This window comes from Aethalodelphis obliquidens, unplaced genomic scaffold (genome assembly GCF_003676395.1).
Source record: "Aethalodelphis obliquidens isolate GAN/ISIS:26980383/991018 unplaced genomic scaffold, ASM367639v1 scaffold25, whole genome shotgun sequence".
Classification (NCBI taxonomy): Eukaryota; Metazoa; Chordata; class Mammalia; order Artiodactyla; family Delphinidae; genus Aethalodelphis; species Aethalodelphis obliquidens.
Genome location: NW_020837969.1, coordinates 23,154,504 through 23,226,592, shown reverse-complemented (window position 1 = coordinate 23,226,592; position 72,089 = coordinate 23,154,504). Strand labels below are relative to the sequence as shown.

At 42.2% G+C, this 72,089-nt stretch overlaps 1 non-coding gene across 1 annotated transcript; it reads left to right on the top strand.

Moving 5' to 3' along the window:
- The first annotated feature begins 47,045 nt into the window (after window positions 1–47,045).
- LOC113628999 (U6 spliceosomal RNA) lies at window positions 47,046–47,153 on the top strand. Its single transcript, XR_003436323.1, has one exon. It is a non-coding gene; the product is annotated as a U6 spliceosomal RNA (small nuclear RNA).
- Window positions 47,154–72,089: the final 24,936 nt, after the last annotated feature.

The window sequence follows — 72,089 nt, the reverse complement described above, 5'->3', positions numbered from 1 at the left end:
TTTTAACATGCATTTTAAATGGCATTATTATATATTAATGCTCTATATCTGCTTTTTAAATTAATCTTGTCATAAATATTTATCCATATCAAGACATCTTGGTTTTTCCTGTCTCATCTTTTTTAAAGCTTTGAAGAATGCCACTGTGTGTGCACAACTTCTATATGGATGGGCATTTAAGTTGTTTACAGTTTGTGGGTTTTATTTTTGCGGTACGCGGGCCTCTCACTGTTGTGGCCTCTCCCATTGCGGAGCACGGGCTCTGGACGCGCAGGCTCAGCGGCCATGGCTCATGGGCCCAGCCGCTCCGCGGCATGTGGGATCCGCCCGGACCAGGGCACGAACCCATGTCCCCTGCATCGGCAGGCAGACCCTCAACCACTGCGCCACCAGGGAAGCCCTGTTTACAGTTTTTTAATTATCCATAGACAAATGTCTTTGTACATTGCCAGATTATTTCCTTAGAATACATTCTAAAGAAATTGCTTGGTCAGAGGGTAGACACATTTTAAATGTTGATATTTATGGCTAGAAAGTTTATACAATTTATACTCACTCCTACAGTGTGCACGAGATTGTCCATTTCATTACAACATTCCCAGTATTGAAAAGTTCTTTTTCATTTTGCCAATCTGTTGGTGAAAAGTATTAATCTTTTCATTTGCATTTCTTGATTGTCACAGGGGCTGACCAGCTTTTCATCTGTTTATAACCATTCGGAAATCGTCTCTCATGTCTTTGTACATTTTTCTAGTGAGGTGTTTGCCTTTTCCTAGTTGATCTTTGAAATTATTTTGTTTCCAATATCCTACAACTCCTTCGTGTGTTCCATAGATATGACTGCTAGGTACCATCTAGGTTCTTAGGATACAGTGATGAACAAGAGAGACACAAGCCTGACTTGCACAGGCTAACTGTCTGAAACAGTTACAATAGAGTAGAAAATGTGCTCTAACTATGGAAGTTCACGTTTCTATGGACATCATAAATGTGGCAAATACATACTCTGGGTGGTCAGTAGTGGCTTCTAGGAGGATGTGACATTTCACCAAGTCCTAAAGAATGAGCAGTAGTGGCCAGGTCACGCAGAAGTGGTAGGAGTGGAGAGGGTTCCAGTTAGAAACTAGGGAAGGAGAAGACTTTGGACTAGAGAACTGAAAAAACTGAAGAATGCAAAAAGTGATCAGAGATTAGCTTAGAGAGGTAAATGAGGGCTAGATAATTAAGAGTTTAAGAACTTTATAAGTTATAGAAAGTAATTTCGACTTTATCCTAAGGCAGTAATAAAAATGTATTCATTAGAATGTTTTCAGCTGCAAGTAGCAACAACAAAAAATTTGATGGGGGACTTCCATGGTGGTCCAGTGGTTAAGACTCCACACTTCCACTGCAGCGGCATGGGTTCGATCCCTGGTCAGGGAACTAGGATCCCGCATGCCACATAGCGTGGCAAAAAAAAAAAAAAAGGATGGAAAGTGACTTAAACAACAAAAACTTTTAAAATTTCACGTAATGAGAAGTGTAGTCCCTGAGTTTGTTCATCTTTTTACTCTGCCATTGTCAATGCATGTGGTATGTCTTCTTATGACCCCATGATGTCTTCCTTTGTAGTCCCCACACAGCTGCAGCAATTCCAAGCATCACATCCTTACACAATTATGTTCAATGGCGTGGAAAAGGTAGGCAGAGTCTGTGTTAATAAGGAAGAAGGTCTTCCCCACCTCTCATTGGCCAGAACCAGATTACATGGGAACCTCTAGCTGCACTGAATGCTGGGAAAGTATCTGGCTTGTTCACCCTTTGTGATGGGAAGTGGCTTCTGTCTGCAAGGAAGAAAGGGAAGGGTAAGAGCTATTGGGTAGGAAACCAACAGTGTTATTCTCAGCTTCTCAGGTTTACATTTAGTTCTCTATTCCTCTGGGTCTTCTTGCTTCTTTCACTGTACTATCCATTACCTCCATCCTCTACTCTCAGCTGCCACTTTTCCAACTAGTTCCCCTACTTTTTTTCCCAAGCATATTAATCCCATTCTTTACAACATCTCTAAACATTCAACATGACACTGTTTGATTTAATCCTGATATAATTCCCTAAGACAATTATATCTTTGACATGAATACTTTAGAAAGTGCCTTAGTTGATCCAAAACAATATTCTAAAAGAACAAGTATGCTCAGGGATGCCTGGTATTGCCAGTGCTATGTGAACTAAAACTTACTTCATTTTCATTATTAACATGAGAAAACGGTACATTCACTTAGACTGTGTGCCTGGAACATAGTTGATAAATATTTGTAGAATGAATAGCTTTTATTTATTTTTTTAAAGATTTTTTTGATGTGGACCATTTTTAAAGTCTTTATTGAATTTGTTACAATATTGCTTCTGTTTTATGTTTTGGTTTTTTAGCCGTGAGGCATGTGGGATCTTAGCTCCCCGACCAGGGATTGAACCTGCACCCCCTGCATTGGAAGACGAAGTCTCAACCACTGGACTGCCAGGGAAGTCCCTGAATAGCTTTTAAATAAATAGTAGTCCCTTATCCAGGTCTTTACTTCACCACCTTTTAAAAAATGAGAGCAAGCATATGAATTATGCTGGAATGTTCATTGACTTTTAAAGATGAAATAGTGACATAATCTCATCTGACACTTCCATTATATCTACTTATGCCATATTTAAAACATGTGAAAAACATTACAGGCAGACTTGGGTAAATGGTTCTTTTTCTTTTCTTTTTTCACCATGATGCAAATCCACTGAATTGTCTTTCAAGTCTGATGCCACATCAGTTAAGCATTCTAGAAAATGTTTCTTGAAAAGCATTGTTTGTTCTGAAACTGTCTGGAACTTATTTTACACGTGCTGATCTTGATTTCTTGCTGACCATAGATAATCAGACTTGCTGGTACAGATTCTGGGCTGTAACCTATAACCTGGTCTGATTCAACGTATTTTGTGCGTATCTTGACTATCAATGTGAACAGAACATCATCTAATCAAGAAATCTGGAGGAGCGTACGTGAGGAGATTATGGGAAAGGCTTTATTGTTCAGCTTCTGTCATATAATCACTAACAAACATTTTAAGTACTTGTTGATACTTCCACTAAATATTAGATGTTTAGAAATGAGTTACAAATGAGTACTTCATACTAGCTATTATTGAGTGAATGAGCTTCCTGAGCTACAGATCATAACATATGAACAATGGTTTGAGATCGCAGAGTTACTGCTTACTGCTGATCTGTGATGTTTCTGAGTGAGTCTGGTATCGTGGAAATTGCAGCAAATTTAGCGATGGTGCCTCTATGTTGAGCCCAAACTCTGCCACCTATCAGAATCAACTTTGGGAAAGGCGCTTCATCTTGTTTAGATGTGGTTTCCTGACTTGGAAAATTGGATTAGTGATAATGGCTCACGTCCTCCTCAAAGCTGCATAGGAAAGAGCATATATTTTATTTTAACAGAAGTACAGACATAGTTAGGACACGCACTGCCAGTCCATAAGCTCCCTGATGGATACGCTTATACACGACCACATGAAATAAACTTGCCATGAGCAACGTCTCCGCAGTATGCTGTGCAACGCTGCAAGAGAGCCTGCTTTCTGGAGATTAACTCAGCTGAGGACTTGGTGTGCTTCTTCCACCTTTATGAGGAAATACAGACTTCCTCTTAAAAGGTTTATCCTTTTTGAAAAGGTTGACTAGGATGGTTCTTTAAAACAAAAAAATCCAGATGATTAAATTTAGGTCTGAAGGCCATTCTGAGAATATCCTCTGGCTCTGGGCCCGCAGTACTATATATATCTTTCTTTTCCAGTACTGTATTTTTTATTGGATTTTGAACTTCATGATATTTCTTTACTTTAAACTCTTGCTTTTCACTGTGTAGTTGTTTGTGAGATAGCGGCAATAATCACATTGACCTATGCAGGCCTGCCTCCTTTTTTTTTTTAATATTTATTTATTTGGCCGCGCCGGGTCTTAGTTGCGGCATGTGGGATCTTTTAGTTGCGGCATGCGGGCTCTTTTAGTTGTGGCATGTGGGCTCTGGTCCCCTGACCAGGGATTGAACCTGGGCCCCCTGCTTTGGGGAGGGTAGAGTCTTAACCAGTGGACCCCCAAGGAAGTCCCTGCCTCCTTTTTGGATTGATCTATTTTCTGTTATATGTTTTGCTAATTAATACAAATGTCACTTGCTGAGGTACTTTCACTAAAGGCCTGTGCAAGAAATATTGATATTTTACAACCACATGAGCATTTTTGTTTCTCCTTTCATTTAAAGGCTTTTCTTTCATCCATTTACCACAAAGAAGCGTCTGAGTATTTGAGTGTTCCGCCCTCTTCCCACATCTGACTATAAATCTGTCACTCTTCTGGCTTTCCCCTGTTTATGATTTTTTTTTCTTTTTACTTTTTAGTTTGAAATAATTTCAAACTTACAGAAAAATGACAAGAACTGTACAAGGAGTTCCCATATACTGTTCGCCCAGAGACACCATCAGATTTCATTAACTGTCTCAATAACGTCCTTTAAAGCAAAAGTATCCAATCCAGGGTCACACGTTGTCATGTGTATATATGTCTTGTTATGTCTCTTCAGTTTTCTCTGACCTGGAATAAGTCCTCAGTTATTTTGCAGAATATCCCTCAGCTGGGTTTGTCTGGTGTTTCTTTTCTCAGGATTAGATTAAGTTACCCATGTTTGGCAGGGACATCAGAGAAGTGATGCTGTGCTTTTCTTACTGTACATCAGGTAGCTCATGATGTCAGCTGGTCTGAAAATAATAATAGTGTCTGATGGTAAGGTTACTCTTTTTCCTCTCATAATTAATCACTATTTTGTAGGAAGGAACTTTGAGGCTGTGTAAATATCCTGTTCTCATCCAACTTTCACCTTCCAGTTTTAGCATCAACTGATGTTTCCTGCCTGAATAATAACTGGCATAATGATTGACAAGGGGAAATTTTCTAATTCCATCAATCCTTTTAAACGTATTAGTTGGCCTTCTCCCCATGTATTTACTCATTTCTCTATTTATATCAGTGTGGATTGGTGGATTCCTTTTCTATCCAGTGGAATGTAATGTTACTGTCATTATTTATTTTGATGCTCAAATTGTCCCAGGTTTGTCCCAGATGTGGGCCCCATTCAAGGTGACTCCTGTGTCCTTTTGATATAGCACATCAGTCTATAAGCACTTCCTTACTTTCTGGTACAAAACATTGTGGACTCAGTTTACACTTTCCATGCCCCAGACCTGGGATCAGCCATTTCTACAAGGAGACCTTTTAGTGGAGACAAGGAACTTAGATACCAAGATCTAGGCTTTAGGTGTGCTCATTGCTACAGGTCCTCTTAGTGGACAGAGCAAGGGGATATATAAATGTGTACACACTCACACTTGTATTTTCTGCACACACACACACACATATATATACAAACATATATATCTGTTTCTACATCTCTATATTCCATACCATTAGTTCACCTCAGTCCCTGTAACCCCAATGCAATACACGATGCTCATTCTAGTTTTTTCCTTTTCTTTATTTGTAATTCCCTTCTCCTGCCTCTCATCATCCTCAGTATATTTACTTATCGCTCAGTTCCACTGTATGTGCTCTTCTAATGCCTGCCAGGCTGTCACCCTGCTTGGCTGCCTTCCTTATGTGAACTCCAACCACCTTCCATGCTAGGACCTGCATAATGTTTGGTTTTGTTTTGTTTTAATTAATTAATTAATTTATTTATTTATGGCTGCATTAGGTCTTCGTTGCTGTGCGTGGGCTTTCTCTAGTTGCAGCAAGCGGGGGCTACTCTTCATTGCAGTGTGCGGGCTTCTCGTTGCAGTGGCTTCTCTTGTTGTGGAGCACGGGCTCTAGAGCACAGGCTCAGTAGTTGTGGCGCACGGGCTTCGTTGCTCCGTGGCATGTGGGATCTTCCCGGACCAGGGCTCGAACCCGTGTCCCCTGTATTGGCAGGTGGATTCTTAACCACTGCACAGGGAGGTCCTGCATAATGTTTTAAAAATTAAATTATTGAGGAAGAAACGAAAGAAGTTTTCTCATGATTGTTAAAATGTTTAAACTAATTAACTATATTTAATATCACTAATATTTAAGGTATTTTCCAATAACCCAATAAAAAAGTGGTCAAAGGACAAAGAGAGACAGTTCACTTAACAAATGTAATATGTAGGTGTTACACACAACCTTGATATTCAGAGGTAGGGCATTGCATAAATAAATTATATTAACACAGTATGTACTGGGCAACCATTAAACAGGATTAACATAGATCCTTATTTTTTGATTTGAAAAGATTTCCCTGATATATATTACATTCACATTGTTACAAAATATTATCTATTTTATATGCTATTTTGTGTGTGCGCGTATATGTGCATAGAAAAAAGAATCAGGTTAAAAAGGAAAATATCAGCACTGTTCCTCTCTTTTTTTTTTTTTTTTTTTTTTTTTTGCGTTACGCGGGCCTCTCACTGTCGTGGCCTCTCCCATTGCAGAGCACAGGCTCCGGACGCGCAGGCTCAGCGGCCATGGCTCACGGGCCCAGCTGCACCACGGCGTGTGGGATCTTCCCGGACCGGGGCACGAACCCGTGTCCCCTGCATCGACAGGCGGACTTTCAACTACTGCGCCACCAGGGAAGCCCTGTTCCTCTATCTTATATTAATAGATATTACGAGAGATTCTTAGGACATCCTCTGAAACTACCATTTAATGACTTTTCCCCTCCTTTTGCGAAGCACATAGGTTTAATAAACGTTGACTATTTAACTAGGTCTGTGTGTCTTTTTCAAGAAAACAAAACTTCTTTTTCAAAGAAAGAGAATATATCATATTTGTAGAATTCTGTGAGAAGTCCTTTGTGAAGAAAGAGTGCTTGACTGGTGTTAAATAGTTTTATTAGAGAACAGAGACAGACTCTTCCCTCAGCACCTGGATGAGGTAACAGAGTTGTGCTTGGATTTCACTGTTTCACCACCTTACATGAGGTAAGAGAGTTGTTTGCCATGGTTTCCACCCGAGAGAAGGTATTAAAAATGTATATAGTGGAGAACCAACAAGTACCTACTGTATAGCACAGGGAACTCTACTCAATATTTCGTAGTAATCTATAAGGGAAAAAATCTGAAAAAGAATATATATATGGAATCACTGTGCTGTACACTGGAAACTAACACAACGTTGTAAATCAACGGTATTTCAATTTAAAAAAAAGTATATACAGACCATATCTCCATCCTGGAGCAGGGCTGTGGTCGTGCATGCCAGTGGAGCTTGGCAACAGGTGCATGTCCAGATCCCACACTGTTTTTTAGCTTTATTGAGGTATATTTGACAAATAAAATTGAAAGATATTTAAAGTGTACATAGTGGTGATTTGATATATCTGCACATTTTGAAAGGATTTCCCTCACCTAGTTGATTAACACATCCCATCACCTCACGTATTTATTTGTGTGTGTGTGTGTGTGAGAACATTTAAGTTCTACTCTCTTAGCAAACTTCAATTCTGCAGTACAGTGTTATCAACTATAGTCACCACGTTTTCCATTTGAACCTCAGACCTTATTCATCTCATAGCTGAAAGTTTGTAGCCTTTTACCCACCTCTCCCTATGAGTTTGATTTTTTTTTTGCTTGTTTGTTTTAGATTCCACATAAAAGTGATACCATGCAGTATTTGTCTTTCTCTGTCTAGCTTACTTCACTTACCATAACGCCCTCAAGATCCATCCGTGTTGTCACAAATGGCAGGATGTCCTTTTCCTTATGGCTGAATAATATTCCATTGTGTGTGTGTGTGTATGTATACATATATATACATATACATACACACACACACACACACACACACATACATACCACATCTTCTTTATCCGTTCATTTATTGATGAACAGGTTGTTTCCGTATGTTGACTGTTGTGAATAATGCTACAGTGAACACGGGATTTCAACTATCTCTTCGATGTCCTCTTTTTATTTCCTTTGGATGTATACCAAGCCGTGGGATTGCTGGATCATATGGTAGTTCTATTTTTTTTTTTTTGCTTTGGCCATGTCACGCAGCACGCAGGATCTTAGTTCCCCGACCAGGGATCGAATCTGTGTCCCCTGCAGTGGGAGCGCAGAGGCTTAACCACTGGATTACCAGGGAAGTCCCGGTAGTTCTACTTTTAATTTTTAACATCGGAATGTTGCTAAGCATCATCAATAAAATGATTTACCTTTGATGGGTCTCTGTCCTTTGGTGTCCTGAAACTTTCCTCTCATTGTGACTAAAAGAATCAGAGTAAGGGTCTCTAATTTTGTTTTCACTTTCTTTAAACTTTTATGTGCTGCCTGATTTTTAAAAATGAGTGTAACTGCAGTTCTAATCAGAAATCAATAAAGCTCTCATTTTGAAATTCAAGAATGTCTTAAGAATGTTCAAAACACAATAAGAGAGCAATGAGCTAAAGATCTGAACCGCTGCTTCAGCAAAAAAGATACATGAGTGGTGATTAAGCTCATGAAAAAATGCTCAAAGTAATTAGTCATTAGGGAAATGCAAATTAAAACCACAATGAGATAACACTACACATCTATCAGAACGGCTAAAATTTTTTAAACTGAAAATACTAAGTACAGATGAGGAACTCCCATGCATTGGTGTTTGGAAAACAATTGAATAGCTTTTTACGAATGTACCTTAAACACTCCTAGGTGTTTACCCATATGAAATAAAAACTTATATTCATTTGAAAGCCTGTATGTGAATGTTTGTAATGTTTTTATGTATAACCTCCAAAGATTGGAAACAACCCAAATGTTCTCCAACTGGTGAAGGGATAAACACACTGTGATATATTCATATCATGAAATATTACTCAGCAATAAAAAGGAACAAACTGCGATTTGCTCAACAACGTGAATGAATCTCAAATGCATTTTGCTAAGTGAAAGGAGCCAGACTCAAAAAGACGACATAGTGTATGATTCCATTTGCATCTATGACATACTGGAATAAGGACAGAAAACTGAGCAGCAGTTACGAGGGGCTGGCGGGTGGAGGGAGAGTTTGACTACAAATGGTTGCCAGGGAATTTCAGGGAGGGGGAGAGTGATAGAAATGTGGTGGTATTTACACAATTGTGTCTTTCTTTTTTTAAGAATTTTTTATTTTATTTATTTATTTATTTAATTGAAATATAATTGACATATAATATTGTGTAAATTTAAGGTATACATGATCAACTGTGACTTTCAAAACTCCTAGAACTGTACTCTAAAAAAGTAACTTTTACTGCATGTAAATTATACCTCAATAATAATTTTAAAATATTTTAGTTTGGGTTTCCCTGAAATAGTTGCTGAGAGATAAGGATTTGGGACCAAGTTGTTTATTAACAAGGAAGTATGGTGAGGGACCGGGGAAATGTAGGGACGAGACGAAGGAGTGTGCTTATGAGCGGTGCTCATCGCCACTGGGGTCCCTTTGAGACTGCAGAGTGCACCTAGGGGCTGTCCTGCCAAGGGGTGAGAACACTGGGGTATTTATCCACCAACTCTCATCCCTCGTTGAGTAAAATTGCTCTTGGGTTTTTTTCCCCCCTGATACTTCCAGCTTGTCTGGCACATGGGCTAAGCACACGTCTGCACACAGAGAAAGCACTCATGAAGAGACTCAGGTGCTGCCGGTGACCTTAGGGGGTACATCGAGGGGATACTGGTGGATGCCAATAGCACCCTCTACAATATTTCAATTAATTAAAACATTTTTTTCATTTTTTTTTTTAAGTGAAAGAAGGTTTATTGAGGGAGATACACACTCCATAGACGGAGTGTGGTCCATCTCGGATGATGAGAGAGGCCTTTTTTTATGGTTTTTTTTTTTGTTTGTGTGTGTTTTTGTTTGTTTGGCCACGCTGCACGGCATGTGGGATCTTGTTTCCCTGACCAGGGATCGAACCTGCGCCCCCTGCATTGGAAGTGCAGAGTCTTAACCACTGGACTGCCAGGGAAGTCCCTCCAATTAATTAAAACATTTTCAAGAAAACTCTCTCCCTCCTGCCAAAGCAAGATTTGAGAACTGTACAGTATAACCCTTGCTGTTCTACTGATTAGCTCAGAAGATAGTCTTGTTAAGCCTATTAACACCACATAATTCTGTTGCCTCCTGCACGGCTAGGTTTGTGCCCTTGGGGTCCCTACTCCTTTCATTATTCACCCCATTCTCTGTGGTTCTGTGGAGCCAAAATCCATGTATCTCTTTTTGACATTAAAGTAGAGGTGTGTGGCAAGAATATTCCTGGTGTGGATCAGGGCATCTGGTGCCCTTAAGGAACATTATTACCACTTGGGACAACCTCAAAGGTAAACATTTCTCCATATTCCTGTTATGCTGGTTTGATGATATTTCCACAGGGAAAAGAGTAGACAGATGGCAGGTGGACTCGCTAGGTTGCAGGTGACAGACAGTCTAGGGCACCTGACTCAAGATGACATTTATGGCATCTTGGAATCCAAGAAAGGTTTGATACATCAAGATGAGGAAGCATTAAGAGACATGTAGGTCTCAGGAACAACAGGCAGCAGTCCTAAATGTCCCGGCTTCTCTGTGTCAACTGAATCTCTTGTAAACCAGCTTCTCCTCCTATCTGGACATGACTGCTGACAGCTCCCAGTTTTATCCTAGAACTCCAGTCACTAGAAAAGTTGAGCTGACTTGTTTTGGTTCCAAGGAAAAGATAATTGGGAGGACCTCAATGGCCCAGCTTAAGTCAGGTGTGCTGGTCCGGTCAACTGTGGGCTGTAAGAACAAGCCACTCACTTACAGGGATCGTGCCTCTGGAATAGGAGGTATTTTTTCAAAGTATGGGGTGGTGAGGCTTGGTAGGCAAAATAATGAGTAAGAGAAAGAAAAATAATGTCAGAGTCAAGAAACAGTGCACTTTTATGTTGTCCAAATGAAAAGAGTATAGGCTAGTCAATGCTGCAATAACAAATCGACTCTCAAAGTTCCATTGTTTATTACTCATTCCAACAAAGTTCAATGGTAGTAGGATGGTTCTCCTCAATATTGTAGCAACAACAACAAAAATTGTAGCAACACCATCTAGAACACAGGATCCCCACAGTAGTGGAATCAAGGGTGGGGGGGAAATGCATCAGTTCTTAACTGCCTTGGTCCTATTCACACATGTGACTTTCTCATAGTCCTCTGACCAGAGCTAGTCTCATAGCCCCAACCCAACTGCAAAGGGGGCTGGGAAAAGTGGGGAGCACTTGGGTGTTTGGTGAACACTAACTGTCAAAAATCATTGTTTCTAATCAACGATCAAATAGTTCACAAGGGAGGATTGAGCAGGGGATGCTTCAGAGAGAAGAGAGATTTTGGTTTGTACCTTAGAGGAGACCGCTGACTTGGATAATTGGAGAGGAGAAGGAAAGCAGTAGAATTTTGTGGTGCTCTTAAAGGACAATAATGAGTCTGGTTTAGTGGGGTGGAAATTTGTGTAAAGGTGAGGTCAGAGAAATGAATTGGAACAAGATGGCAGAAGGCCTTGAATGTCCAGCTGAGGGATACGGACATTAATATTTAGGAAATGGGGTACTACTGAAAGCTTCTGATCCAGAGACTAACATGAACAAGGCAAAATTTCCAGGAAGGTTAACCTGGCAGTGATGTGTAGCTTGGCTTGTATTATTCTGGCCACAGTCTAATTGCAAGCATTCGGTTGACCTCAAAAACATTTCTTGGAGGACTTCCCTTTCTGGTAAAATGGGAGGCTAGATAATCTGAAAAGCTACTCCACTACAGAACACCTCAGATACAAGGAGAGACAGATCAAGATGGCCCTGGAGGTTCATTTCCTCTCCCATTTCTGTAGCTTAGTAAGGAGCTGCTTCAGCAGGTCTGTACTATTCAGCAAAAGGACAGCTTTACCAGAAAATGAGCTCTAGAAGTTCCTCTTTGGAATAAGCTAGTTTCCTTAATAAGGAAGCTTTTATTCTCATGGTCTAATTTCTCTATAAATGAGCTATACCTTGCCCAAGCACACTTATCCATAGAATAGAGAGAGGATGGGGGGAGGGGGCCATGCAGTCTGCTGATTCTCTGCCTATAAGTTTCCCAGTAAACGTCACATTATATTTATACCACATGTCACTAGTGGTAGATGTATCTGTGCCCTTTACATGGCAAAATGAACATCTTTTAATGCATTTCCAAGCTGGTAACAAAACAAGGGATAGCTCAGAGGCCAAAAGTAGAATGCCACAAAGCAGAAGAAGATATTTGCCACCAACAGAGAATTAGTATCCAGATTATGTGAACAACTCAAAGACCAGTAAGAAGACATATAGTACGTATAGTACAATGGGAGGAAATGGACAAAAGACAAGAACAGGCAACTGACAGAAGAAAAAATACGGAACTTAGGAAAATCTCATTAGTAACTAGGGAAATAGAAAATTTAAACCACAATATTATTTTATATTGGTAGAAAATTTAGAGTCTGGCAATTTCTCATACAAAATGCATCTCAGGGTAACCAAGTAATTGATGAGCAGAAGTTGCTCTTTAGAGAAATATTCTAGCTAATAAATGAAAAGGGAATGATAGCATCTCACAAGTTGGCAACCTCCAGTGAATTAACGAACTAAGCAATGATCATCAATGATTGTTGCCTTTCCAAACAAAACAGGTACAACCTCCTGATGGAAGAACACACCACCGCTTATAAAGTGTTCTTGCCAGAGATTTGATCCTGAATCTGATCCAGTCTCTGGATTTAACAAACACATTACTGGAAATGAGGAACAGAGGAACATGTGAAACGGTACCAGGAGAATACCTCCAACAAGACTCAGACAGTGGGAAGCTTCAGGACAAACCACTCGCTTTGTTCATCAAATAAACTGCAAGGACTGGAAAAGGGTGGCTTTTACTTGGACCCTGGTTTGAGCGGAAAGCAAAACTAACGAAACAAAAACAAAAGCAGAAGAAATTTGAACATTGACTGGATATTTCATGCTATTAAAGATTTGTTATTCAATTTTAGGTGTGATAGTGGTCTTGTTCTTATGTTTTTATAAGGTCCTACAAGGAAGGACCAGAAGGTGAACTGGAAGCATTCTAGATCTGGGTGGTAGTTTCACAGCTGTGGGTACATGTGAAAGTTCGCCATTCACTGAGCCGTAATCTTAAGATTTGCGTACTTTACTGTATGTAAGTTTTACTTCAATTTTTAAAAGGTAGCGTCCTTATTTTTTAAGGATACATTCTGAAATGTTTACAGGTGAAGTGATATTATGTCTGGAATTAGCTTTAAAATACTCCAAGATGACCCATGGCGGATTGGCCATGGTCGGTAAGTGTTGAAGCTGAAGAAGGTTCATAATATAATTCTTGTATATGTTGGAACTTTTCCATAATATAAAGTTTAAAAACGTCTGGCAAGATAATGTTGCCAAGGTTGCGGAACAGTGGAAATCCTCATACACTGCGGGTGAGCATGTAAATTGAACAACTATTTCATGTTATGTAGAAAAAGTGAAGGTTGGTATATCTTATAGCTCTAGCAGTTTCTCACTAGAGATAATACCACATGTGCTCACACTTATGTACACATGTAAGACAATTCATACAACATTGCTTATGATACACCAAAATAAAAGGGGAAGGAAACAACTCAAATATCAATTGACAGGAGAATGAATAAATAAATTATGATATATACACACAAAGGATCTCTAGCTACACTTACGAACATGGATGAATCTCACAAAATTGATGAGCAAAAACTTTACAAGTTGCAAAAGAATAGTACAATAGTACTACTGATTAAGTGTTCAAAATATGCAACATAGAATAATGTCTTTTGGGGTATATTTCTATATATGCAGTAAAACTATAAAGAAAAGCAAGTGACTGATAAATACAGGATAGTACAATTGGGTAGAGGCTTCTAAGGGCTTCAAAGTTTCTGATAATATTCTACTTTTTCAGCTGGGTGATGGGTGTTTAATATCTTTTTTACCCCACATATATGTTATAAAAAACTTATATGTGTAGAAATATTTTACAATATTTAAAAAAAATTTCCTCGTGTTTTTCAGCAGTCTTAAGACCTGACTCATAGGTGGTGGTGTAGGATGATTCTAAGAACACTGGGCCAGCAGGGATTTGGGAAACCTGGGTTTTAGTCCCAGCTGTACTACTAAGTAGTCCTGTGACCTTGCACAGTTGATAAACTTCCCTTAACCCAAGTTCCCTCATCTAGAAAATGGGCTGATCAGCACTTGCCTATGTTCTTCAGGACATTAGTTCAAGGTATGTTACTGATATTTTGTGGCAACAACAATAAAAAAGCTTCATGGTCAAACTAGTTTGAGCAGCTCTGGATTAAACAATAAACAAGACTTCTCAGAGCCTTTTTCACCCCACATATATGTTATAAAAAAATATTTTGTAGAAATATTTTATAATATTTAAAAAACCATTTCCTGTTGTTTTTTGACAGTCTTAAGACCTGACTCATAGGTGGTGACGAAGTATGACGCAAAGAACCCGCTTGAATATACAAGCGTGAGTTGTAAATCTCTGAGAGGAATACAGAATTTTCAAAAGTAGTTTACCACAAAACTACTTTTCAGGTTTATCTGTGTGTGCATAACCACTATTAAAAAAAAAACACAGTTTGGAAAATCCTGGAATAGTTGTTTTCTAAGGTCTCCTTCAACCTAACCTTCAATAAATCTACATAACAGTATGGAGGTTCCTCAAAAAACTAAAAATAGAGTTGCCGTATGATCCAGCAATCCCACTCCTCGGCATATACCCAGACAAAACTATAATTCAAAAAGATACATGCACCCCTGTGTTCATAGCAGCACTATTTACAATAGCCAAGACAAGGAAGCAACCTGAATGTCCATCAACAGATGAATGGATAATGAAGATGTGGTACATATATACAATGGAATACTACACAGCCATCAAAAAGAATGAAACATTATCATTTGCAGCAACATGGAGGGACCTGGAGATTATTATACTAAGTGACGTAAGTCAGACAGAGAAATATAAATACCATATGATATCACTTATATGTGGAATCTAAACTATGATACAAATCAACATATGTACGAAACAAAAACAGACTCACAGATATAGAGAACAGACGTGTGGTTGCCAAGGAGGAGGCGAGCCAGGGAAGGGAAGGACTGGGAGTTTTGGATTAGCAGAGGCAAACTATTCTATAGGATGGATAAACAACAAGGTCACACTGTATATAGCACAGGGAACTATATTCAGTATCTCGTGAGAAACCATAATGGAAAAGAATATGAAAAAGAACATATATATATATATATATATGTATAGCTGAGTCACTTTGCTGTACAGAAGAAATTAACACAACATTGTAAATCCACTACAGTTCAATAAAAAAGGAAAAAAGTGTAGTAATAGGGACGGAAAGGGAGGGACATAGTCAGAAAACATCGTTAAGTAACCATGAAGCAGGGCAGAACCAAGGCCAGCCCTTGCCTGGTTAAACTCTACACACCAGTGCTGGTCAGGCAAAACCGCAGTGTTTGCTCCTACAGTGATCAGTTAACCACTCTGAACCTAACTGTGGCTTTGCAACGTGTGGATATTTTTAGTATAGGAAGGGCTCATCGGGTTCTATTCTTGTGATTGCATGTGAACATATTGTGTTCCAGAGTTTGACTTCCCCAAGGTCCCATAGCTCATTAGAGTCAAGAGCAGTGCAGCTCCAGCCTCCTGATTCCCAGGCCAGCCTCTGCACCATGACACCCTGACATCCGAATATGTGTGCGGAGGGTGAGTGTCTCACCAAGGACTCAACCTAGTTTGTATTCACTTCAATTTCAGTAATGATCTTGTGCCATATAGCACCTATAAAGTCAGGTGGTTGTTATGAATTCCAGTGTCCCAGAATGAAGAGAGGATAATGGCTGCTTTCACCCTGCATAGTCATCTCATGTCTGGTATTAATGACATTTGAGAATGTATTAAGGAAAATCTGACACAAGTTGAATAAATAAATAAAAAGGGGAGAAGAGAAAAATCTCCCATGTATAATTCCGAATAATTTATACAGATACTCTGCCTGCAAGGGAGCGGGGAGCATAACTCCTCTTTCAGTGTGGGCTACGCATAGTAAGTTCTTTCCAAAAAGTAGTATGGAAAGTGAGGGAGTATATTTACAGTGGAAAAGGCTGACAAACAATACCTCAGCCAGGTGATCAAGGTCAATAACAACAGTGATAAATCATGTGGGTAATATGTATCTTTGATACGATGTGATAAAAATGGCATTTTACCTCTGTGTTCTTCCTCTCCCAAACCCATAATCTCACTCTAATGTGACATGAGAAAAACATGAGACAAATTCCAATGGAGGGAAATCCTACAAAATACCTGGTTAGTACTCCTCAAAACTTTTAAACTCATCAAAAATAAGGAAATTCTGGGACTTCCCTGGAGGTCCAGTGGTTAAGACTTTGCCTTCCAATGCAGGGGGTCTGGGTTTGATCCCTGGTTGGGGAGCTAAGATCCCACATGCCTTGTGGCCAAAAAACCAAAACATAAAACAAAAGCAATATTGTAACAAATTCAATAAAGACTTAAAAAAAAAAGGTCCAGATCCAAAAAAAAATCTTAAAAAAAAAAAAATAAGGAAAGTCTGAGAAACTGTCACAGTCAAGAGAAGCCTAATGGGGCTTCCCTGATGGCGCAGTGGATAAGAATCTTCCTGCCAATGCAGGGGACACAGGTTCAATTCCTGGTGCAGGAAGATCCCACATGCCGCGGACCAACTAAGCCCGTGCGCCACAACTACTGAGCCTGTGCTCTAGAGCCTGCAAGCCACAACTACTGAGCCCACATGCCACAAGTACTGAAGCCCGCAGCCTAGAGCCTATGCTCTGCAACAAGAGAAGCCACTGCAGTGAGAAGCCCATGCACTGCAACGAAGAGTAGCCCCCACTCGCCGCAGCTAGAGAAAGCCCCCGTGTAGCAACGAGGACCCAACGCAGCCAAAAATAAATAAATAAAATAAGAATTTAAAAAATAATAATAAATAAATAAATAATTTTTTTTAAAAAAGAGTGAAGCCTAAGGATACATGACAAATAATCATAATGTAGTGATCCCTGGGTTACCTTTTCTGTCCTGGAACAGAAAGGGGACATTAGGTCAAAACAAAGGAAATTTGAATAAAGTATAGACTTTAATTAACAATAATGTATCAATATTATTCATTAATTATAACAAATGTACCATGCTAATTTAAGATATTAATAATAGAGGAACTGGGTACGAGATATATGGGAACTCTCTGTACCGTCTTCTCAATTTTCCTGTAAGTCTAAACCGTTCTAAAAAATAAAGTCTATTTTTTTTTAAACTGCCCTTCTCCTCCCCCACCTCACACCTCCAAAATCTTCAGAATCAGGTAGTTTAACTGGAGAATTCTACTAAACACTTAAAGAAGAATTAACATCAATTTTATACAATCTCTTCCTTCCTAACTAATTTTATGAAGCCAGTATTACCCTGGTAACAAAACCAGACAAAGTCAGTACAAAAAAAATAACAGAACAACATCTCTCATAAAAAGAATTATGAACCATGACCAAGTGGGATTTATTCTAGTTATACAAGGCTGGTTCAACATTCAAAAATAAATCAACATAATTGATTCAACAAGCTGAAGAGGAAAAATCATATGACCATATCAATTTGATGTAGAAAAAACATTTGGTAAATCCTAGCATTGATTCATGATAAAACTCTCAGGAAGTTAGAAACAGAGGGGAAATACCTAAACTTAATAAATAGCATCTACCAAAAAAACCCCAGAGCTAACAGCATACTTAATGATGAAAGAATGAATGTTTTCTCCCTAAGATCCCAAACGAGGCAAAGAAATCTACTCTCACTCTTATCAACATAGTCCTGGAAGTTGTAGTCACTGCAATAGGCAAGAAAAATAAATTTTTAAAAAAGGTAGATGGATTAGAAAGGAAATAAAACTACCTCTATTTGCAGATAACATGATTGTCTATGTAGAAAACCCCAATAAGTCTACAAAAAAATCTCGTAAAACTAGCAAGTTCAGCAAGGGTTTAGGATATAAGACCAACACACAAAAAACTATTGCATTTCTGTTTGACAGTGAACATACAGGAACAAACTTAAAATATGATGCTACTTACAACCACTCAAATAAAGCAAAATATTTAAATATACATAAAAACATGATCCGTATGCTGAAAATGACAAAACCTCAATGAAAGAAATCAAAGGAGACCTCAATAAATGCAGACACATATTGTGGTTATGGATTAGAAGGTCCAACATAATTAAAATATCAGTTCTCCCAAACTGATGTATAGATCTGATACAATTCCTATCAAAATCCCAGCAAGGTTTTTTGCACACATGGGAAGCTTATTCTAAAATTTATATAGAAAGTCATGGGCCTAGAACTGCTAAAACAATCTTTACAAAGAATAAAGTGGGAGGAATCACTCACCCAATATTAAGGCTTACTACATAGCTACAATAATCAAGAAAGTGAGGTATTGGCAAAGAGATACACAGCAATGGAACAGAATAAAGATCCCAGAAATAGATCCACAGAAATATGGTCAAAAATGTTTTTGTTTGTTTTTTTTTTTGCGGTATGCAGGCCTCTCACTGCTGTGGCCTCTCCCGTTGTGGAGCACAGGCTCCGGACACACAGGCTCAGCGGCCATGGCTCACGGGCCCAGCCGCTCCACGGCATGTGGGATCCTCCCGGACCGGGGCACGAACCTGTGTCCCCTGCATCAGCAGGCAGACTCCCAACCACTGCGCCACCAGGGAAGCCCAATAATGTTTGATAAAGGTGAAAAAGCAATTCAATGGAAGAAGGATAGCCTTTTCAACAAATGGCACTGGAACAATTGGTCATCCACAGGTAAAAAACCAAAGTTTGACCTAAAGTTTTTACATCTATACAAAAATTAACTAAAAATGGATCACTGATTTATTTATTTATTTTTAATTTTATTTATTTTTGGCCGCATTGGGTCTTCGTTGCTGCGCACAGGCTTTCTCTCGTTTCAGTGAGTGGGGGCTACTCTTCGTTGTGGTGCACAGGCTTCTCATTGTGGTGGCTTCTCTTGTTGCAGAGCACGGGCTCTAGGTGCGCGGGCTCAGTAGTTGCGGCATGAAGGCCCTAGAGTGCGTGGGCTTCAGTAGTTGTGGCTTGTGCGCTCTAGAGCGCAGGCTCAGTAGTTGTGGCACATGTGCTTACCTGGTCCGCAGCATGTGGGATCTTCCCGGACCAGGGATCGAACCCGTGTCCCCTGCATTGGCAGATAGACTCTTAACCACTGCGCCACCAGGGAAGTCCCATGGATCGCTGATTTAATGTAAAATATAACTATAAATTTTTAGATATAAACATAGGAGAAAATTTTCTTGGTCTAGGGCTAGGCAAAGTGTTCTTAGATTTGACACAAAAGTGCAATCCATAAAAGTAAAACTTGATAAATTGGACTTCATCAAAGTTGAAAACATTTCCTCTGCAAAAGACCTTATTGAGAGGATGAAAAGAAAAGCTACAGACTGGGAATGAGTATTTGAAAATCGCATGTCTGACAAAGGACATGTGATTTGCAAATACTGGAACACAGGAAAACCACACACACACACACACACACACACACACACACACACACACACACACACAGAACTTGCAAAGTTCAATAGTAAAAAAACAAAGTAAGTTAGAAAATAGACAAAAGAGGGACTTCCCTGGTGGTCCAACAGGTAAGACTCCATGCTCCCAAAGCAGGAGGCCCAGGTTCGATCCCTGGTCAGGGAACTAGATCCTGCACGCATGCCACAACTAAGAAGCCCACATGCCGCAATGAAGATCCCGTGTGTCACAACCAAGACCCGGCGCAGCCAGATAAATTAAATAAAATTTTTCTTTTAAAAAGAAAAGAAAATGGGCAAAGGACATGAACAGACATTTCAATGATGAGGATATACGGATGGCAAATAAACACATGAAAAGATATTCAACATCATTAGCCCTCAGGGAAATGCAAATTAAAACCACAATGAGATATCACTACACATCTACCAGAAAGGCTAAAATTAAGAAGTCTCAACACTAAATGCTTGTGAGGATATAGAGAAACAGGATCACTCATATATTGCTGGCAGGAACGTAAAAAGTACAGCCAGTCTGGAAAACATTTTGGCAATTTCTCATAAAACTAAACATGCAATTACCATATGACCCAGCAATTGTACTCCTGGGCATGTATCCCAGAGAAATGAAAACTTATATTCACACAAAAACTTGTACATGATCGTTCATGGAAGTCTTATTTAAATAGACAAAAACTAAAATCAGCCTAGATGTCCTCCCACAGGTTAATGGTCAGATAAACTGTGGAACATCCCTACTGTAGAGTACCAGTCAGCAATAAAAAGGAATGAACTACTGATACCCAGGACACCTTGGATGAATCTCCGGGAAATTATAAATTATACTAAGTGAAAAAAGCCAGTCCCCAAAGGTTGCAATACTATATGATTCCATTTATGTAAAAAAAATTTTTTTTTTTTTTGCGGTACGCGGGCCTCTCACTGTTGTGGCTTCTCCCGTTGCGGAGCACAGGCTCCGGACGCGCAGGCTCAGCGGCCATGGCTCACGGGCCCAGCCGCTCCGCGGCATGTGGGGTCCTCCCGGACCGGGGCACGAACCCGTGTCCCCTGCATCGGCAGGCAGACTCTCAACCACTGCGCCACCAGGGAAGCCCTATGTAACATTTTTAAAGACAAAATTTTAGAAATGGGGAAAAGATGGATATCAGAGTAAGGAACTTGGGGTTGGGGGTGGGGTAGGGCGGGAAGGAGATGGATGTGGCGTAAGGGGTCTGCACGAGGGGCATCCTTGTGGTGTTGGAATATTCAGTACCTTGACTCTGGTAGCGAATACATGAGCCTACACAGGTGATAAAATTGTGTAGAACTTAATAAACACACAGACATGCAAACAAATGAGTGTCAGCAAAGCTCGGGAAATTTGAATAAGATCAGTGGATTGTAGCCATGTCAATTACCTGGTGGTAATATCATACTATAATTTTGCAAATTGTTGCCATTAGGGGAAACTGGCAAAGGATAAAGAGACTCTCTGTACTATTTCTTACAACTTCATGTAAATCTACAATTATCGCAGCAAAAAATTTCAATTAAAATATGTTGTGTAAATACCTAGATGCCATGGTTTTAGATTTTATCAATACAAGAGCTTAGAAGAGTAAATGATGGTATGCAAGAGGGAGAGAAAAGAATTTGGAAAAGGCAATTGAGAAAAACAAAGAAGAGAGAAGCTATCAGAAATGCCCGACAGCGTCGCTGAGTTTTGGAAGTATAGATAACATACTAAGTTGCTTAAAGTACTGAAAATTCCCCTTCGTGTATTGCCTACTTTTGATTTCCAACACTTAGAGCAGCTGGTCTATTTGTAATATACAGGTATGAAGCTCTAAATGCATCTGGATCTAATTTGACGGAATTCTCTCCATTTCAAGATGGGTATATCTTATTCCCCTGACTTTCAGTATCCAACTCAAGCAGTTTTAAACACTTCTGGCACTCATTCATTTACTTTTGATTTGTCATGTGCAATCCTGTAATTATCGGTTTTCCTTCCAATCTTTTGACTTTGTGCTTCTTGACGTAAATGGTTTACCTTGAAAATTGTCCAGTGTTTCGTAAAAGTATCCATATAAGGCGTGATCAAACAATGATGCCTCCTCATTTTATCTTCCTTGTCAGTGACCAGTCATTTGCCAAAAATTATTCTTTGATGTCCCCGAATCTCCTGTTTCTCCTTCTGAAATTACATTAAGGACCAATGGTTGGGAGCTAATTAAAAAGCAAAGTGGTTTTAGCTCAGCTGCATCTCATGATCTACAGCCTCTTTTAAAACTATCAGATGCTAGGCCCTATCCCATGCTTACTAATTTTATCCCATTAACAATTACTTGAAGTGGGTTACTGTTATTATCCTAATTTTATAGATGAAGAGGCTGGGGTACAGAAAAGATGGATGACTTGTTCACAGACACACATTGTAGGCCAGGGAGCTAGAATTTGAACCCAGGCAGTCCGATTCCAGAATCTATACTTTTTTCTTTTTTAAAAAATTTTTATTGGAGTATAGTTGAATTACAATGTTGTGTTAGTTTCTGTTGTACAGCAAAGTGAATTGGTTATATATATATAGCTATCTACTCTTTTTTAGGTTCTTTCCCCACATAGGTCATTATAGAGTACTGAGTAGAGTTCCCTGTGTTATACAGTAGTTCCTTATTAGTTATCTATTTTATATATAGCAGTGTGTATATGTCAATCCCAATCTCCCAGTTTATCACCCCCGCCCCGCTTTCCCCGCCCCTGGAACCATAAGTTTGTTTTCTACATCTGTGACTCTATTTCTGTTTTCTAAATAAGTTCATTTGTACCATTTTTTTTTAGATTCCACATATAAGCGATATCACATGATATTTGTCTGTGGTACATATATACAATGGAATATTACTCAGCCATAAAAAAATGAAATAATGCCATTTGCAGCAACATGGATGGACCTAGAGATTGTCATACGGAGTGAAGTAAGTCAGAATCTATGCTCTTTACCTCTAAGCCTCTTATACTTCCTGAATCAGAGTCTCTAAAGTGTTGGTGTCTGACTATCTCTTACTTTATAAAACAAATCTCCACAGTGCCAGGTTTGGGGACCTCTAGGTTAAAAGCTATTCTATTGGAGACGCTCATGGGCTAAGGGAGGTGCTTACACTCAGTCAGGAGCTAAGAGTTTCCCGCTGACCCACCTGGTTATCTGAAATAGGTACCATCTGCTGTGGTTAAGAGTTTGACATCCATTTTCTCCTTACAACTGCCCTTCAAAGTAAGTATTGTTATCCTTATTTTATAGAGGAAGAAACTGAGTTTTCAGAAGATAACCCACCCCAGGTCATTCTCAGTAAGTGGCGAGGCAGAATTCAGGCTCTTAACATCAATCCTGCCTCTTACATTAAGGTCCACCAGTCAATCTCGATCAACTGGTTAGAGCACCTGCTCTGAGGTATTAGGGAAGAAGTCGTCCCAGAGGGGCTCTGCAATCTTCAAAGCAGCACCATAAACATGATTAGCTTTCAAGACTCCAGGGGAAAATCGCAATGGTAGAACCTCAGGCATTGTGATAAATGTATGGGAAAGACATAGGGGGACCAGGAGGTCTGCTCCGCACCTTCTAGGATTACAGCACCTCTGTGGAAGTGCAGCCTGTGGGTACCCACCCACACCTCCCACAGAGCTTCCCTCCAGTGAAATAATAAGCCAAGGAGTTGGCTCTGACTCCCGCACTGTGAATTCTCTCTTCCTTTTCCTTTTTTCGGATCTACCATGAAACTTTGCCATGTGCCATAGAGTGTGGAGAAGGTTTTAAAAAAATGCTCTGTGTATGATTGTTAATGTTTGCCCAATTTAAATAAACCACTGTTCATTGTATTGTACATAATGATGAAACTCATTAACTGCAAAATGGCTTTACGCTCCCTGGTCTAAAATATAGAATATGCTCAATATTAAAAATTAAAATTGATCCATCAAAATCTAATGGCTAAATAGGGATATTAAAAAGTCAGAGGCGGGCTTCCCTGGTGGCGCAGTGGTTGAGAGTCCGCCTGCCGATGCAGGGGACACGGGTTCGTGCCCCGTTCCGGGAAGTCCCACATGCCACGGAGCGGCTGGGCCCGTGAGCCATGGCTGCTGAGCCTGCGCGTCCGGAGCCTGTGCTCCGCAACGGGAGAGGCCACAACAGTGAGAGGCCCGCGTACCACAAAAAAAAAAAAAAAAAAAGTCAGAGGCATTATTTGAATCCATGTAAAATTGTCATGGGATTCAAGAAAATCATTGGCAAATTTTGACACAGGACAGAGCCTGAGGTAAAAATAATATCTCATGCAGAGACTGAATCACAGATTTGTGATGTCCATTTAGTATAAGGGTTCATCTAATTATACCCTGGTCTCAGCTTGATGGAGTCATTAGCTCCACCCCACCTCTCAGCCAGCTCTCTCCCAGGGTCACCTGAGGTACATGCGCTAACCAGAACAGGGGGTGATCCCAACTGCACATCAGCCACGGGCTTCCCTGTGCTGGCATTGTCTTCAGTTCTTTGTAGTATTTTAATCATTTCAAAGTCTTTCTGGTTGGGTCTCTGCCTAACTAACTGAAGCCTCTGTTGCTATTTGTTATTAAAACTTGTTTCAATTTCACTGCATTGGTGTACTGAGTCTTTACATGACTAAGCAATAAATAAAGCACTGCATATTTAGTTTGGGTAGATTTATATGACTAATTTTTTATATTAGTTTAATACTAACTTCAAGACTTGGGGTTTTCTCCTCATTCTTCAGGGAGTTACAGTTTATCAGTCTTTCTACTCACACTGGTGCTCTCAAGATGTAACAGAAAGAAAATACCAACTTTGAAAATGGAAAAAGAAAATCTTTTATTTTACTCACTAATCCAAAAGAGGAATATGGATTTGGTCTTTTTGAACTATACTTTTTTGAAGTTTATTTTACAATTATAATGTAATACAATATATGCTCATTTTAGAATATATGAGAAATAGATAAAAGTGAAAAGAAATAACACATAGAATTCCACTGGCCAAAGATTATCTCATTTGAAATTTTTTGTTTATTTATTTAAAGTGATTTTTCTCTTCTGCACACAATTTTTCTGAACTATACTCATAACAGACATCCAATTTTGAATCTAGTTTTTTAAACTTAACATTGTAAAAAAGTATTTTCTTGGGGGTTTCCCTGGTGGTGCAGTGACTGAGAGTCCGCTTGCCAATGCAGGGGACACGGGTTCGTGCCCCGGTCCGGGAAGATCCCACATGCCCCGGAGCGGCTGGGCCCGTGAGCCATGGCCGCTGAGCCTGCGCGTCCGGAGCCTGTGCTCCGCAACGGGAGAGGCCGCAGCAGTGAGAGGCCCGCGTACCGCAAAAAAAAAAAAAAAAAAAAAAAAAAAATATATATATATATATATATATATATAAGTAATATTTTAAGAAATATAATATCCTGTTGAATAAATATATATAATAATTTGCATAAGCATTCAAAAACTGTTGGACAGTTTAGCCTGTTTTCAAGTTTTTACCATTTTATAAACAATTCTTCAATTAAAACCTTTGCACAGAAAACTTTCTCTCTGTATGCAGAATCTCATTTAGGATCCATTTCCAGAGGTAGAACTTTCTCGAAAATGAGTGTTCAATATTCTGGTGTATCTTGTGAAATGGCTTTTTAAAAGGATTGTACTGATTTACATTGCCAGATTGCTGTTCAAACGTTCCTAATTCACTACATCTTCAAAAACATTGGTTATTACACAGGTTTAAATCCTCTCTAGCAATCTCAGTTGCTCATTGCCCTGGGCAGACTGGGTTCCAAGTGTTTTACAAGCCAAGCCAAGGTAAAGACTAGAACTTTCAGCTTTCAAATCAATCATTAAAAACATGAGAGTTCCTGACACACGTTAGGCACTGGGAATTCAAATTTAAAAAGGAGACATTGCTGAGGAATTTGCGTCTTCTTCCCACAGTGAAGGGGCATTTCCCCACAATTGTAAATCCACACCTTCCGCATGTCCAAAAACTTACTGGGGACTTCCCTGGTGGTCCAGTGGTTAAGACTCTGCGCTCCCAATGCAGGGTGCATGGGTTCGATCCCTGTTCAGGGAACTAAGGTCCTCATGCCACCTGGCGTGGACAAAAACAAAACAAAACAAAACCCCACAAAACTTACTGGACATTTCCACCTGGATATCCCTCTCCTTTCTTTTTATGTTTCTTCTTTTTTCCTAGTTAACTCCTACACATTTACAGATTTCAGCTGCCACATCCCTTCTATAGCGAAGTCTTCCCTGACGCCCTCCTTTGGGCCCACATAGCTCCCTCTACTTCCTTCCTTCAATTTACCATGAGTTATTATTATATAATGTGTGATCATTTGATTAGGATCTATTTCTCTTCTAGGCTCTCATGGGAGCCACGGGGCCATGTCTGTTTTCCCCACTCTTGTGTTCCCCGACAATTAGCACAGTCCCCAGTCCTCAGAGACATCTGGTCAATATTTATTGAATAAGCGAAAGGCAAGCTCAACTTGAACTTCCTCTGTTAAGCCAGAAATGCTCTCTCCCTCCTATGAAATGCTATGGCTCTTGAGTCCCCCATCGCTCACTCCGATGGCCTTTACGGTACGCTGCCTGGTAGTGTGGCTAACTGTACGTGTCTTGTCTCCCCAGCTAGATCGTGAATGCCTGTGGGCCAGAGATCAGAGCTTCCATGCAACTGCAACTCTCATAGTGCTTAGCCCAATTTCCAGCATTTGACATGTGCACAGTAACAATTTATTCAGAGAACTAATAAAGATGTTGGCTTTTCTTTTTCTGTCCCTAGCAATGTTGGTGGTGACGGGAGGAAGTTATAATTCCCTGATGTTTGGAAATACAATAGAGACCACATTTTATAGGTTACAGCTAGGAAAAGATATTAGGATGTCGTCCTTTTACTGCAAGAACATCTCTGCCAATTTGCTTGGCAAAGCAAAGACTTTTCTGTAAGCACAGCAACTGGTTCTAATTTTATGCAAGAAAGGGAAAATATAACCCCAAAGCTGTATCTCCACACAAAGGTGAGTTGTTTTTATTCATTCATTTGAGTTACATTATGTTTATTTGCTAATGATCATATACGTTCTCATCACAACTGTAACTATTTCAACCTTCAGCTTTTCACTCACCTTCCGTAGTGGAAGATGTTGGGCAAGGGTGTCAGAAATGTGGGATGAACAGGTCAGAACCAAGGGTGTGGACAAACACGAGGAGGACCAGATCTCTTTGGGGGACGCGTTGGCCAGGGCCTGCCTGCAGAGAAGTGCAGAGTCTCCACGCTGGGCCAAGCATTCACCCTGAGGCATGGTTTTCAGAGAAAGTGCTGTGTCAGAGGAAGATGCAAACCCAGCCCAAGGAGACCCGGACTGTGAGGGTGGGGGCGTGAGAAGGCTGCCTGGTGGAATGAAGAGAATAATGCAGGGAATGAGGTACAGCGAGGGTGAGGCCCTTGCTTTCAGTAAGACGAGTCCTTGAATTTGGGAGCATCCAGTGGACACCTCTTTCATTCAGACCCAGGTTGCAGGAGAGCCGGGGCAGTTCCACAAGGGTCCCAGGGTAGACCATGAAGCGGGGGCAGGGGCCCTTCTGACACATCCCTGTGTTTGAGATGCTTACAATTTGATTCTTCGCAGATGGTCAAAACCACGACCGACTTTAAGGAAAGACACTAAATTACACATGGGAAGGTACACGTCTGGATGCATACTCCGAAGCCCAAGATGCTGGGTGAACTATGACAAGAGAGTGTCAGAGCTCCTGGAGTTATACATTCAGGACCGGATCACTGGAGGAGGAGGTTAGAAAAAAACGTCACGTTATGTATTTCCTCCTTACACATTAAAGCTTCTGCCCTTACCTTCCAACTTGCACTGTTTGCCCTCTGATGGTCTTCTGCCTGGATTCCACCTCCTCATAGGACCTTCACAACGGCGCTGCCTTTTGAGTGGGTGTTTTTATTCTCAGCCCTGTCTCTCTACTCACACTTAACTCCATAGTCTGTGTCCTGGAGCCGGGTCCTCCCCTCCCCAAGCCCATGTCAAACCAACTCCGATCTGGACGAGAAATGTGCACATTAATAGCCTGTTCGCCAATGATACTGAGTTGCATACTGTTCAAAGTGACTTAGACACATTCTCACCCGCTGGGAGCACATAAGCTAAAGCAAAATAGACGGACACAGAAGAGCCATAATAACTGACTACACACCAGAGGAAGAGGCAATGAAGAATTCATATTGTGAAAATCAAAGGGATCGTCACCATTCTCCCTTATCTACTGGAAGCCTCAAGCATCACCCCTATGTGGATGACTACTAAAACTCTGTCTCCAGGCTTACCGCCTTACTCAACTTCCAACTGGAAATCTGCAATTGTGTCTGGTACATCTCTGCTCAAATATCGCATTCTCCAAGATGGGAATTTCCCACCTTAATGCATCATTCTTTGTCCCTTCCCCAGTATTTCTCTTCTCAGCTGGTTTGTCTGTACCTATACCAACCACGGACATTCTGTTAGCATTTTACAGATTATAAAACCTGTCCTCAACTTGAATTTAGTAATTTCCCCAATTACCTAGGTTTGGAGCCTGAAACATCAACATTAACTCCTGTTTCTCTTTCATCACATTTTCTACCCATGTCCTTAGTTCAGTCTACAAATAGTGTGATTATCATAACTCTTTTTTTCCCTTGAGAAGAAAGAATGATCTCTTTTTTTTTTTTTTGCGGTACGTGGGCCTCTCACTGTTGTGGCCTCTCCCGTTGCGGAGCACAGGCTCCGGACGCGCAGGCTCAGCAGCCATGGCTCACGGGCCCAGCCGCTCCGCGGCATGTGGGATCTTCCCGGACCGGGGCACGAACCCGTGTCCCCTGCATCGGCAGGCGGACTCCCAACCACTGCGCCACCAGGGAAGCCCCTCATTTATTCACACGGAGAGAGCCAAAGGGTTTTTGCAAATTGAGATATCTGCCATTGAGCTTAGGCAGTGCTGCAAATTTGAAACTAGGCCCCAGTGCAACGCAAGGCTTACTAACATAATGGACTATCAACGGGCTATTTGAAGCTGTTCTTGATTATTGATTTGATGCATATACAACATCCACATAATAAAATACCACATGATTGTTTTAATAGAAAATTGTGTTTTACCCCAATGTTCATAGCAGCACTATTCACAATAGCCAAGACATAGAAACAATCTAAATGTCCATCAGCAGATGAATGGATAAAGAAGATGTGGTACATATACACAATGGAATATTACTCATCCATAAAAAATAAAGAATGAAATAATGCCACTTGGAGCAACATGGATGGAGCTAGAGATTATCATACTAAGTGAAGTAAGTCAGAAAGAGAAAGACAAATACCATATGATATCACTTATATATGGAATCTAAAAATATGACACAGGGGACTTCCCTGGCAGTCCAGTGGCTAAGACTTTGCCTTCCAATGCAGGGGGTGTGGGTTCTATCCCTGCCAGGGAGCTAAGATCCCACATGCCTGGGGGCCAAAATATCAAAACATAAAGCAGAAGCAATATTGTAACAAATTCAATAAAGACTTTTAAAATGGTCCACATCAAAAACAATCTTAAAAAAAAAGTAAAATAAAAATATGACACAAATGAACCTATCTACAAAAGAGAAACAGACTCACAGACACAGAGAACAGACTTATGGTTGCTGGGGGTGTGGGTTGGGAGTTTGGGATTAGCAGATGCAAACTGCTATATAGAGAATGGATAAACAACAGGCCCTATTGTATAGCACAGGGAACTATATTCAACATCCTGTGATAAATCATAATGGAAAAGAATGTATATATATATAAAAATATATATATATATAAAACTGAATCACTTTGCTGTACAGTAGAAATTGACACAACCTTGTAAATCAACTATAGTTCAATAAAGTAAAACTTTTTTACAAAGTAAAGAAAAGAAAAAGAAAATTGTGTTTTAGTAGACCCTTCTACAAGTTAAATGACATCTCTCATATATTTACCCTCATAGCAACAGGTATATCCACCCCAGATGAATTCTCTGTACTATTCCCCTGCCATAAACTGCGCCCCCCTTTTTTTTTTCTGTTTTTGGTTGGGGGATATTTTCCCACTTAGAACCCTTCCAAACAGCACCAAGAAGGCATGTTAAATTCAACATTTACTTTTTCTATCAGAGAGCTAACTGGAGAAGGAGAAAGACTAAAGGCAATAGATTTCTGGGGAAAGGAAGGAAGAACCCCAGGTAAACAGGATTTTGAGAGAAAGGCAATCCAGTAGACTAGAAGTTAGATTCATTCATAGACAATTTCCCACAGAGGGAGATGACTGGAACTGAAAAAAGCCAGCGCCGTGAAGTGCAGTGAAGACAGTGGCTACCTCCACAGATACGTCAGCTATTCGGTGAGGATATTTGGGTGACTTTCTACCTTTCTGAACCCTAGGGTTGGCACTGCTAGCCAGTGGAAACATGAGTGTCAGCAGTACTAAGTAGGTTTAATTCGTTCAAGGAGTCTCGTGTTAAAAGCAACTCAAGAAAGTGTTTCAAATATTTTCTTAATTTGGAAGCTCTGCTTAGTGTACAGCTTGACAAGAGAAGGGCTGAGATTCAAAATTACTGATAACAACTTCTAACAATAGAAAATTATAACATACTCATTTACAAAGCTTGTATTCTTAATATGCCTTAACACCAGATTCACATGTATATCACATTTATAAGAATATAAATTGTATAACAAATTATACATTTATCCAGACATTTCAGGAGCAATTCTGAGCCCGTGAGACACACTGTACTTTAATTTTTGCTAAACGAATCTTTTAAATATGTGGAAAAAATTCATTCAGGTACCAGATTCTTTCATATTTAACTTCCCCCTTTGTTTTGCTTTTGGAAAACTCCCTAAAAGTCCATTTGGCTGTTTTTTTTTTTCCGTTTTTTTTTTTAAAAATTTAATTAATTAATTAATTTTTTTGCGGTACGCGGGCTTCTCACTGTTTTGGCCTCTCCCGTTGCGGAGCACAGGCTCCGGACGCGCAGGCTCAGCAGCCATGGCTCACGGGCCCAGCCGCTCCACGGCATGTGGGATCTTCCCAGACCGGGGCACGAACACGTGACCCCTGCATCGGCAGGCGGACTCTCAACCACTGCGCCACCAGGGAAGCCCCATTTGGCTGTTTTTGATCCCTTTAAAAATGGTGAAAATGTTTGTTTGTGGGAAAAAAAGACACATGAATTTTTATACTCATAACTAAAAATTGCTTTGTTTTTAATAACGGTGGCATGTACTAAATTTGGTTGTAGATGAGGAATAAGACATTATTTAGGGAAAGTCAATTTTGAGTACCTGTATTTGTAAATGTTAAAAAAATTTATTTCTGTACAGACCCAATGCAGTGTGCTACCTTTATTTAAGTACATTACTGTCCTTTTGCCTGTGTTTACTGTAAGCATGACTCAGTGATGACTTGCTTCTGTAAACCACAAAATTTGAAAAGTACATTATCTGAGTCAATATGAATTTTTAAAAATAATTAGATATGACTTTATGAGACTAGGTTGTAGATCTTCACAATACTTCTGGCCAATAGAGAAGCAAGAAAAGGGTCACCTAAATGATCAAATTTGAATTACAGAATTCTTCATTATTAAGAGATCATCAGTTTTATCACTTAATAAATATACAGTAGCTTGAACCAATGACTATCAGTGTGCTGTCGAATACAGGACCGCTATTTGGTAAGTGCAGACAACATTGAGTACTTGTTATCATACCCAGTGGCTTGAAGGTGAGTGGAAATTGAGACATGCCTGTCTTTCCAGAACTGGGACTTTCTTTTTATTTTATTACCGCCTGACCTTTGTGGGAAACAGTATCACACAGTTACTTGGTGATGATGGCAGGCAAAGCCCAGGCATACCTCTCTCCCAGAGGACCAGAGCCCATAGGAGAGAAGCCCAGGAATGAGGCCCCCGGTGTTGATGAGAGAGACCGTGAAAGACCTGGTACCCAAGAGTACCCTCCCCCTGGAGAGCCTGACGGAGGTGCCACTGTCTCATTTGGAAAATAATTGCATTCGCAAACAGCTTTTGCTTTTAGAAAATGCATCATTTTATTGAGCAAATTTTTGCCTAGTTGCAACATCCAGCCTTCAGCCCTATTCCACACCACACCACCCATACTGTATCTTCAGATTGTGTATCTTTTAAAAATATATATATTTACTTATTTATTTGGTTGTGCCGGGTCTCAGTTGCGGCATGCGGGACCCAGTTCCCTGACCAGGGATGGAACCCAGGCCCCCTGCACCACCGGGAGCACGGAGTCTCGACCACTAGACCACCAGGGAAATCTCCAGATTGTGTATCTTTTTAAAAGCTACCTCTGGGAATTGTGCTTTCACTGCTGTGGGCCTGGTTCAATCCCTGGCTGGGGAATTAGGATCCCGCAAGCCCTGCGGCGCTGCAAAAAAAAAGAATTCCAGGATCAGACACACTAAAAACAAAAGCCTAAAGGCTACCTCTTTAACCATGAACTTGTAGCCCACTAAAAAATTCCCAGAATTTCTATCTTTTTAATCAAAGTTGATATTATGTTCATTCTCCCATAGCCTACCCTTTGTCTGTTTTAAGATAAGGTGTGTATTTGTTCTATTATATTTTATGTTTTGGATTTTTAATCTATCAATCTCAGCTATCGAGATAATATTGAGTCCTAGTACTTTCTAAGATTAGAAAGAAATCCGCATTTATTGAAGCTCTCTCCTGGGTGTTTCACTTCTGCTGTGTAGTTTAATTCCTGCATAGCCTCTAGAAGGTATTCTCATGTTACTGAGACTCGGAGAAGGAAATTGAAGTTCACAGAAGCTCCTGCAGCTGGTGAGTGGGTGTGTGGACGCCTGGGTGGCACTCTCCGATGGGTCAGCAGTCCCTTGGAACGTGGGTCAATCATAAACATGATAAAGTGGTCTTCCAGGCTAACAAAAACAATTCAGTGGACAGGACTAGGGACAGACACTTCACGGTGGGGATTCCTCTTCAGGCTCATACAGGGCCAACAGCCCATTCAGGTTGTTCAGTCATCCATGGAACCCGCCACCTCCACGTGGAGCCCACGTACCTCCTCTGACCAAGAGACCCTGAGAGATTTTGTTATACATCTATCACAAATCATGGTAACACAGTACACAGCCTTCCCTTATTGTTAAAAATTAATCTCAATTATTTATTTATTTTTGGGGCACGGCATGTGGGATCTTTGGGATCGAACCCGGGTCCTTGGCAATGAGAGCACGGTGTCCTAACCACTGGACCACCAGGGAATTCCCTAAAATCAATGTTTAAAGAAATCTTTTTGAATAACTGAAGCTAGTTTGGTTGTATCTTTCACTTGTTCCTTTTCTCAGTGTTTACTTACCATCTGTTTTTCATCAATTTTCAGGGTTTGCTGGGAAATCAAACAAATTCTGGTCTACATTCTCTGGAATACATTTTTCTTCCCTTGTTGAATTTTTGCACATTTGGTTGCTATCTGTTTTAAGTGTGTAAACGATTACTGAGAATGGCTCCGATTACATTTTTATACAACCATTGGAGGTACTTCATGTTGTGTTTTTTTAAAATTGAGGTATAATTGACATATAACATTATATTAGTTTTAGGTGTACAATATAATGATTTGATATTTGTATATATTATGAAATGACCGGCACAATGAGGCTTGTTAACATCTGTCACTATACACAGTTTCAGAATTTTTTTTCTTGCGATGAGAAATTTTAAGTTCTACTCTCTTAGCAACTTTCAAATATGCAGTACTGTATTATTATTTTTTAATACATTTATTTATTTTATCTTTGGCTGCGTTGGGTCTTTGTTGCTGTGCGTGGGCTTTTCTCTGGTTGTGGCGAGCGGGGGCTACTCTTCGTTGTGGTGCGTGGGCTTCTCACTGTGGTGGCTTCTCTTGTTGCAGAGCACAGGCTCTAGGCGCATGGGCTCAGTAGTTGTGGCACGTGCGCTCAGTAGTTGTGGCTCGTGGGCTCTAGAGCGCAGGCTCAGTAGTTGTGGCGCACAGGCTTAGTTGCCCCACAGCATGTGGGATCTTCCTGGACCAGGGCTCAAACCCGTGTCCCCTGCATTGGCAGGTGGATTCTTAACCACTGTGCCACCAGGGAAGCTCAGTAATGTATTATTATCTATGGTAATTATCAGAAGTTGTACATTACATCCCCAGGACGTATTTATTTTATAACTGGAAGTTTGTACCTTTTGACTCCATTTCCCCATTTTACCCACCCCCAGCCCCTATCTCAGGCAACCACCAATCCGTTCTCTGTATCTGTAAGTTTGGGTTTTTAAAATTTTTTAATTTATTTTTATTTTATTTTTCTGACTTATTTTATTTATTTATTTTTGGCTGCATTGTGTCTTCGTTGCTACGCACGGGCTTTCTCTAGTTGCATCGAGCGGGGGCAACTCTTCGCTGAGGTACATGGGCTTCTCATTGCGGTGGCTTTTCTTTTTTTTTAAATTTTTTTAAATTTTTTTTAAATTTTTTTTGCGGTACGCGGGCCTCTCACTGTTGTGGCCTCTCCCTTTGCGGAGCACAGGCTCCAGACGCGCAGGCTCAGCGGCCATGGCTCACAGGCCCAGCTGCTCCGCGGTATGTGGGATCTTCCCGGACCGGGGCACGAACCCGTGTCGCCTGCATTGGCAGGCGGACTCTCAACCACTGCGCCACCAGGGAAGCCCACGGTGGCTTTTCTTGTTGCAGAGCATCGGCCCTACGTGCACGAGCTTCAGTAGTTGTGGCTCGCGGGCTCTAGAGTGCAGGCTCTGTAGTTGTGGCGCACGGGCTTTGTTGCTCCACAGCACGTGGAATCTTTCTGGACCAGGGCTCGAACCCGTGTCCCCTGCATTGGCAGGTGGATTCTTAACCACTGCACCACCATGGAAGTCCCTGGGGATTTTTTTTTAGATTCCACATGTAAGTGACATCATACGGTATTTGCCTTTCTCCGTCTGACTTATTTCACTTAGCGTAATAGCCTCTAGGTCCATCCTTGTTGTCACAAATGGCAAGATCTCATTGTGTTCTATGGCTGAGTGGTATTCCATTGTATTTATATACCACATCTTCTTTATCCTTTCCTCTGTTGATGGGCACTTAGGTTGTTTCTATATCTTGGCAATTTTAAATAATGCTTCAGTGAACATGGGGGTACATATATCTTTTCAAATTTGTGTTTTTGTTTTCTTTGGAAAAAGACCCAGATGCTGGATCATATGGTAGTTCTATTTTTAGTTTTTTGAGGAACCTCCATATAGTTCTCCATAGTGGCTGCACCAATTTACATTCCCACCAACAGTGCATGAGGGTTTCCATTTCTCATGTTGCTTTGATCTTAAAGTGACAAAGTTTTCGTATTAGAAGTGTCTCTGCTATTCCTGATCCCATTAGAAAGCCATCTTTCTCTTGTAATACTATTTTAATGCCCAGGGTTTTTTATTTTCTGTTTTTTGTGTTTTTTTACTGACTTCAGGGTTACCTCTCTATAAACAGAGTCCAGGACTTTCCTGTTACTCTTTTTTCTTTTTTTAATTTATTTTATTTATTTATTTTTGGCTACATTGGGTCTTCGTTGCTGTGCGCGGCCTTTCTCCAGTTGCGGAGAGCTGGGGCCACTCTTCGTTGCGGTGTGCGGGCCTCTCATTGCAGCGGCCTCTCTTGTTGTGGAGCGTGGGCTCTAGGCACGCAGGCTTCAGTAGTTGTGGCACACAGACTCAGCAGCTGTGGCTCACAGGCTCTAGAGCGCAGGCTCAGTAGTTGTGGCGCACGGGCTTAGTTGCTCCGTGGCATGTGGGATCTTCCCGGACCAGGGGCTCAAACCCGTGTCCTCTGCATTGGCAGGCAGACTCTTAACCACTGCGCCACCAGGGAAGCCCCCTCTTACTCTTTCACTGGAGATATTCAGAACTGAAATAAGTGTCAATGAACCTCTGGGAGTCATGGCTGTTGTGCTCAGTCTTCCACAGAACCCTAGAGTGTGAGTCAAGTTCAAATTCAAGGGCAGATTTACCATTCTTCTTTGCAATCTCAAGTACATGGGTGATTTCTCTTCCAACCCTCTTGTCATGTAAGTGCCCAAAAAGTCGGTGAGATGAAACAGCAAAGGACTGGCATTTTGCTTTCCAAACATCTGAGGGTTAGGTGAGTCTGTAGACTGCTCAGCCAGGTTGAGCAGAGTGGTGCTGCCACCGAAGGACCTGCTGGTCCAGATGCATTCACTTAAGGCACCGTAATCACTTATCTGCTCCCTCGTTTCAGCACGGCTCTTCCTGCATTCCTGACAGCGCTTAGCTCTACCTAATGGACAGAATGTGATTCCCAGATGATGCCGCCTCATAAATCCAACCTACTGACCATACATTAACGTCTTCAGCGGGCACAGAACCTATGGCGTGCTCATTCCAGGAGTCTTACATTTTGAGATAAAGCCGTTGCCCTTGCAGGGAATTTGAACAACTTTAGAGCAAATTCAGTTTCCTTTACTATTTCCACAGGTGTGGGTTGGGGTGACCCTGCTCAACTAAGAGAATTCCCCATTGGCAGGACCAGTGGGAGGCTTGTCTGTAGCCATGAAGTCGGCTTGCCTCTGTGTCATCTGGAAAGGTTGCCAGAAAGCCTTGACCAAGGAAAGGAGAGTGTACATGCTGCCTTGAATGAGGACAGAAATAGCCCAATTATAGGAAAGTTCTTAGAGCCAGATACCTGTTCACTCAGTGCATTGAATGCCTAAAATAAACAGTTCTGCTCTAAGCTCCAGAGAGGGCGTTAAAATATACATGATGGGGAACTTCCCTGGCGGTCCAGTGGTTAAGACTCCAAGCTGCCACTGCAGGGGCCACGGGTTCAATCCCTGGTCAGGGAACTAAGGTCCTGCAGGCTGTGTGGCACGGCCAAAAAAAAAGATAATAATTAAAAAATAAATAAGTAAAATAAAAATAAATAAAATATATGTGATGGGCTCCGACTGAAAGACGAGTTTAAGTTTGCCCTTCGGTTTTGGAGTTACGCTTTGTGTTTGGCAGTGTGCTCCGTATGTCTTTTCCTTCTTCTGTGTGGTAGTCTCTCCTCAGCCTTCAGCTCTTGGGATTGGTTTACCTGCATGTGTAATTTCTGTCTCATATACTTGTTTATTATCTCACAATCTCAGGGACCCTCTGTTTTTTTCTTTCTACAGTATCCCCAATACATAGCACAAAATGCCTAATTGGTACTTAGTAGGTTCTTAATAAATACTGAATTAATAAGTGAATCCATCCATTCAGTAGCTAGCACTACTGAAATTCAATGATGAGATCCCTTATTTTTTTAAATATTTCATTTAGTTGTTATAAAGTTGCATATATTTTATTATAAGATTTTATTCATCATACTTGTAAACTGGTTTGAGACAAGTTGCTGAAACCACAACTCCAATGCCTACCAATAGACCTACATGTTTTTCAGACGTGGTGGTATTATATTTATTAGCTATCCCAATTCTCTTAAATCCCGATGTGTTTGCTCCTACTACAGCTGCGCCAATGTTATCAGACTGACCTCTCGGTTGGCAAGAGCTATGGTGTCTCCAGTGAGTATTCACACTGAGGCCGGGGAGGGAGGGGTGAGTGAAATGATCCAAGGAGTTTGGGGAGAAAGTACTAGAACTTTTGTTTATGTACTTTTACTTACAGATAAGAAAGATGTTAAGCTTTATGAATATTTAATATGTTTTGACAGTAGTTCATGTATAGATCTGTACATTAACAAACAGACATTAGGGGTACATGTTCAATTTTTTTTACTGATGAGGTTCTCAACTTGAAAAGTGTAGGGACTTCACTGTTGGTCCAGTGGTTAAGTCACCACACTTCTACTGCAGTGGGGTGCGTAGGTTCGATCCCTGGTCGGGGAACTAAGATTCCACATGCCGTACAGCACCGCCAAAAGATTAAATAAAATAAAAAGTGTAGAAGCCACTAGACCATAATATCACGTTAATGTAAGTTTCTTTTTTTTTTTTTTTGCGGTACGCGGGCCTCTCACTGCTGTGGCCTCTCCCGTTGCGGAGCACAGGCTCCGGACGCGCAGGCTCAGCGGCCATGGCTCACGGGCCCAGCCGCTCCGCGGCATGTGGGATCTTCCCGGACCGGGGCACGAACCCATGTCCCCTGCATCGGCAGGCAGACTCTCAACCACTGCGCCAGAAAGCCTTGACCAAGGAAAGGAGAGTGTCCTGGGAATCCCAAATGTAAGTTTCTTAAAGGCACAATTGTTTGATTAACGAGGTCAAAAATCACGGATGCTGCACAGTTCAGGATAATTCACTTTCCACTGGAAAAAATGAAAGCATTGGGTTGCGCCTCTGGCCTGTCTGTAGTTCTCCACAACATCACTTTGTAAACACTTAGGATCAGTCCTAGGAAAACAACTCAAAATGGAAGCCTCCCTGACAGTGGGTCAGTAGAATTATCTCAGTTTATGAAGGGCAGAATATTCTATTTTTACCGTATGCTTTTCCCTCAGGGCTTCATGAGTCAGAGAAACTGTGTCTGTTCCCGAGTTGATGCGTAATCCTGCTTGAGTTGATGAAGGTCAAACTGGAGGGTCATTTATGGGATGGGAACTTCCATGCTTCGCTTGCATACTTCTGGTGGCGTGGGACTCACTGCCTCTTGAAGGACTCTCCTCCTCATATTGACTTGAACTCTGCTCTTCCATAACTTCTGTCCACAGGTCTTCCCAACCCTCCAAACAAGCCCAACCCTCTTGCACGTGAATGCTTCCCGAGGGCTGGAAGAGAGCTTCTTGGGTCTCTCATAGGTTTTTCTGCTTCAGGCCAGATATTCCTAGGCTTTTCAAGTTTTTCCCAGATTCCATGGCCTTTAGAAACCACACACCCTGGTTATCCTCCTTGAAGTGAGCTCTGGTTTATCCGTCTCCCCTGCAGTGCGGTGCCCAGGACTATATGTAGTTACAGAGAGATGGCCTAGTGAGCGTAGGCCAGGCACCCTCCCCCGCATTGCTCTGAACGCTGTGTGTGTATTAAGCACACGAGCGTGGAGCTGGCTCTTCTTGCAGACACATTAGGCTGCAGACACACACTGCAGCCTCGGGATTAGGAAATCCCCTCTCTCCTCACCAGGAACCAAAGTGAATGATGGATCCTTTTTTTCATGGTACTCTGGACTTCAGAGGGGAAAATATGCTATAAGTTGAGAGCACTAACTCTTTGCAACGTGCTGTTGGCTTCTGATCCTTATCCATGAGCACGCAGACTGATTTATGTCGGCAGCCAGAGTGTACACAGTCTTTTGCATTCTTCTCTTTTCTCTTGCGATTCTCTTACGTGTGCATTTCGATCTATCAACAGAATCTGTAAACTCGATTCCCTTTAAGAGCAACATGACATTCCATTGTCTTCATGTACCACAGTTCACATAACCTTTTCTCAATTTGGGGCATTGGGTCACACCCCATTTTTCCACGGCTGTGAATGGTGTTACCGTAAACCTCTCTGTGCTATTTGCTTTCTTTTCTCTTTTGCATATTACCCTGAGGGATATTCCACAGTGGGACGATTGGGTCAAAGTGTATGAACACTTTTATAGCTCTCTTTATATATTGCCAGGCTGATCTCCAGAGGGGATGCATGGTTTTCAAAAGTGCCCAGTAAGACAATGGGGCCTGCAGAGATTGTAGCTTAACTGGAAAGGTTGGTCCTGCATGTTGTCTCAAGTCCCCTTTCCAGTCCCCTTTCCAGCACCGGTGATGGAAACATGAGGGAGGGGACTCTAGGAAGACCAGGACCCTTTGTACCCAGAAGTGTTTACCCAGAAGTGCATTTGCTTCTTTCCTCTGAGGGCATTTGTGTCTTCTGAGGGGAGGTTGCACAGCCTCACCTAGGCTCTAATCCCAGTTTTACCGACCCTCACTGTGTGCTCTTAGACAAGTCCCCTAACCTCTCTGAGCCTGACTTCTTCCTCCTCTGTGCAGAGGTTAAATGATAGTCCTTAGTCAGAGGGCTTTGAGAAGGTCTGGGCTCTTGTTAACACCTATGACTCGCTTGGTGTGAAGGCTCTGTGTGTTTCCTCCTTCTTTGTGCTGCTAGGGGCCAGCTCTGTGCTTGTCCCGTGGTTGGGGGCAGTAAATGTCTATTGTGGAATGCACGGATTGTCTTCACCCATGATCTCGCTTCTAGGTGTTTAGAAACTGGAAAAACGTATTGGGAAATTTTAGGAGGTATTATGTCTTTAACATGTAAAGAAAGGCCCACACTTGAATGTTTGTAGGACGTGCCGGGTTTGGGGCCTGTGATTTGGTTTTCTCCCCAATTCTAATACGTTGCTGCGGGAAGAGCATCTCCAGTTTTTCAATACCTCCAGAGGTATAACAGTTTGTAGATGAGATGGGCCGAAAGCTTAGGGAGAGAGGTCAGAGACAGCTCTTCGTTTTAGAGAAAGGTGCTCACAGGGAAGGGCCTGGGTCTCTGGGTCTCCAGGGCTGTTTGCAGCACCCCCGAGTCTCTGACAGGGGTTGGGAGGATTACATCCTGCCTTGCATCTCTTCAGTCTTCTTCCTGTTCCTGCTGAGAAATGAAAAGATGCTTCTGCAGGTAGCCCGCCTCCACTGGGTAGACATTTCTTCCATTCTCCGACGGTCTAGGTTAATGGTGACCACAAATGCTCGCTACCTCTCCCACTGAGAGGCGGCATCTTGTGCCTCTCACCTTGGAGCTGGCCTGGCCTTAGTGACTCGCTCGACTAGTAGAATGCTACACGAGTGACGTTCTAGAACTCCTGGGGTAAAGACATAAGAAGTTTTACAGCTTCCACCCAGGTCTCTTAGAACACTTCCTCTGGGAGCCCTGAGCCACCATGTAAGGGGTTGACTGCCCGGGGACTTCCATGCCAGGAGGTCTCATGAACATGCAGTTCCAGGCAAGCCCACCAGGCTCTGGGCATATGAGTGGAGGAGCGAAGCCATGGACCCTCCAGATGAGGCCTCCGCCAGCTGACTCCTGAGTTGATGCCACGTGAAGCAGAAAAATCGTCCAGTTGAACTTTCCCGAATTCCTGACCCACAGAGTCATGAGACAGACTGTTCTTTTAATCTGCTAAGTCCTGGGAAAATTTATCATGCAGCAACGGATAAGAGAACACCAGGGCTACCTGGGCTGAGCTGAGCCCCAGCTCTGCTTCATTCCCTTCCCTCAGCTCCACGCAGCAGAAGCAACACTGGGATCTGTGATCTCGCTTCTCCCTCTTTAGACTAAATATCAGAGGCCATGCAGAGGTCACTGACGTCAGCTTTCTATTTGACAGGATTCCCCCAATGTATTTTTGGCCTAGAGTCTATTATTTATGATCTCTTGTTGAATTTTACAGTCAGATAGGACAGGAAGAGCAGGCAGTGTTCCAGAATCCCAGCTAAATGGACTTTTCTGTTGTATTTAAAGAGGAAATGACAAGGCAAAAATCTCTAGAGCGCTTCCTGTTATACTAGTCCCCCCATTATGTGTGGGGGGACTCGGTTCTCTGGCAGCCCTGTTCTCAGGGTCTCAAATCCTAAATAAGGACCTGTTTAGAGCACCCAGATATTCAAGGAAGTCAGTACATATTCTTTTTTTCTTTTAACTTTTTAATTTTTTTGGCCTCACCATGAGGCACACGGGGTCTTAGTTCCCCAACCAGGGATCGAACCCCTGCCCCCTGCAGTGGAAGAGCAGAGTCCTAACCACTGAACCACCAGGGAAGTCCCCAATATACCTTCCTGACTATGCTCATACCTCTTCTGGTAACTCAGGAGATTTTATTTACATTTATTTTATTTGAATTTATTTAAACACTTCAGAAGGTTAAAAATGCACCTTCCCTTGCTGATGTGTCCACATATCCCATGGTGACGATTAGCAGGACCCAGACACGCAGGAGAATCCAAAATAATGAAACAATTGTCATTTCAGTTTTCAGGCTTCTCTGCTATTAACTAAGAAATTAATCATTAAGGGCATTCATGACATTGGCCCAACTGTCTCATTAGGCCACATTGCTCCTTACACAATGGAGCTGGTTAACTTCTGGCCTTCCATCCCTTTCCTAGCAACGCTGCTTCTCTGTGTATTTTGAAGGGAGCCAACTCTTTTTTTTTTCACTGCTGTGGCCTCTCCCGTTGCAGAGCACAGGCTCTGAACGCGCAGGCTCAGCGGCCATGGCTCACGGGCCCAGCCGCTCCACAGCATGTGGGATCCTCCCGGACCGGGGCACGAACCCGTGTCCCCTGCATCGGCAGGAGGACCCTCAACCACTGCGCCACCAGGGAAGCCCAGGAGCCCTCTTTTATTTCCATCTACTTCCGTGGCTGTACTAGTGACTGCTAGAGGCATCAAAACCAGCACTTCCTCTAACCTTCAACCCTTCTAAGCACATTCTCAAAGGTCAGTATTTCTATAGTGATTCATTTTTTCTTCATTCAATTATTTTTTGCCATCCACACGTTTATTTACTTATTCAGTAAGAATTGATTTAATGCTTGAAATGTGCCAGATACTGTGCTAGCCATCTGGGATGGAAGAGGAAGAACACAGGGCTCTGCTTTACAGGGGCTCACTGTGCTTAATAGATGCTCAATAAACAGGTGCTGAATAAGTAACCCCTCTTCGAGAGCCCATGCTGGGAATCCTTGCTGGGGAAACTGAAGCTCTGAGTAAGTAATGAGCGCAAAGCTGGACAATAACAAGGCAGGAAGGAACAAAGGCACGTCTGACTCTGCACGCCAACCACGTCACTGTATTCCTTTCCTCTCCTGCTCTGTTCTTCCTGGTCCTTCCACTGCAGTTAGTCATACATTGATTCAAAGTCTGAGACTTCGATCCCCTGGATTCTACCACACTGTCTCCTGGCTTCGAGGCAATGGTTATGAGAGGATCCTACTGCCAGTTAGAGAGCATTCTCTGCTAATCTGCTATGGGAAAGCAACAACTGTATTTCAGTGAAAACAAAAGATGGCTCAGAAGAAATTTTAGCCCAGGAAAGATGCAAAAGGCCCTCTCAGAGGGCAAGATAAAGCCAACCCTTATCTTTGGAGCTAGTGAGTTGGTTGGCACTGAAACCTTGCTCAGAGTTACTGTCACGTGAGGAAGCTGGAAGTCCTGAAGCCCGGGGCATGACTGTACTGAGCATGGACCTTGGAGACCGTGAAACTGAGAACAGTCTGAAACCCAGCTGATTCAAGAGCATTAAGGGCATTGCTGTTGACTCTACACCTCACCCAATCTATTTTAACATCACTCAATCCTTTCTTTAGAGCCTTTTTTCCTTCTTTCATTCTGATCATAGACATGGCCAGTCAAGGCCAAGGTTTCAGAAGACAGGTGAATGGAATGGGGCAGTAACCGAAGCAATTCCCAGAGGCAGTTACTAAAGAGGGTTCACATGTCAAACATCTGTCATGGCTCACTTTCAAACTGTGGTTTGGCTGCCCAGGAGGCAGGAAGTAATACACAACCCCAAGGTGGCAGATGAGAAAGTTGCCTGAGTTTCAGAATAGACGCTGGAGACCCCATCCAGCAGACCTGCTGGACACTCAGCCTTGGTGAGTGGTGTTGACCCTGGTGTCTGCTCTTCTCCGGCTCTGAACTTTGCCCTGCCCTCTGCCCCCGTCTTCAGTTTCCCTCTCAGGAAGCACCCAGCTGCTTTCTACTTTGGATTCCTGGTCTTAACTCTGTACTAACAGGCAGGCATTAGAATGGAAGGAGCTTCACTGGTCCAGTCTATGCTGATGCTGACCTGCTCTCTCACCCAATAACTGAAACTTTTGCCCGTTCTTCTGCCATCTCTCTTGTTGATGATGGCTACCACTTGTCAAGGGCTCCCTCTCGACCTGTTCTCCATCTGATGTCTTGTACCCCATCCTACAACTCCCCAGGGCACATGAATAACATCTTGCTGTGGCAATATGGTGAATCATCACAAATTGGTCTGAACCAAGTTGATTAAGAAATATTAGACTTATGGAGTAAAAAGAGCTTGTGCCTAGGAACAAAATCATGTTTTTAATGAGAAAAAATAAGACATAAAATTGTACCACGTAGCACAGACCTAAGTTATTATGCTTAGTAACTTAGACTTAGGAGGTTACTTAGAAGAAATAACAATCTTTAATGCATATGTGCCTAACAACAGAGCACCAAAATACGTGAAACAAAACTGATAGAATGTAAGGAGAAATTGTAAGGAGATGAATCCACTATCATAGTTGGAGGATTAAACAACCCTCTATCAGAAATGGACAAATCCATGAAGCAAAAAAAGCAGTTGAACTCAACAGCACCATCAATCAACTGGATATAACAGACATCTATAGACTACTTCATCCAAGTACAATGGAGTATATATTCTTCTCAAGCTCACATGGAACCTTTACCAAAACAGACCACCTTCTGGGCCATAAAACACACTTTAACAGCTGTAAAAGAAGAGAAATCATACAATGTCTGCTTTCAGACCACACTGGAATTAAACTAGAAATAAGAACAAAAAGATAGCTGGAAAATCCCAAATACTTGAACATTAAGTACACATTTAAACAACACATGGTTCAAAGAAGAAATCTGGGCCCCGGAGCCCGAGGGGAGGGCGGCCTCACTGAGGCTGCCGGCTCTGAAGGGGCCCCAGCAGCCGAAGCCGCGACAGTCCTGGGGACCGCAGGCCGGTTGTTTCAACAAGTAACTTAAAGACAAAATGGAAAAACAAGGAGGTTTGTGCCTGAGATCATGTTGATGCGAAACCAGGGACAGCCACCTTGTCCCAGATCACTCATCCTAGGGTAAGCCAGCTGCCATGTCACAAGGACACTCAAGCAGCCCTAAGGATAGATCCATGTGGCAAGGAACTGAGGCCTCCTACCTACAGCCACATACTTCTAAATATTTTCAAAACATTTGTATGAATTTTCATCCTCAGCAGCAGTGAAAGAGATTCAAGGATTATACACATTCTTGTCAAACTTGATAATACCTGTCATTTTCATTTGAACTTTGTGGTTGTATTGGTGATGATGGGGTGCTGTGAGAGATATGATGTCATTAAACAGAATAGGTTAGGAGCCTTGGTCTCGATATCCCTGTTTAAAAAGTGTTATCACGTGTCTGCCAGAAAGAATTGCTGATGACACTGGAAAAAATTGAGAGTATCCTTAACAATTAAGTGTTTTTCAGCAACATGGATGGACTTAGAGATTGTTATGCTGAGTGAAGCAAGTCAGACACAGAAAGACAGATATCATGTGACATTGCTTATATGCGGAATCTAAAAAAAAAAAACAGTAGAAAAGAACTTATTTACAAAACAGAAATAGAGTCTTGGATATAGAAAACAAACTTATGGTTACCAGGGGATAAGTGGGGGAGGGATAATTTGGGAAAATGGGACTGACATATACACACTACTATATATAAAATAGGTAAGTATTGGTCTGGACCTGCTGTATAGCACAGGGAACTCTACTCAATGCTCTGTACTAGCCTATATGGGAAAAGAATCTTAAAAAAACACTAGGGTTTGAGGATTATATAATAAATATATATGTGTAACACTTTTAACATGAAAGGAAAAATAAATTAACCCTGTGGTCCCTGTTATGGTATAAACATTTTGTACCTCTAATTTTCAAATTTTGAAACCCAGCTCCCTTGTTGATGGTATTAGGAGGTGGGGCTTTAGGGAGGTGATTAGGTCATGAGGCCAGAGACCTCAAATATGGGATTAGTGACCTAATAAATGTAGCACACAAAAGATCTTATGCCATTACATCATTTAATTACAGAACCAGAAGACCCACATTATGAACCAGAAATTTGGCCCTCACCAGACACTAAGTCAGCTGGCAACTTTAAAAAAATAAATAAATTTTTTTTAAAAAAAGAGGAAATCTGAAGACCAATTTTAAAATACTTTGAACTAAATGAAAATGAAAACACAACTTAAACTATGTGGGATGCAGAAAAAGCAGTGTTTAGAGGGAAAGGTTTAGCATTAAATGAATATATTAGAAAAGAAGAAAAATCTAAAATCAATAATGTAAGCCTTAGGAAACTTAGGAAACTAGTGAAAGGAGAGCAACTTAAATCCAAAGCGAGCATCAGAAAATAAATAAAAATTAGAGCAGAAATCGAGGATATTGAAAACAAGAAATCAACAGAGAAAACTGACAAGACCAAAAGCTTGTTCTTTGAAAAGATCAGTAAATTGATAAGCCACTAACCAGGCTAACTGAGAAAACAAGAAAGACACAAATGACTAACATCAGAAATGAAAAACAAGGATGCCATGGCCATAAAAAGGCTAATAATGGAATATTATGAACAACTCTACGCCCACAAACTTGATAACCTAGATGAACTAGATCTACTCCTTGAAAGACTCAATCTGCCAAAACTCACAGTAGAAGAAATAGACAATTTGAATAGACCTATATCTAATTTTAAAAATGAGCCAACAATGAATAAATTTCCAAATCAGAAGGCACTAGGCCCATATGGATTCACTGGGGCAATTCCACCAAACATTTAAGAAAGAATGTATACTCATTCTCTACCATCTCTTCTAGAAGATAGAAGCAAAGGCAATACTTCCTAACTTATACTATGAGTCCAGCGTTACTCTAATACCAAAACCAGACAAAGACATTACAAGAAAAGAAAACTACAGACCAAGACCTCTCAGGAACATAGATGGAAAAAATCCTCAGCAAAATATTAGCTAGTCAAATCCAGCAATGTATAGTAAGAACTATACACCATAACTAAGGGGGGTTTATTCCATCTATGCAAGGCTTATTCAATTAATGTAATCCATCACATCAACAGGCTAAAGGAGAAAAATCACGTGATCATATCAATAGATGCAGAAAAAGTATTTGACAAAATCCAACACCCATGCAGGGTAAAAACTTTCAGCAAGCTAGGAATAGAGCAGGAACTTCCTCAATTTGATAAAGAACATCTACGGAAAAACTATGGCTAATATAACAAATGGTGAGAAACTACATTCTTTCCTGCTAAGATCAGAAACAAGGCAAGGATATTTTCTCCCACCATTCCTTTTAAACACTGTATTACAAGTCCTAGCTAATGCAACAAGACAAGAAAGGGATATAAAAGGGATACAGGTTGGAGTGCTCACTTCAGCAGCACGTATAATAAAATTGGAATGGTACAGAGAAGATTAGCATGGCCCCTGTGCAAGGATGGGCACGCAAATTCGTGAAGCGTTCCATATTTAAAGAAAAAAAAGGTATACAGGTTGGGAAGAAATAAATAAAACTGTCTTTGTTTGAAGATAACATGACTGTCTATGTAGAAAATCTGAAAGAATTGACCAAAAAAACCCTGGAACTAAAGTTGGGTGATTATAGCAAGGTTGCAGGTACAAGGTTAAAATACAAAAGTCAATCACTTTCCTATATATCAGTAATTTGAAATAAAAAACAATACCATTTAAATTAGCACCCCCAATAATGACATATTTAAGTATAAATCTCAAATAACATGAACAAGATCTATGTGAGGAAAACTACAAAACTCTGATGAAAGAAATAAAAGAACTGAATAAATGAAGAGCTATAACATATTCACAGATAGGAAGACTCAACATTGTCAAGACGTCAGTTCTTTCCAACTTTCCAACTCTATAGGTTCAACGCAATCCCAGTCAAAATCCCAGCAAGTTGTTTTGTGGATATTGACAAACTGATCCTAAAGTTAATATGGCGAGGCAAAAGGTCCAGAAGAGCCAACACAATATTGAAGGAGAAGAATAAAGTCAGAGGACTGACACGAACTGACTTCAAGACAGTAATCAAGATAGTCTTTTATTGGCAAAAATTAGACTAATAGATCAATAGAACAGAACAGAGAACCTGGAAATAGACCCACATACATATAGTCAGCTCATCCTTTTTTTTTTTTTTTTTGCGGTGCGTGGGCCTGTCACTGTTGTGGCCTCTCCCGTTGTGGAGCACAGCCTCCGGATGCGCAGGCTCAGCAGCCATGGCTCACGGGCCCAGCTGCTCCGCAGCATGTGGGATCTTCCTGGACCAGGACACGAACCCGTGTCCCCTGCATCGGCAGGCGGACTCTCAACCACTGTGCCACCAGGGAAGCCCGTCAGCTTATCTTTGACAATGGAAACAGTCTTTTCAACAAATGGTGCTGCAACAACTGACATCCACATAAAAACAAAAAACAAACAAGCAAAAAACAAAAAAAAAGAAAGGGAAAAAAAGAATCTGCACACAGACCTTACACGCATCACAAAATTAACTCAAAATGGAACATAAACCTAAATGTGAATGCAAAACTATAAAACTCTCCTACAAGATAACAGAGGGAATATCTAGATGACCTTTGTTATGGCAATAACTTTTTAAATACACCACCAAATGTATGTTCTGTGAAAGAAGTAACTGATAAACTGGATTTCATTAAAATTAAAAAAAAAACTTCTGCTCTGCAAAAGACTCAGTCAAGAAAATGAGAAACCAAGCCACAGAATGTTATAAAGTAATTGCAAAACCCACCTCATAAAAGGATCGTTATCCAGAATATACAAAGAGCACTTAAAACTCAACAATAAGAAAATGAACAACCTAATTTTAAAATGGGCAAAATATCTGAACAGACACATCACCAAAGAAGGTATAAAGATGGAAAATGAGCATGTAAAAGGATGCCCAACATCATATGTCATTAGGGAAATGCAAATTAGAACAACAGTGGGATATCATTACACACCTATTCGAATGAAAAAAAATCCCAAACTCTGACAACATCACCTATTGGTGAGGATGTGGAGCAACAGGAACTCACGTTCATTGCTGGTGGGAATACAAAATGGTACAGCCACTTTGGTTTTTTTTTTTTTTGTGGTACGCGGGCCTCTCACTGTTGTGGCCTCTCCCGTTGCGGAGCACAGGCTCCGGACGCGCAGGCTCAGCGGCCATGGCTCATGGGCCCAGCCGCTCTGTGCATGTGGGATCCTCCCAGACCGGGGCACGAACCCGTGTCCCCTGCATTGGCAGGCGGACTCTCAACCACTGTGCCACCAGGGAAGCCCGGTCCAGCCACTTTGGAAGACCGTTTGGCAGTTTCATACAAAACCAAATATACTCGTACCCCAAATCCAGCAATCATGCTCCTTGGTATTTACCCAAATGAGTTGAAAACTTCTGTCCACACAAAAACCTGCACACAGATGTTTATAGTACCTTTGTTCATAACTGCAAAAACTAGAAGCAATCAAGATGTCCTTTAATAGGTGAATGGTTAAAAAAACTACGGTACATTACACAATGGAATATTATTCACTACTAAAAAAGAAATGTGTTACCAAGCCATGAAAAGGTATGGAGGAAACTTAAGTGCATATTACTAAACTAAAGAAGCCAATCTATAAAAGCTATATACTTTATGATTCCGACTATATGACATTCTGGAAGAGTCAAAACTATGGAGACAGTAGCATGTTCAGGGGTTAGAGGAGGAAGAGATGAACAGACGGAGCACAGAGGATTTTTAGGACAGTGAAACTATTCTGTTTAACACTATAAAAGCGGGTATGTGTCATTATACGTTTGTGAAAACTTGTAGAATGTACAACACCGAGGGTGAACCCTAATGTAAACTGTGGACTTTAGGGGATAATGATGTCAGTATAGGTTCATCAGTTGTATCAAATACACCGCTGTGGTGCGGGATGTCAACAGTGCGGGAGCCTGTGCGTATATGGGGGTAGGGGAATAAGGGAACTCTCTGTACCTTCCTGTCGGTTTCGCTGTGAACCTAAAACTGCTCTGAAAAATAAAGACTATTTAGAAACAAGCAAGAAAACCCAAAACATCAGAAGAAGCAGGACATAAAGTAGGATAGCATAACATAAACTCAGACTGGAGAAAAGGAGACTAAAATGTTAATAGTGACTACTATCTCTGGAGAGTGGAATTATAGATAATTTTAATTTTATATTTTATTTTGTCTTCCAAATTCTCTATAAAGAATATGTACTACTTAGATAATCATAGAGATTAGAGGACCTAGAGATGATCATACTAAGTGAAGTAAGTCAGACAAAGACAAATATCATATGATATCGCTTGTATGTGGAATCTAAAATATGATACAAGTGAACTTATTTACAAAACAGAAACAGACTCACAGACATAGAAAACAAACTTATGGTTACCAAAGGGGAAAGGGGGGAGGAATAAATTAGGAGTATGGGATTAACAGATACACACTACTATATATAAAATAAACAACAAGGACCTACTGTATAGCACAGGGAACTATATTCAATATCCTATAATAAACCATAAGGGAAAAGAATCTGAAAGAGAATATGTATATATTGATACATATATGTATAACTGAATCACTTTGCTCTATACCAGAAACTAACACTGTAAATCAATTATACTTCAATAGAAAAATAAATTTAAAAAAAGAATATCACTTAGATAATCAGAAAAACAACAATATTTATTTTTAAATAACAGGAAATGAAAGAGTACAGACTTTGAACTCAGGACTGAATTCAATCTGGGCTTCACCTCTTACTAGCTCTGTGACCCACAGACCTTTAGCATTGCAAACCTCAGTTTCTGCATCTGTAAAATGAGGATAATAAAACCTACCCCACAGTGGTTTGCGTGTGTGCATCTGTGTGTGAGTGAAGCTAAAACTATATTAGGAATGAATGTGCAAGGCGCCTGAGGGATGCTCAACGCGGATTAATTTCTGAGCCCTTTAAGGATACTTGGGAGTTCATAGGTTCCAAGGAGATTTTGCTGGGCATACACAAGGCCTGTTGTTCACCCTTCTCCCTTTCCCACCCCAACATTCCTGATGAAACAAACAACCAGCCTGGGCAGCCCACCGCCCCAGGCGCTAAGCGTCTCCATTTTGGAGGAGAGAGGGGAGCCCTGGAAAGGAAGCTGGAGGAAACTTTTCTACTTTGAAAACCCCAGAAAGTGCAAGGCTCTGGCGCTGACGTTTGTTCTTTTTATCCCTCTGCCATCCTTTAAACAAGATTCTGTGCTTCCTGTTCCAGCCTGAGGGGGAAGCCAAGGGTACACGTCACCAGAAAATATCTTCGGGCCAAAGTCTTACATGAGGATTTGGATACGGAGTGGGCTTCTGACGGACAGGGAGGGGACCATTGCAGACCTGGGACGGCGAGGAAGGGCGCCCAGGGCCCAAAGGACGACAGGAACAAAGGACTTAGTCTCCCAACAAGCCTGGGCCACGGCAGGCGGAATTGGGCGAGTCGTGATCGGAAAACAACCCGACCCCCTCCAGTTAAGAGTGAGGTGTGGAATGTGAGAGGAAGGTGAATGGAATGTAATGAAGCGACTTTGGTTCTTATTCACATTCAGTTTGACTTTGAAGCATTCCAAACATGGTGGGAACAAAGCCTGTTTGGAGAGGATTGTTATCTGAGGACCGGGCAGGATGGAAGGGAAGGGAGGGGGGGGGGGGGGGGGGGGGTGATGGCTGACAGCTCCAGAGAGCATTCCAGCTTGCAGATAAGGGAAGCCAGAAGGTTAGGAATGATTCAATGGACGTCTACAGAACTGCTCGTTCCACTCCTGAAGAAATGAGATAAATCAGAATTTTCGGTGCTACGTGGGTCCTTCTGTAATGCTGGAATTGATCAGTGGCTGTCAGATTTCAACTAAAGACGGTTCCTCTTACTCCAAATTTGAATTTCAGAAAACTTGCCTATTCTCTTTCACTTCTCTCATTTTCATTGGTAGGATAGGATTTTAAAAGCTAAGAAAATTCGAATTAAAGCTACCAGTGATGGTCATGTTATGGGGGCGATCATGACAAGAGGGTGGCAATAGATGATGATAAGATTCCATAGGCACCTTTCAGTGATAAACTTGACTCCTTTGTCTTTGTTGCCTTACCTGCCTCCAGCGAAATTCCCTTTTGTCCCATGGGCTCACAGGTACAAGCCATTTCTTGGAGTGGAAATGAAAGAAGATAGTGGCTAATGTACCCTCAGCGTCACACATGTTCACTGAGCACCATGAGGGTATAAAAAGGTAAGGGGGGCTTCCCTGGTGGCGCAGTAGTTGGGGGTCCGCCTGCCGATGCGGGGGACGCGGGTTCGTGCCCCGGTCCAGGAGGATCCCACATGCAGCGGAGCGGCTGGGCCAGTGAGCCATGGCCGCTGAGCCTGTGCGTCCGGAGCCTGTGCTCCGCAACGGGAGAGGCCACAACAGTGAGAGGCCCGCGTACCACACACACACACAAAAAAAGGTAAGAGACTCCTTCCCTGCTTTCAGTGACCTTATACTGTGTATAAGTTGGGAAATGGAAGAATCTCCAACACTCTAAATGGATGGACTATGGGGTTATGCAGGACACCCATGAGAGGCGGATGGGTCATTTCTGACCCTACTGCGTCATTCTGCCGCTGACTCTCTCTCCTTGACCTCCCCGGCTCACTATATTAACCCACCGAAATGTTATTCTGGAGGAGAAAGCAGGGCCTTTGCACTTGCTGTTCTCTCTGCTGTAAAGCCCTTTCCCCAGATCTCAGCATGGCTCACCCCCTTACCCCTCACCTTCGGGCTTCTGCTCAAATGTCATCTTCACAATAAAGCTTTCTGATATGGGTTGAATTGTGTCCCTTTGAAAGATGTTGAAGTCCTAATCCCTAGTGCCTGTGAATATGACCTTATTTTGAAGTAAGGTCTTTGCAGACGATCCAGATAAAATGAAGTCATTCATTAGGGTGAAATCCTAAGCCAACATGACAGGTGTTCTTATAGAAAGGGGAAATTTACAAACAGAGACAGACACATACAAAGGGAAGGTGGTGTGAAGTGACAAGGAGAAGATAGCCATCTACCAGCCAAGGAACACCTGAGGTTACCAGAAGCCAGGAGAGAGACATGGAACGAATTCTCCCTCACAGCCTCAGAAGGAACCCTGAGGTTCCTTAGAGACCCTACCAATACCTTGGTTTCAGAGGTCTGTGAGACAATATATTTCTCTTATTTAAGGCATTTACTTTGTGGTACTTTATTATAGCAGCCCTGAGGAGCTAATATACCTTCCTTGACCCACACTATTTAAAATTGCACTGTCTGTACCTCTTGTTTTCTCCAGAGTACTTATTACTGTCAAATACCCTCTATATGTAGCCGTTTACTTGTTCACTCGGGTATTTGTTTATAGTCTGTCTCCCTCCACTGGGATGTAAGTACCATGAAGGCAGAGATTTTTTGCATGTTTTCTTCATGGATTCCCTGTACCTAAAATGAGTACTGCCCTTACACACGGTAAGCGGCAGGAGGCCCTCTCTGGCCCTCCTCTGGTCCTACCTCCCTCCCTGCTCCCCGCTGCAGAGTCTGTGTGGCCAAGTGGATGTGCCACACGGAGTCTCCACCCCTCCTTCCAGAACATGTACCAAGAGCCCACACTTTGGCCCCAAGCCTACTCCCAGAGTCTGCATAGGCCTCTTCCTGGGGTCCATCCTCCTTTGACTCTAGCCAGATGAGTGTGGACGGAGCTTAGACAAGCTGACTGGAGCATCTGCACAGTTTGCACAGGGCCCTTCCTGGTGTGGGATAAAGTCTCGGGCAGGTGAGAAGAAGAGGGGGACACAGGCCAGGGTCTTACTTTGTCCTCTGCCTCATGCCCCACAAAAGGTAGGGGATTAGGGGTGATTCTGCCTTGAATAATGCTGGAATGTAGCAGGCACTCAGTGAATATGAATAAGTGAATAAATGAATGTGGGAGTTACTCTTAAAAGCTGTTTTTTTCCTCTGACTCACACAGTCCTTTAAAGAGAACATCAAAACTTCAGTGATTCAAATGGAACGCAGGGTGTATTCCTTGCTTTCAAATCCAACCCAGCCTCCTACAACAGTGAAATTGACAAGACACTCCCATCACCCAGGGCCCTTCATCTTTGCTTATGATGGGTTTATTGGGATGTAACCACAACATAAGTCGAGGAAGATCTCTAATTGTTAAATAAATCCACTCATTTATAGATTTATATTTATTAGGGGCCTACTCTTTGCCAGGCACTGTTCAAAGTGTTGAACACAAAGAAAAATAAGACACTCTCCATTTCTCTAAGGACTCTCAGAGGACAGTTGGGAAGATGTTTCCCTGGAACCGCGTGGAGAACAGGCTAGTCTGAAGGACATTTGTGGCTAGAGAGAAGGAAGGAATGTAGCCTGCAGCTCTGCAGAATTTCTCTGGTGGCTCAAGTTTTGGATATATGATCAACTTTTCTGATGTATGTGGTCCAACTTGGTTGCTCACATTTCGTAGCAAAAATGGTTGACTTTTCTGGTTGAGTTCTCATTGAATGTTAAAATGTTTCCTTGATCATCACATTAAAACCCCAGTTGTATTAGTTAGGAATCTTTTGGTTGCAGGTAACACAAAATTCAACCCAACCAGTGTACACAATAGATGGAATTCGTTGGCTCATATAACTGTAAAGTCCAGATATATGGTGGTTTTCAGGCAAACCTTGATCCCAGGCTCAGTAATTTCAAAACTGGTCCAGTTTATTTTCATGCCTTTCTCTGCCTGTTCTCTCCAGGCTGGCTTTTCCATCATCATCATGACTACTAGCACCTTTTCTGGACTGAATCCTTTTTATAATATTTATTTATTTATTTGTTTGTTTATTTGACTGTGCCAGATCTTAGTTGTGGCATGCGGGATCTTCGTTGTGAGATCTAGTTCTCTGAACAGGGATTGAACCCGGGCCCCCTGCATTGGGAGTGCAGAGTCTTAACCACTGGAGCACCAGGGAAGTCCCTGGACTGAATCTTTTTCATTCTTGTCCAGGTGGAAGAGAGCATCTTTGGAGGTCACTTCCATAGAAAAGTGAGAAAGTTTCTATCCTTGCAATCCCCAGCAAATATCATCTCATCTTGCATTTCGTTGGCCTGGAGTGGAGTATTTGCCCATCTTGGACCAATCACTGTGGCCAGCAGCATGGCAGGATATGATGATTGGCTTAAACCAAATAGGGCTTGCCCTTTGTGGTGGTTGATTTGCTGTGTCAACTTGATGGGCACGGGGTTTCTGATATTGGTCAAACATTTTTTCTGAGTGGTCAGTGAGGGTGTTTCTGAATAAGATGAACATCTGAATCGGTAGACTGAGTAAAGCAGATTGCCCTCCCCAGTGTGGGTGAGCCTCTTCTAATCCGTTGGAGGCCTGAATAGAACAAAGGGCTGAGGGGGAAGGAAGAATTTGCTCTCTACCTGTTTTTGAGCAATGACATCAGTTTCCTCCTGTCCTTGGACTTGAACTCAATTCATGGGCTCTCCTGGGTCTCCAGCTTGCAGATGGCAGATTGTAGGGCTTCTCAGCCCCACATGAGCCAATTCTTTATAATTAATCTCCATATATATGGGTTCTGTTTCTCTGGAAAAGCCTGACTAATACACCCCTGGAGCCAGGAGTGGGATCAGATTTTTCCCAAAGGACATTGACTGCATGAGTGAGGAATGGATAAATGATGAAAATTGGGATTCTGTTATTGTATGGGAAGGAAGGAAGAAAAAAAATTGGTGAAAGAAAAAGAACAAGCATCTGTGACACTTACATCTCTCCTGTCTTTAGTGGCAGAGCCCTAGTACTTACTTCTCTATGCCCTATGCTGCCTCTTATTATTTATTGCCTGTCCTGGGTAACTCACTGTGCTAGGTACTGTGGAAAAATAAGGCCCCCAAATGTCCAAGAAACTAGAGTTTAATATGATACAGAAGGCATCCACACATAGCTACAGTGGAAGGTAGTGTAATAATACATGTTATCAACGAAAAATAAGTAGAGTTCTCCCTGTAGAAAAACTTTGCCCTATAGACACATGGTACTCCCCTCCTTAGTAGGGTTGCACACCACTTTCTGTACTGTGTGCTGAGAATCCTTACCCCATGGACAGTGGATTTCACAGAAACAGCACATTGCACAATCTTTCCTAAAAATTAACATGTAAGATGAACAAATATGGAGAAAATGCAAATCTCTCATGTCCAGGACTCTTACCACGTCCTTTAGTGGAACTGGAGGCTTAATTGAGTGGTATATTATGCAAACTTGAGCTTTAAAATGTGCCCTTGAGCCTCCAGATATATTCCTGAAATATTTTTCCCTACATGAGAGAATATCTAGTGAGAGCCTTTCTTCCTTCCCTAATTCTAAAATAGTTGTTTTTTCCCCCACATTTCCCTACTCAACACTAGAAAGAGGGCACAATTCTTCTGACTTTAATGGGTTATGTGTTTAAAAATGCCTAGCCTAGTGCTTTGTGCATAACAGGTCCTTGATCAATGCTGGCTGAACCTGAGTCTACAGCTACAAATGATTATCATGTCTGTCTTCTCCTTAAGATATTCTGCTGACTCATGCAGCTCAATATCAAAAAAATAAACAACCCAACCAAAAGATGGGCAAAAACCCTAAAGAGACATTTCTCCAAAGAAGACATACAGATGGCCAAGAGGCACATGAAAAGATGATCAACATCGCTAATTATTAGAAAAAATGCAAATCAAAACTACAATGAGATATCACCTCACACCGGTCAGAATGGCCATCACCAAAAAGTCGGCAAACAATAAATGCTGGAGAGGGTGTGGAGAAAAGGGAACCCTCCTATACTGTTGGTGGGAGTGTAAATTGATACAGCCACTATGGAGAACAGTGTGGAGGTTCCTTAAAAAACTAAAAATAGAACTACTATATGATCCTACAATCCCACTCCTGGGCATATATCCAGAGAAAACCATGGTGCAAAAGGATACATGCACCCCAGTGTTCATTGTCGCACTGTTTACAATAGCCAAGACATGGAAGCAACTTAAATGTTCATTGACAGATGAATGGATAAAGAAAATGTGTCGTATATATACAATGGAATATTACTCAGCCATGAAAAAGAATGAAATAATGCCATTTGTGGCAACATGGATGGACCTAGAGATTATCATACTAAATGAAGTAAGTCAGGCACAGAAAGACAAATATCATATGATATTGCTTATATGCGGAATCTTAAAAAATGATACAAATGAACTTATTTACAGAACAGAAACAGACTCACAGACTTAGAGAAGGAACTTATGGTTACCAAGGAGCAAGGGTGGGGAGGAGGGATAGATTGGGAGTTTGAGATTGACATGTACACACTGCTATATTTAAAATAAAATGCCTTTCCATGAAAAAAAAAAAGATATTCTGCTTAAGCAACACCTGACTTCCAAGTCTTCCAGGCTAAAGGTTTCATTCCCCTGTGCTGTTTACATGGAAGTTACCCATCTCCTCATTGGGCTCATTCTCTTGGGTACCTAATATTATCATCCTCATCAAGGGTTGCAAGCTCAAATGGCTACAGTGGCTGAGCAGGTAAACAAAATAGTGAAGCAATTACGGTCGGCTTTCCATAAGTAGTCTGATACCAATCTTGACATCGCATTCTTTATTTTTTTATATCCCCCTCAAACAGAGACATTGAACACAATAACGAGAAATCATTAGTTAACAGGAAATTTTATGGAGAGAAGGGCAGAGCATTTGAGTGCCAAGAGAAGAGATAATCAACCTCTCCATCTTTCCCCAGAAGATCTTCCCTGCCAGCTACCTTCCCTCTCTGCCTCCTCTTTCCCACATAACCTCTATATGGAGGTAGCAGAATCTGAAATAAAACAAGGACAGAACTTGACTCAGTCAGGTGCAGATGCCCATGTCTCTCGAGGCAGATTCCCCCCATGAGGAATAAAGTGTGGTGAATACTCTCTATATCTGCCGTGATGGAAGTGGGACCACAGGGGAAAGGTCACCCATCAGATGTTTCCTCTTTCCAAGTGTGGAGCTCAGATATGGACTGAGCCTTTTCGGTACAGGACGGAAGAAGTATTTAAGAGACTCCAGACTGGAAATTCTGCTCACTTCCAAGTCCTTTTAGAATTGTTTGCCTTGGGACAGTTATAAACCTCTAGTCCTCCCAAAATCGTTAAACATTTGAATGACACAGGGCAGATACCCTTGTCTCACAGCAGAGGATGCTGTGTTGACTTCCCCTGAGAAAGATGACACTAGCTGGAGGCCTGAGGAGCAAGCGTTCACTCTATGTGGCTAGACCTTGTTCTTCGTGGTGAGTTAGGTTACGCAGAGATACCCTTTGGCTAAGAGCATCGAAAAACGATGAGGAAAAAAATTTTTCAAATTCTTCATAAAAGCATCAAATTACTGATCAAATAAAAATGAAAAATCTGGCCAAAAGCTAAGAGAAAGCAAAAATCCAGAGGTAAACAGAGAACTCTGAACTACTTTTGTCCTCACAGTGTTTGCCAGATTGGTCAGAGGAGCTGAGCAATGGTTTTCACATGCTCTCAGTGTGAGAGGGACAGAAACTCAAGTCCAAGACTGCCTAAAGGCAAAGGTTTAATGGAAGCCTCCACAAGAAGTGGCACTTTCAAAGGTGAAGCCACCTCCCTGCTTCCACCTCCATGGGGTTGGAGGAGATTTAACTTGGACAGAAGGAGCAAAAGAGAAAAACAAATGCATAGAAGTTGTAATTATAGGTAGTTACTACCATGAATTCAAAAGACTGAAGAGAAATCTCAAACCCTGAATGAAGTTTAAAGTGGTGCAAGACAGAAGGGTACCTATGTGCCCGAAAGAAGCAAAGACAAATTCAAATTCTGCTGAAGAAGGGTACCTTCAGCTTAGGCCACAGAGCATCTCCACAAATCATTTAATAAGGCCAGTGAGCAGCATATAATTTAAAATATCCAAGCACACAAGGAAACCAACAGAAACAACAGAGGACCATAAAAAGACACATGTAGATTTTCAATTATTAAATTAGTGGTTATAGGGACTTCCCTGGTGGCGCAGTGGTTAAGAATCCACCTGCCAATGCAGGGGACGCGGGTTCGAGTCCTGGTCTGGGAAGATCCCACATGCCGCGGAGCAACTAAGCCCGTGCGCCACAACTACTGAACCTGTGCTCTAGAGTCCATGAGCCACAACTACTGAAGCCCGCACGCCTAGAGCATGTGCTCTGCAACAAGAGAAGCCACCACAATGAGAAGCCCGTGCAACACAACGAAGAGTAGCCCCCATTCACCGAAACTAGAGAAAAGCCCACGTGCAGCAATGAAGGCCCAACGCAGCCAAAAATAATAAATAAGTGGTTATAAATGATAAAACATCCATGCTTAGTGTTTAAAGTATATATTTAGTAATATCTGCAGAGATCGGTAAGCTATAAAAAGTGTCACTGGATTTTTAAAATAAAGTTTAAGTTTTAACCAAAATTAAAAATTCAGGGGATAGATCAAGACACAATTGAAGAAACAATTCGTGAAAGAGCAATGAATTGTTCTGAATGAAACACAGAACCAAAAAGATGGAAAATATGAAATCGGGGTTAAGAGATGCAAGTAATGTTAAAGAGGAATTCCAGAAGGAGGGAGAAAAGAATTGGGCAGAGGCAATATTTGAAGCCATAAGACCCAAAGCTCTTCAGAACTGCTCCAGATATTTATCCAGAAACTTAGGAAACCCATTGAATCCCAAGCAAGATAACGTTCTTAGATACACTTAGATACATCATAGCAAAATTGCAGAAAACTAAAAATAAAGAAACTCTTAGGACTTTCCTGGTGGCACAGTGATTAAGAATCTGCCTGCCAATGCAGGGGACATGGGTTCGATCCCTGGTCCAGGAAGATCCCACATGCCGTGGAGCAACTAAGTCCGTGCACCACAACTACTGAGCCTGTGCTCTGGAGCCCATGAGCCACAACTACCGAGCCTGCATGCCACAACTACTGAAATCCGCATGCCCTAGGGCCCATGCGTCGCAACTACTGAGCCCGTGTGCTGCAACTACTGAAGCTCGCGCCCCTAAAGCCCGTGCTCCACTACAAGAGAAGCCACCGCAATGAGAAGCCCGCGCACCGCAACGAAGAGTAGCCCCCCGCTCACCGCAACTAGAGAAAGCCCGTGCGCAGCTACAAAGACCCAACACAGCCAAAAATGAATAAAATTTAAAAAAAAAGAAACTCTTTAAAACAGTCAGGAAAAAAAGAGAGAAAAGACTGCCTTTAAGGAAGCAGCAGCTACACTGGCAGTAAATTTTCAACAGCAAACAATGGAAGCTTAGATAAATAGCGCTATATCTTCAGCGTACTGAAAAAATAATTTGCCAACCTACAATTGTATATCCAGTGGAAAAAAAAATCTTTCAAGAATAAGGACAAAATAAACAAATAGTCCCGAGAAATGAAGATTGTTCACTCATCACTAACAAAAGCTCCTAAAGGAAATGCTAAAAGATATACTTGAGACAGAAAAAAAAGTGATCTTATATGGAATGTACAACAAAAAGAGTGAAAAGCGAAGAAAATGGTAAATGCAAATGAACATTGACAATATAAAACTGTAATTAATAATTTTTTGTTGTGTTTTAAAAGTTGAATTAAAATGTATGAAAAAATCAGTTTATAAGTAAGTATGGGGGAATGGAATTTAAGGTCCTTATATTGCCTGGAAGTAGAGTCAAGATACTGATTAACTTAGATTTTGTAAGTTCAGTGTGCAAGTTGGAATTTCTAGGGTAACCACCAGAAGAATAGCAATCAAGTATATAACTTCCAAATGAGTGTGTGTGTGAGAGAGAGGATAGTTTAAAATTCTCAGTTAAACTAAAAGAAGGGACGCAACAGGATAAGCTTCCAAGATTGCACCGTTGCCATCTAGTTTTGAGATATAGTGGAGGCCTGGAAAGAGGAGGTTGCCCAACTCAAGTGATTCTGCCCTGGGTCACATCTGTACTGTCTGGCTGTCCACAATGGGTAGAGACACCTGACTCCAGCTGTGCTAATAAGATCCTCTCACAGGAACTTGAAAACATGACCAGGATGATAAGTAGGGCTGAAACACATGATAGCAGCAGCTCAGAAAAAATATCTATGAGCTTTGGCCCCTGAGGGCCCTGGAGGAGCCCTGGTCCCTGTCCCCCTGTCCTTTCCAAGGCCTAGCTGGTCAGCTCTTCCTTTGAGTCGGTGAGCTCTCCCATGTGCTTCCAATACAGTCTCCCATTAATCCCTTCCCCCACATCCTCCTTTTTTGTCTTGCTTAATCGGCCTTGATTTGCTTAAAACAAAAGAAACTTAACTGATGCCAAGAACCATCGCGGCTTATGCCAGAAGTATCTTTGCTCTCTTACATAAAAATCCAAATGTTTGGCATGGATGGTGGGGTTGTCTTCTTAGAAACAACTTAATCTGAACTGCAGCTGGGTTCTTTAACTTATATCAAACATGTAAGATGAACATTCCCAAGATGTAACCCAGATGGGTGGGCCTCCCATGGGGGCCTATGCCTCTTACTTTGCACTCACTTTGAGGCCATACTCACCACTTTGTCATATCCTGCAAAACACATCCAATACAACAACATACTAATGAGAAAACTGATGCTTTATTGAAGATTCTTTGAAGCCTGTGAAAGAGAGATCACATCCCACACATATCACTGGGCAGAAACTGAATCCATTACGCCAGTGGACATCTTTTCTCTTCCCACCAAAGAGCCCAGCTCTGCCGGTTGCCTCTTCCCTCTTCTTTCTTTTCTCCTACTAAACCTTAGAATTTCTCTTCGTTATCCTAAGAAAGTCAGTCTTTGCCCTCAGCTGGTATACTCCACTCAGCAAAACAGAAACCCTGGTATTTAGCAGACCACATATCCCTTGGGACTGGGGGTCTTGGTTTCTTTTACCACCTTATCGAACATGTTATTCCTCAATAAACTTAGTCCGTCTATAGCACTCCTAGCATCTTTCTTTTTTCCTCTTTTAAAATTTTTATTTATTAAAAACTTTTTATTGGAGTATAGTTGATTTACAATGTTGTGTTAGTTTCTGCTGTGCAGCAAAGTGAGTCAGTTATACATACACATATATCCACTCTTTTTTAGATTCTATTCCCATATAGGTCATTACAGAGTATTGAAGAGAGTTCCCTGTGCTAGTCAGTAGGTTCTTATTAGTTATCCTATATACAGTAGTGTGTATATGTCAATCCCAATCTCCCGGTTTACCCCTCCCCCCTTCACCCCTAGTAACCACAAGTTTGTTTTCTACAGCTGTGCTCCTGCACTTTGCACAGTGTCTGGCACTCTTCAGAGAGTCACTGGATGAATTTATACATCTTTGTAAATCTCATAGAGCCCAGAAAGGTGCATCCCAGGGACTATGTGCTTGACAATTGGTCCTTGAATGATGACTGCATCACCACTATTTAGGAGATTGGAAGAAGACTAAAGGTTGTGACACTTGCCTAAGCACTACAATGGATTCAAAGTTAGAGGCAATCAAATTAACAATGGGCATACTAGCAGAATAGAATATTAACTCAATTTACCTATTGATTAAACTGTGATGCTTTAGGGTTCCAGCTAAGGATGTGAGCCGTATAAAATAAAATTTGGAATTGAGAAGAGCAGTTGAAATTTCCATTTCAAAGATAATGGAAAAGTAAATAAACCATGGAAAAGGCTTCTTTTCAATGGATACATATCTTTTTAAAAAAACTATGGGGGGCTTCCCTGGTGGCGCAGTGGTTGAGAGTCCGCCTGCCGATGCAGGGGACACGGGTTTGCACCCCGGTCCGGAAAGATCCCACATGCCACAGAGCGGGTAGGCCCGTGAGCCATGGCCGCTGAGCCTGCGCGTCCGGAGCCTGTGCTCCGCAACGGGAGAGGCCACAACAGTGAGAGGCCTGCGTACCACAAAAACAAACAAACAAACAAAAAACTATGGGACTTCCCTGGTGGTCCAGCGGTTAAGACTCCATGCTCCCAATGCAGAAGGCTGGGGTTTGATCCCTGGTCAGGGAGCTAGATCCCGCATGCTGCAACTAAAGATCCCTTATGCCGCATTGAAGATCCAGCACTCAGCAAGGAAGATCCCGGGTGCCACAACTAAGACCCAGCGCAGCCAAATAAATAAATATGTTTAAAAAATAAATTAAAAAACCATTATTGGCCTAAAAGTAAAATTCAGACTGTGTCTATACAAGGCCAAAGCATCTAACCTAAGTAGAATTACCAGATAAAATACAGGACACATGGTTAAATTTGAATTTCAGATAAACTACAAATAATCTTTTAGTATAAGTTTGTCCTAAGTATCACATGGGAAATATTTATACTAAAAAAAGAAAAATCATTGTTTATTTCAGATTTAAATGGACGTCATATATATTTTTTTTTCTTTTTTTTTTTTTTTTTCTGCTAAGTCTGGCAACTCCAAATCTATGGAAAAAATATTCAGTCCACGGTCTAGACATTTGACCTGTCATCTGGATAAATGAATCTCCTTTTCATATAGATGCTAAATATGTTCTGCTACCATGTAAAGTGTTAAAAGCTCACTTTCTCCCATCCTTACATCTCGTTGCTCCTTTCCTCTCTTAACCATAAGTGTTGGTTGAAACAAAAGATTTTTCTTGCCATTCCCCCAACTTTCAAGGACCCAAGGAACAGGTTCTGGGTAATTCAGTTATTATTGACTTTCAGTGGAGGTGACACTGATAAAAGGGGTCAAAATGACTACTCTGGATTTTAAAGATCTCAAAGTGTGAAAAAGCTCAAAGTGAGAAAACCAACTCATCCTTGACTTACTTTCTAATCTGAGTCTCACAGCCCTGGCCATAGGGACCATGCCAGAAAAGCCAATCTAAGGAAATATGTTCATAATTTTTCATAATGAATAATGATCAATATGGGCAAAAGAAACAAAGATGCCTTTCACATAGGAAATCCACAAGTGCTGGGATTCAAGGTACAGGATGTTGATGAAAGCGGAAGAGAGGAAATTGGTCAAAATACAAGGAATTTGTACAACTGAAAGCTATAATGGGGCTTGATGCCGTTTTTTCACTGGGGGCCAGATATATACACATGGAAATTTCATCAACCAATTTTAGTTGGAGGTAATGTTTATCTAGATTAGAGAAAAGTTTGATTTTTAAGGGTCCTTTAAGAAACAATCAATTTTCTTCCCTTCAAGTATATATTCTCATCGGAATGAGGTTGACCACGTGGAATTATTAAAAGTCCTACTTTGGGCTTCCCTGGTGGCGCAGTGGTTGAGAGTCCGCCTGCCGATGCAGGGGACACGGGTTCGTGCCCTGGTTTGGCAGGATCCCGCATGCCGCGGAGCGGCTGGGCCCGTGAGCCATGGCCGCTGAGCCTGCGCGTCCGGAGCCTGTGCTCCGCAACAGGAGAGGCCACGGCAGTGAGAGGCCCGCATACCGAAAAAAAAAAAAAAAAGTCCTACTTTGATGAACTGGTAAGAAAAAGGTACATGGTTAAAATGACAAAGAACCACCCTAAGTGGTGATTGACTTCTTACGGCACTACTACATAATTCTTTTTGATTAACAAAAATATTAATAACACAGGTTTGTTATAAATTTATTGGATACAAGAGTGTTATACTACTCAGCCATAAAAAAGAATGAAATAATGCCATATGCGGCAACACGGTTGGACTTAGAGATTATCATAAATCAGACAGAGAAAGACAAATATCATATGATATCATTTATATGTGGAATGTAAAATATGATACAAATGGACTTATTTATAAAACAGAAACAGACTCACAGACATAGAAAATAAACTTATGGTTACCAAAGGGGAAAGCTGGGAGAGGGATAAATTAGCAGTTTAGGATTGACATCTACACACTACTATATATAAAACAGATAAACAACAAGGTCTTACTGTACAGCACAGGGAACTATATTCAAAATCTTGTAATAACCTATAATGAAAATGAAGATGAAAAAGAATATATATGTAACTATATGTATAACCGAATCACTTTGCTGTACACCAGAATCTAACACAACATTGTAAATCAACTATACTTCAATTAAAAAAAAAAGAGTGCTATAATTCTTGGGGTACCTGCCTGGCTCATGAAGATTCCTCTTTTCTAAAAATGGCTCCAGAACTCAGGGGTGAGCTCCTAATAGAGTCATCCAATTCCCCGGCCAAGCTGATTGGTCCAGGGCAGACCCCTGACCTAGGCTGGACCAATCAGAGTACTTCTCTAAGACTTTTCAAACTGCAACTTGAAATCCAGCCCTCTTTGGAGGTGGAAGCCTGGTACGTGAGTATTGGGAGCTAAGTGCCATGCAGAAGGATCTTGACTGCAGCAGGAGAATTAATGCAGAGAGAAGCAAATTTATAGAGCTAGCGTCCTGCTGAGTTCTAGTCCCTGGTTCCAGCTGTCCCCGAGGCCCAGCTGTTCTCCTGTACCTTCCATGGCTGTGTGACCTGCTGTGTTTGTTTATCTAATACGTTCTCTCTTTTTTCTTTGCCTGTTAGCTATGTTCCTGTCATTTGTAATAAAAGCATCCCTAATAGTCCAGCATTGTGTGTCATGAGCTGTGCTGCTCCTAGGGGGCGTGCAGAGGTGTGTAGACTAGGATCTGTACCCTTCAAAGAACTTACAGTTTTGTGTGTCAACTACAATACAGCGTGGAAAGTTATAAATGTTGCAAGAGGCCTCAAAAGCTGTAAGAAAGCAAAGGTGGGAGAAACCACTTCTACTGGGAGGGCTTAGGGACAACTTCGTGTCTGAGATGGCTTTTGAACTTGCCTCGAAGGTAAGAATAAGATTTGCTCGTGTGGCCATGAAGGAGAGAAGGCCCTCAAGACAGAGAAAAGAACAGGAGCAAAGATTTAGCAGCAGCCAATGTGGGGTATGTGTGGGAAACAGCCATGCCTAGCATGTCAAAGCATTTAGCGGCAGTGGGGAAACATGAAGATTTTTAAGCAAGACAGGAATGTGGTCTTTGGAATAATAAATCCAACAGTGGGCTGGAATGGAAGAGATGATGGGCTCATGCAGCTAGGAGGTTATTTCAGTGTGCCAAGTGGAAAATAATAAATGTTCTTTTAAAAATTTTTTTAAATTTATTTATTTAGCTGCTCCAGGTCTTTAGTTGCAGGACGTGGGAACTTCGGTGCAGCATGCGGGATCTAGTTCCCTGACCAGGGATCGAACCCGGACCCCCTGTATTGGGAGCCCGGAGTCTTATCCACTGGACCACGAGGGAAGTCCCTAATAAATGTTCTAATGAGGAGAAGGCCAATAGGGAGTGGGGGACAATGAGGAAACTCCTCACTTCAGGTAATCACAATATTTTCAGTCCAGAAGGGCATCTGAAGAGCAGGGGACAGGTATGGGCCGGTGGCTCATGGAGTGAAGTAAAGGTATGAGGAGTGAATAAGGGTTGCAAAGGGTCACTGACATCTTCCTCCAGGCTAAGTAATAAGAAGTAGAAGAAAAACCAGGAACCAGCCTCCTTGGTGGTGGCCTCACAGCAGAGGAAAGAAAGTGGAAGGTGCAGGCTCCCCATAGCAGGGACCTCACGAGGTTTGTGAAAGAGAAACACAAAAGAATCAAAGAACAGGAATGCGGAGGGAGAACCCTGTAGAAATGGTGGAGGCTGGGAATGGCTCACCCGGGGGATCCCTTAGCTCAGAAGTGGGAAGTCTCCAGCCTGCGTGGGGATGCAAGGAAAGCCAGCAGGACACTCAGAAGACAGTGAGAGGGGCTGAGTAGGATGGAGGGAATGTAAGATCCTGCCGAGCTGAAAGGAGAATGTCAGGGCTCCAGGATGTGGGCCGGAGCGATCCTGTATGATTGTCTGCTTGTGTCTTGAAGACATAAAAGCGGTGGAGATAAAGGTCTCTAGCCCCGAGGAGGCTGAAGATCTGTAAGAAAAGGGTATCTATGGATGTTTCCAGAATGGGGAGGAACAAGAGACAACTCCCTACAGAGTGGGAGGCAGGAAGAAGGGCTGGGAAAGGTGAGGAAACGGATCGGCGTGGACTTCCTTAGAGGCTGCTGAGACTTCGTGATGCACAAAATAGTCAGGAAAAGGAACTGGGGATTGAGGAATCAGGAGACGCATGTCAGTTTGGAATGAGGAGGGTGGGGAAGGGAGGTATGTGTGTGGAATGCTGTGCAAAGAGAGGAGGAAAGTATCCTCCTGCAGATAAAGTCAGATTTTGATGAAAGTGAGGGGATGAAACGAGCATTCGAAGCAAAGATTAAGGATATCCGATGGTTTATTTCCAAGAGATGACTGGTTGCCCCAGGGGCCCAGAGGAGAGCTCAGACTGAGCAGCAGAGAACAAGAATGCAGGAAAAAAGATGAGCACGGCTGATAATTTTTTATAGGAAGTTTAATGAAGTGAGAGGTAGCTCAAGACTCACGTTAATGATAAAGAAGCAGAGGTAGGAAGGAGTGGGGGAGGGGAGCTGGATGAAGAGGGTCGAAAGGTACAAACTTCTAGTTACAAGGTAAATAAGTTAAGTACTAGGGATGTGACGCGCAACATGATAAATATAACTTGCCCTGCCGAACGCTACGTATGAAAGCCAAGGGAGTAAACCCTAAGGGTGCTCATCACAAGGAAAACAAAATTTCTATTTCTTTAACTTCATATCTATATGAGATGATGCATGTTCACTAAATTTGCTATGATAATCGCTTCATGATGTAAGTCAAATCGTTATGCTGTACTCCTTAAACTTATACAGTGCTGTGTGTCAATTACATCTCAATAAAACTAGAAGTGAAAAAAGAAATCAATTTTTTTAAACTCATAAAATCATTTTTTTTAAAAAAGAAGCAGATGTAGGAAGATAGGTTCTCCCAAAAATTCTTTTAAAAAGATTGTTTTCATGAGTATGGACACATTCCACCCCCGCCATGCTTGAGCCCTTTATTGGCTTGGAAAATCACGTGTGTGTACATACGCATGTATGTGCATGCATGTGCACACGTGTACATGTGTGTGCATGCAAGATAACAAGAGCTCACCAGACCTTTGCTAGGTCCCCCCCCCTTTTGATCACTGCAGTAGACAGATGAGCATAAAAGATTCCAGAGCAAATAGATGTTTCCCTGACTCTCTTCTTCAGTCTTGTAGCAAAAAAAAAAAAAAAAAAAAAGGAATGCCAGGGCTGAAAGTGGAAGCAAAGGTTATCTAGGGCCACCTTCTGAGATAAGCCCATTTTCCCTTAATGGCTTGTCTTTCCCAAAGCCTCATGATCTGAAGATTATCACCCCTTTTGTCTTCTCCCAGCAGCATGGATGTAAACTAACCCTGCTCCACTCATTTTGAAACCCCCATGGCAATGCTCTGGGGAGGCTCCAGCTCCCATGTCCCAGATGCAGGAAACCTGCTGGATGAGGGTAGAGTCCTACATACAGGGAATTAGGTGTGGGTTCCAGAGCTATGCCCAGGGTCCACAAAGCACTCTTCCGATCCCTCCTAGCATCTGCCACCTGTGTCACTAATGGGGTGGCAACACAGTGCAATGCTTAGGCTCCCCAGCTTCATCCCCCGTTGACTATGACCTTTGGCAAGGTTTGACTTCTCAGAGCCTTGCTCTCCTCACCTGGTCCGCAGTCATCATGGTCGTCTACCTCATTTGTGATGACTAATGGACATGGAATACCTACTTAGCACAGTGCCTAGGAGGAGTGAGCAGGTTGTTGTTATTATTATTATGGATGCAATAAACTTTCAGGGGGAAGCAGGAGGCATGGCGAGCATGGTGTACCCCGTCCTTGAGTAGTACAAGGACAGGCATGTAGACCAGGAGCAAAGCGCCTAAAGCCGGAAGAGCCCAAGTCCACGGAGAGGACGAGGAGTCCTACAAACCCAGGGGGGCAGAGGACAAAGTGTTCAGGTGTGCCCTGGGTGGTTCTGTGTTTCTATAACAAGGTCCCCCGGGGCCTCAATACTCAGAGGGTTGTGTGGACTGGAGCACTGGTGTCCCCTGGAAGCTGGTTAGCAATACTGACTCTCAGGCCCCACCCCCGGCCGCAGGAAGCAGCATCTGCATTTTTAACGAGATGTTTGGGTGATTCGTGCGCACTTTGGAGTTCAGGACTGAGGGACTCTACTGGCTCCATTTACTAACCACAGCACAACCTTCCCACGAAGGTGGGTGAACTCACAGCCTCACACTGCTTCTGGGCTGGGGTGACTGAGAGAAGATGCAGGTCGAAGAAGAAACTAGAAGAAACTGCCCCCTACTCAAATACCTCTCAGTGGCCCCTCTCCAGGAAGATCATTAATATGGAAAAAGAGTGGGACAGACCCTTTGGAACACTCAGTAGTGCCTGGTGAGCTGAGGCATTGAAATACGTTACAAATTAATGTAGTGGCAAGATTAAAAGCACCACAGCCTAGGTCAGCCTCCAGAGGCTGTGTCTGCAAAGTGCCTAAAGCCTTATTCCTGTGTCTGTGTGTGTGTGTGTGTGTGTGTGTGTGTGTGTGTGTTGTAAACAGTCCTCTCCACTATACGCACGGGTGAGGAGAAAGGTGTGCTTTCTTTCATAGACAGAAACACTGTGCCTGTGTACAAGGAACTAGCAATACTATTGGATTAAGACATCTTCTGAGGGTACAGAAACCTCTCTCTCCAAAGTTTTTCTTTGCTGTGAGGTATAACCGGTCTCCGAATCCAGCTTTCTCTTTCTCACTGCCCTGTTCACAAGAGTTATTCTTTCTGTTGTTATTTTTTAACAGAGAACCTAAGTTTCCAGTTGACAGAGTCCGGGAATCAGCCCCTTCACTGAACATTGCACAAGTGACACAGACCGCTGGCTGTCCCCATAAACAAACAGGGCAAGGGGACACCAGAGTGTCCCAGCAGCAGCGCTACCCCAGCCCGGTCCCTCCCCAGCGCCCCTGCAAGGCACGAGGCCCTTCCTAAGGGTCCTCCTCCAGGGAGCGGTCCTGGTGGGACCTGGTGGGACCCCTGAGCCCGGGGCCAGCCCTGTGTGCTGTCAGCAGAGGCCCCATCCATCAGCATTCCTCTGGGATCTGTCCTGTTTTAGTCAGGAATGTCCCTCAGATAAAGAACCCAGCGGAATGCAGGCCCTCAATCAAAGTGACCCAAGGACAGCGGGTCTTTATCATGCACTGGGCAAGGGCAGGCAGCCACTCAGTGTGAAACCCCGAAACGAGGATGACACTGACTCAGGGAGCTGAATCGCAGGAAAAGAGGGTGCCACTGGTGCTTCCTCCAGCACACCTTTGACCTGGAGCTGCAAACACCCACTTCTTTCCCGGCCTAGCTCCTCCCCTGAGCCTGACCCCCGGGGACTGCAGATTACTTAACAGTTATATTTAGCAAGCCCATGGAAGGGACTAGCCTTCCAGCCAAAGAGTCCTCTTCCTTCAGAGACCAGGATTCTTTTGTCTTCTCCCTTCCCCTCCCCTCCGATTCCTTCCGGCAGCTGACTCTTAACCCCTTCGTGGCTTGAGGGTTCGCCTGCAGGCCTCACCCTTAGGCAGAACAGACTATGAGAGGTGCCACCCAAGTGCCCTGGGGCCCAAACTCCTGCCTCGCAGCCTGAAACTCTGCTCCACAAACCTCTCTTGGGGCCTGAATATTTTTTATCATCTGATGTTTCCTCATAAAATTATGCAAGTACCCTTGGGAAGGGAAATGACTTAAGCTTTTCTTGTATCGGCTCACAGACTCTGAAGAATGGGCACAGGTCAAGGCTTTGGAGGAGAGAAGGCAGACTGGAGACCAAGAAAGCCGACTTCTGGTGAAAAGAAGAAGATTGAAGATTCCCCCAAATTCCCTAGCATGGAGCGAAGGAGTGGAAAAAAAAAAAGCATAAATCCACAAGGACCAACTCAATGGAGGAGAACTCATTGGCGAGAGTACGTGACTTTGCCTCAGCTGTGAATAAAATGAAAGGTCATCAGAACGGAAACCCTAAATGTGGATTTAACCAAAATTTGTGAGTGGGCTGAGGGGGGCTGCTGGGTGTGTGGAAGGCAGGGCAGAGGAAGAGCCCCAGATCTTGCTGTTTCGCTTGAAAGGCGATAGGCAATATCTAAAGCCGAAAGCTCAATAGCGGGCTAGGCTTAGATTTTAAAAATACGGAGTAAATACCAGAAAAAACAACTGAAAAGGAGAGGCATCCGAAGTGCAGAGGACGACAGCAGGGATTCCTGCTTTTCCTTCCGATTCCCTCAGTATTTAGTTTTTCAACAATTGAACGTGCTTTTACAATACACATAAAATTCAACGTTTTTCAAAATGAGAGAAATAAGAAGGAATAAAAGAGAAATGCCTCCGATTTCAGGTTTCTCCCCGGGGCTGGCTCAGCGGGGCTGTTCTGACGCCGGAGCCATTCAGAGGCTGACTTGGTTGAATTCTCTCCACCGCACCCTTGGGAGGGGATCAGGGAGCCCTGCCAGTGTTTTCCTGAAGAAGTGTGACGGACAAGACAGAATTCTGCTTTCTTCCGGTTTGGTTTGAAAGGGGGCGAACCAGGGGTGAATTTATAGGCTGCAGATCGGGGGGGGGGGAGGGGGGGGGGGGGGGGGGAAAGGCCAATTTCGAAGGAAGGATTTGTATCTCCTTTGCTTCCCAGGGGTTTCCGTTTTCCGTGTTCGCGGACTCACACACACACCAGATGGACCTGGCCTTGCCGTCTACACGTGAGGGCTCAGCCGACACCTGGAGCGGGCGCCCGGCCGGCATCGGTGCGGGTACCAGCTCCGTCCGCAGCCCAGCGAGGACCCAACATGCCGCTTTCCTTGGCGGCTGCGGATCCCCGGCCCGGGTGGATGAATCAGCCTTTGACCTGCAAACCCATCTCCCCCGTTTGACCTGCGCAGTCCCCTTTAACAGGCTGAAAAGCGCCATAAAACCCAGGACCTGGCTGCTAGGATCCCCAAACGATAACTCAGAGGCCCCCATCCCTCAGGGTCATCGTACCCACCTGGCTGGCAAGATGCTTAGCAGAGAAACAAGTTGAAACACTCTGTATGGGCAGACCTTGCAAAATGTGCTCAATGAGAATAAAATACATAAGATGGTATGAACCTCTTGGGAAAGCCCCTGACACCCAGTCAGCATTCATATAAAACATCAGTTATTACTCTGATCATAACTGCTATCACCTACTTTGCCCAGGAAATGTGCTAGAAACTGAGATAAATTTACACTGTAGTCTCTTACCACAAAAGGCCTTTCATTTCCTAATTAAAAAATAGTTTAGGGGCTTCCCTGGTGGCACAGTGGTTGAGAGTCCGCC